The sequence below is a fragment of the Phoca vitulina genome, unplaced genomic scaffold (assembly GCF_004348235.1).
Source record: "Phoca vitulina isolate PV1807 unplaced genomic scaffold, GSC_HSeal_1.0 scaffold96, whole genome shotgun sequence".
NCBI lineage: Eukaryota > Metazoa > Chordata > Mammalia > Carnivora > Phocidae > Phoca > Phoca vitulina.
Window position 1 is genome coordinate 1,338,738 of NW_022589799.1, and position 69,804 is coordinate 1,408,541.

Genomic DNA, 69,804 nt, shown 5'->3' on the forward strand with positions numbered 1-69,804 from the left:
TCTTTTTGAGTCAATTTAGGGTAAGTGTTCTAGGATTTTGTGCATTTCATGCCTTTATTTATTTATTTATTTATTTTTAAAGATTTTATTTATTTGACAGAGAGAGACACAGCGAGAGAGGGAACACAAGCAGGGGGAGTGGGAGAGGGAGAAGCAGGCTTCCTGCGGAGCAGGGGGCCCGATGTGGGGCTCGATCCCAGGACCCTGGGATCATGACGTGAGCCGAAGGCAGACGCTTAACGACTGAGCCACTCAGGCGCCGCATGCCTTTTTTTTAAATGAAATTTTTATTTTATTTATTTATTTATTTTTGCCTCTGCTCTCTGGGTAGTCATGTCCTTCTTTTCATTTCTACTGTGTACTTTTACCTTCTTATTTCCTCCTCATCAGTTGCACCAGAAGTGTGTTATTTTACTTGTCTATGTTCCGCTACTACTTTGGGCTTTGTCAGTCTTCTCACTTATGTATTGTTTTCTATTTCATTAATTATGGATATTATCTATAATATTTCCTTCTGCTTTCTTTAGATTTAATTTTATGTTTTTCCATAACATCTTAAATTTGATCTAATTAATTTTCAAGCTCTGCTTTTCTACTGTAAGTTTTTAAGGACCTGTTTCTCTATATTCCCTGAATTTTTTTTGCTGTATTTTGATTATAACTTAGCCCTAAGAATATTTAAATTGCCTTTATGACTTTTTTAAATTTATGGGTTATTTAGAAAAGTTTTATGAATTTCTAAATGTCTGGATATTTAAAATTTTATCTTTTTGATATCCATTTTCAGCTTAATCATTTGTGCTCAGAGATGTGGTACTAAACCTTTGAAATTTGTTGGGATTGTTATTTTATATTTCTGTGACTTCTCGGTATCTGAATGTTTTGTTTTCTGCTCACTCTTGCCTGTGGTAGCTTGTTTCCCAGTTTATTCTCAGTTTGGGGGTTTGGGGCTCATATTTTGTTAAACTTAATCTGTGGGAATCCAGAGAGCCTAAATTGGGGGTACTTTCCCCCAGAGAGGATTTGCATTTGCTTGTGCCAGGATCCAGATGATGCTCCTGATCTGGAACTGTGTTAGCCCCTCAGGAGTCTCAGTTCAATCCGTTAGTCCCAGGTTTTCTCCCGTTCCATGGCTAGGCCCAGGCCTTAGCCTCTTTTCACGATACTGATATTGGCAAACCTGCTGCTCCTGCTGCCTGTTGCTCGTCTTTCATATAGGTTTCAGCTTAATGTTATTTTTTTCTTCCTTTCGTGATTTCTCTTTCTAATGCGCCCAGCAATGTGCTAAACATTATGTGTCTTGTAATTTATCCAGGCTCTACTTGTATTTTAATGGGAGAGCCTTTTCTCTTATCCAGGCTGCCAGAAATAGGCATTACTGCAGTTTTTCTATTTTCCTTCTTGTTTTTTAAGTGCCAGGAACTTACTAGAAGCCAGTTGACTTAGGCTCTGACTTCAAGTCAATAATGATCACAGCACAGTGGCAACATAACAGTTATGTTAGCATTAAGCACAGAGAGCTGTGGCGGCCCAGAGGAATAGCATATAAGTCAGACGGGGGTGTGGGATGACTTCCAGTAGAGGTGAGTAGGAGTTAGCTGGACAAGTCTAACTCATAAAGCAGGGACAGAACAACATAAGACATATGGTAAAAAGAGTTAAATCATAGCACTCATTCTGCATAAGAACTGTAAATGCAGAGAGATCACTTTGGGCTGAATAATTTGGGAAGGTTTCATGGAAAAGATATGCTTGAGTTAAACCTTTAAGGTATGTGGAGCTTAGGTGAAAAAGGAAGACATTCCAGGAAAAGCAGGGGTTTGGGGATGTGAGCTGTGACTAAAGGCATAGCAGAACAACCCCCCATAGAGACCTGGCAGGCAGAAGGGGTGTGTATGAACAATACTGAGAAGTCAACTAGAAGAACACACAACCATTATTATAGTTATCTGTTGACTGAATGAATGGATGAAAGGTATGAAGTTTCCATTAGAGGATGAAGGAACTGGAATTAGAAGGAACCAACCAGGCAGATGGTTCCATGTGGGAGGAGAAGAGGGACTGGACCGGGCTGCTGACACATTAGAAGTGATAGGCATATGGAAAAATAAACCACTGGTGTTAGAATAGATGGAAGCATCCAAGGAAACACTGTCCTTACCTTGGTTGGGCCTGGGGATATATCCGTTCATTCTGGGAGACCAGCCCACGTGAGGATTTTGAGATTTATGTGTGTTTTTGGTTTTTTTTAAGTTTATTTTTAATTTTTTTAGTAATCTCTACACCCAATGTGGGTCTAGAACTCATGACCCCAAGATCAAGAGCCGCATGCTCTTCTGACTGAGCCAGCCAGTACCTGCCCCCCCACCAGGGGTTTTTAAGTAGCCTATTTTTAAAAGATTTTATTTATTTATTTGACAGAGAGAGACACAGGAACACAAGCAGGGGGAGTGGGAGAGGGAGAAGCAGGCTTCCCGCTGAGCAGGGAGCCCGATGCGGGGCTTGATCCCAGGACCCTGGGATCATGACCTGAGCTGAAGGCAGACGCTTAACGACTGAGCCACCCAGCCTGGCTCAATTGGAAAAGTATGCAACTCTTGACCTTGGGGTCGTGAGTTCAAGCCCCACATTGGGTGTAGAGATTACTTAAATAAATAAAACTTAAAATCTAAAATGAAACAAGTTATTGTAGTTTAGGCAATCTTCAGTTTATTGGAGTAAAGGTTTGAGGACTGCCTACTGCTTCCTCCCCACCATTCCTACTCCCTCCCCAGCACCCCACTCTGCACTCCCATGACCTCACCCACCAAACATATTTTTTCATTTTAGCCCAATCATAAGTTGAAGATAATTTATAATTCACTAAAACTTGAAATAATAATTTACTAGCACTCCAAGACAAGCTCTACATGTCTAGTCTATGGCCCCAAATTTATTGTTTATTTTTGTGGATACTAAGCAACTTTCTTCAGAAATGAAAGCAAATGCCACATTCACTCACATACTAAACAGGGGGACTAATGTCATTATATATTTGTCTAAATGTTTAATCTCACGTTATGTTTCCTCAGTAGGCCTATCCCTTCTTTGCCTAGGATTGTCCTGCTGGCTTCATACAATGAGATAAAGCTAAGCACAACATATATATAATGCATTTTTTAAGAAATGTTCATGAGAAGGTATTTGTTTGCTGGAAAGAGCATGAATTCAGTTCACATCTAGCTTTACCACTTGTGATTTTGAACATTTATTTAGTAAAGTTTTCCAAACTACAGATTGCAACCCATTCATGGGTTGTGAGACTGATTTAGCAGGATGCAAAACAGTATTTTCAAAAAGGGAAATAGAATAGAAAATATCAGAATGCATTGCATATAGTTAGGGTATTATTTCATGAAACCTTTATGTCAATGAAGACACATTTGTGTGTTCTTCAGTGATCATGAGAATAAAATGTATTTTTTATTGTGGGTTGAAATAAAAAAAACCTTGAAAAAAATGACCATTCTGAAGCTCAGTTTCCATAAAATGGTATAATACCTCTTTCACGGGATTGTAATGAGGAATAAAGAAGTAATGTTTGTTTTCATATACAGTAGTGGCTTGGGCAGTAACTGCTGGCTTCTTTATCTTTTCTCTGAAAAAAAAACCCCAGGGGCGCCTGGGTGGCTCAGTTGGTTAAGCGACTCCCTTCAGCTCAGGTCATGATCCTGGAGTCTCAGGATCGAGTCCCACATCAGGCTCCCTGCTCAGCAGGGAGTCTGCTTCTCCCTCTGATCCTCTTTCCTCTCATGCTGTCTCTCATTCTTTCTCTCTCAAATAAATAAAATCTTAAAAAAATAAATAAATAAAATAAAAATAGGTTCAGCGTGGTGAGGAATTTTAGAGAATATCATGTCATGCTTTAATTTAATATAGGAAACAAAGAATAGCATTCAGTTTTATAATTTGACAACTGAGATCAAGAAGAAAAGAAAAGGAGGGACGCCTGGGTGGCTCAGTCGGTTAAGCGGCTGCCTTCGGCCCAGGTCATGATCCCAGGGTCCTGGGATTGAGTCCCACATCAGGCTCCTTGCTCAGCAGGGAACCTGCTTCTCCCTCTCTCTCCGTCTGCTTGTGCTCTCTCTGTCAAATAAATAAAATCTTTAAAAAAAAAAAAAAAGAAAAGGAAATAGGAAGAAGAAAAACTAGTTTAGTCAAATATTTACTTGTTAATATTTTTAATTTATTAATTCATTTATGAAAAATAACTTTTCACAAACCAAAAAAAAAAAAATCAGTAAGACAGTTGGCATTGTTTTACATTTTTGGAAATCCCTTTAATGCCTGACTGGATTCTCATATCTGCTTCTGCATTCCATCTGTTGCTATATCAACAAACATAATTTTTTCTCCATGTGGTAGAAACTAAGGATATGGCTAGAATACAAAGATGAATCCTCCCCTGCCTTGAGTTCAGACCAGAGAGGTTTGGAGACTTGTGGAAAGAGAGAGAGAGAGAGTGAGTGAGTATGTCAAATAAATAAATAAATTAGTGAGTGAATAAATAAATAAATCAATCTCCAGAAAAAGTCAGAAAGACCAAGTCATACAGAGATGCAAAGAAATTCACACTTGAGCCCTTAGAACTATAAACACAGAAAACTCAACACTCTTCTGCTTAATATTGTGTTTGTGAGGGGAGGGCAAGGGGAGGAGGTCTCACTTGGTTAATAAAGGTCTTAATAGGGGCACCTGGGTGCTTCATGAGGTTAAACATCCAACTCTTGATTTCAGCTCGGGTCATGATCTCAGGGTTGTGAGATCGAGTCTGCATAGGGCTCTGCACTGGGCATGGAGCCTGCTTAAGATTTTTTCTCTCCCTCTCCCTCTGCCCCTCCAACATCCCCCTTCCCCTCTAAAAAAATAATAAAGGACTTAATAACTGTCAGTGGCTATAAAAAGTTCCTACTTAAAGATTGAGCAGAGATGTTCCTGAAATCTTGTTTTGTTGTTGGAAAATAAAAAACTTCCTACTATAAAAAGTAAGGCTTTCACATCCCTTTTCACAATGTTCCAAAAACTGGCCCTAAGGGGGCACCTGGGTGGCTCAGCCCGTTAAGTGTCTGACTTCCACTGGGGTCATGGTCTTGGGGTCCTGGGATCTAGCCCCATGTCCAGCTCTGCACTCAGCAGGGAGTCTACTTCTCCCTCTGCACTGCCCCACCCCCCACTCATCCTTTCTCTCAAATAAATAAAATCTTTTTTTTTTTTAAGATTTTATTTATTTGTCAGAGTGAGAGAGAGTACAAGCAGAGGGAGCGGCAGACAGAGGCAGAAGCAGGCTCCCCACTGAACAGGGAGCCCGATACAGGATTCGATCCCAGGACCCTGGGATCATGACCTGAGCTGAAGGTAGTTGCTTGACCAACTGAGCCATCCAGGTGTCTCTAAATAAATAAAATCTTAAAAAGAAGGGCGGGGGGGCCTTAAGGCCCTTGGGAATCCTACCCCTGGAAGGGAGGGATGTGTGACACTTTAAACTCTAGGTTAAAGGAGGATCATTGCCTCTTGACCCTTGCCTGACAACTGATTGGGAGCTGGCCAGGAGTTACAGGACCTGACAGGTGGACTGGTGATTCCCCCCTCCAGAGCAGCGGTGACAAATTCAAACTATCTTTGGCACTCTTGGCTTCTTTCTCTGCTCATCTGTCTTTACTGTACTCCCACTTTAACCTAGTTTATCAGCTTGCCCTCTCCTCATGATTCAAGCAAATTCCCATTTCTTTTCTTCAACATACAATTTTTTAGTCTTCAGAATGCTCTCTCCTCTTTTTTGTTCTGCTGGATCCTGCCCAATATCTCTTCTAATACCTGGCTTACAGTATTTTTGAGAGGTCTTCCATTCATTCATTTGCCATATACTTGGTGGCTAGGCCTTCTGTATTAATTTTTTTTTTTTTTAAAGATTTTATTTATTTATTTGACAGAGAGAGACACAGGGAGAGAGGGAACACAAGCAGGGGGAGTGGGAGAGGGAGAAACAGGCCTCCCGCGGAGCGGGGAGCCCGATGCGGGGCTTGATCCCAGGACCCTGGGATCATGACCTGAGCCGAAGGCAGACGCTTAACGACTGAGCCACCCAGGCGCCCCAAGGCCTTCTGTATTAATTAAACATATTCCTCTCTATTCCTTCAGCAGTTGGGTACCCCATTTGTTACTTTTGTACATACTGCATGTTTTACATAGGTATTTTCAAGCTACTACTTTTTATTCTGCCTCCCCATTTGCTTCCATGTATTTTTAAAATTTCTTCTTTAATTTCCTGATTATTCTGGAAAATCATTCTATTCTGCCTCCCCATTAAACACAGAAGCAGTGACCCTTTTCTTTCATCATCCTATATTATTGTCCCAATAATAGTAATGTAGTGCTATGGTAGTAATCTGTACTCTCTTTTAATCCTCACAAAACCCTGTAAAGTGTTAATATTCCTGGGTCCATTTTGCAGACCTAGAAACTGAGGTTCAAAGAGGTTACTCCAGTCCTCCCAAATCAAACAGACTTTAAGTGGCAGGGAAGGTGGCATCCAAGATCTGGGCTAGCCTCAGAAATCTAGCCTCAACAACAAATATTAAGTAAGGCCCTATGAGGGTTGGGACAGAGGTTCTGAGGGAGAGGGCTCCCAATCAGTAATACTGGCAAATACACAAAAGCAAAACCAGAGGTCCAGCTGCAGGGCATGTTTTTGTTTATTTGTTTAGTTGTATTTGGTTTGGTTTTGTTTGGAAGACGGGGTTATGATCACTCACCTCTCCCGACCTGGCCCTGTCCAGCCCCTCCCTGGAGGGATCGACGGCCGGAGGCTGGAGGCCAAAGGCTACCCAGGCAGGTGGTGACCTCGGAGGCAGAACCACGGCCTCGAGTCGCGCCGCTAACGGCGAAAGATTGACGCGGTTGGACCGCGCCATTCCCGAAGCGATAAGGGGCATAATCTTGGCAGCGTCCTTAAAGATGAATAGGAGAAGGGTGGTGAGGGTGACTATCTTCCCCGCCCGCCCTTTCTCTTTCTCCACTCCCCGCCGGGCCCCCCGCGTCCATTCCACGGCCTAGTTTACCAAGAGAGTCTTGTGGAATAGGGGAGGGGGAAAAGCCACTGATAGCAATTACGGTAACTCCGTTGCTAACACAAACGGACTCATTTACATATAATTTGCATGTTCAGGTACTTATGGAAGTACCCAATGTGTCTGTACTTCCTTTCTTTAATAGGGCACCCACAACCGCCTGCCGGCCTGCCTCTCTCTGCTCTAGGCCAGGAGGCCCTGTCCCTTATCCAGTAAATTTTACTACCTTCTCGGTTCTCTAGCCTCGCAAACGCTACCTCTGAGCCTCCGGAAGATTGGCCCCTCCTCCCACCCGTAGGCTCCTCCCTTCGTCCTCTTCTCCCTCCCCAGCTTCCAAATGCGTCTTCCCCGCCCCCTTTTCTATTTCTGAGCAGGCATGTTCCAGGCAGCTCACCCGACTCCTTAGATTGCTATGGGATTGGTAGGGTCCTGAGCGTCGGAGAAGCCGGAAGGCATATCCCAAGAAGGGTTGCTGGGACTCACAAGAAGAATTGAGCCCTACTGGGATTTTTTATTTTCGTCTTGCTTTTGCGGAGGGAAGGCGAGGAGGCTGTGCGGCCCGGTCGAACTTGAGGCAGTGCGAAGGCCCCCTCAGGCGGCGCCGAGGGCAGCCCCTAAGCCGGGGCCTGGCTCAGCCGCCGCGGCCGCTGTCAGGGAAGCGCAGGCGGCCAATGGAACCCGGGAGCGGCCGCTGCTGCTGAGGCGGCGGTGTCGGCAGCCCGACCCCGACCGCCCGCACCCCCTCCGCGGGGGTCCCCAGGAGGTAAGCGACTCCTACCCTGGGAGTCCCCCTGGCCCTGTGCGTGGGGGGTCCCTCTCCCACCCTGTCCCGCACAGCCTCCCCCCGCCCCCACACCTGGGTTTGACTACAGAACTGCCCTCCGGGTGGCAGCTGCACCCCGGGTGCCTTCACCCTTTCCCTTCAAGTCTGGGGTCCTTCTCTGCTTTTTTGGCTTCCTCTTCTGTTTAGCTCCTCCCTCCGCCCGGGGATCCCCCCCCGGTCCCCCCCCCATCCCAGTTGCCTCCGTCCCGAATTATTTTCTCCTAAGTCACGAACCCTTTCCACATCAGGGTACCTCTTGTAATGTCCATTCTTGTTTGCCCTTCCTCGTCAGCTGTGTTCCGCCCCAAACCTTTCCCACAGCCTCCGCCTTCATCCCCTTTTCCTATTTTTGCCCCTTTCCTCCGATGTCTCCGTGCAACCCCAGCACTGGGTTCCCATTTCCCTGAGCTCTCTCTTCCCTGTGGCCCTCTATTCCTCTGTTTCTGATTCCATTACCTCACCGCCACCCACCCAGCTCCTGGCTTCCAAGAATTGCCTATTCCCCTCCCCTTAAGAAATCTCAGGCCCTCATCGTCATTCCCAAAGTACTATTTGCATTGTACTTTGGCCTTAATCCTTACCCTTCTCTAGAGAGCTTTATGATCCCTGTAACTTTCTTTAGCTTCCCTTTTCCCACTCCTCAATACCCCAACCTCTGGAGGTTTGTTCCTATAGAAAAGATCTAACAGTGCCCCTTCCCATTCAGGATTTCCATCTCTGACACCTCTCTCTCTCGTTTCAAGGATTTTGCTGATCCGTGTGACCCTTGGTTCTGTTTTCCCTGTGGTCTTTCTGTGTTTTCTGTCACATTCTTTATCTCTACATACCACTTATTTCAGGATCAGCTAAATCTTGAACTAAGAAGAAAATGTGTTGGTGGGGGGAGCCTCAGCTGTCTCACTCAGGCTTTTCTGGACAGAAGGGTGTTTCTGAAGGATGGAGTAAGTTTTGAAGAAGTTCCTATCAGATTACACTTTGTTGACTACCCAGAATCAGCCGCTAGGAGGGATGAACAGGCCTGCCTGGAAACTGTGTGAGATTGTGAGAAATTTTGTTTTGGGTTACTTAATTTTAGGCTTGTCCTTAAGGGATCACTGATTAGAGTGTCTTCCAGATCCAGAAGGAGTCAATTTATTGCCTGTGGCTTACTGGGATAGTTTTGGTTGATTCCGTAAGGCTTAGGCCTAGGGTGGGGTTGGGGGTAACTGAGAAAAGGAACATGAGACATTAGAGAGAACGTGGACATTCAGAATCAGGACTTCTGGATTCAGTATGTGACTTCCTCACTTGACCTCTAGAGTGACCTTTTTGGGAGAATGGCCCACTCTGTGGGCATCAGTGCAGTAATAGGCTACTTGTAACATGTGGGTTGGGGGAAAAATTAGACTTGGTTTATTAGTTTACAAAACATTCTGGGTTTCACAGACAAAAGGCATTTCTTAGTAGTGGTTTAGCTGACCTGAGAGTTTTCCTTCATTGTGATCTCTCTATTGGGTCTTTCTAGTCGACAGCTGTGGCAATAAGTCCATTTGAAAGACAAGCTCCAGGCCTGCTTCCTTTGTCTGCCTTGCCTTTTTTCTCCACTACATGAAGTTGCTGACCACCTGTGCTGTTCCTCTCGGACTTGATCCATAACTCCAGATTCTGTAGATGGAAAGTATGTTTGTGGGAAAGCCCTTTGAGGAAGATGGCTGGGAAAGAGAAGTTGGAGTGAAGTGGGACTTGGGAAACTAGTTGCTCCCTTGTATGCCATGTCTCTCTTGGCCTGTGATAGTGAAGAGGGCATGTGAAGTTGCATTTTTCTTCCAACTCTAAGTCTTTTTGAAAGTAATCATGCTTCCTCTTCCCACTTCTCCCTTGTCTCCCTCTTCATTGTTAGCCAGAGTGCAGTCTCCTCATCCTCCTTTTTAGGAGTAGTTTCACTCCTTGGAAACACCCCCAAAGAGAAATCATATTTCCCCTAGTTTCCCTGCTTCATTCTCAGAGCTGGGTCCACGCTGCATGAGAACGTGTTTGCTGAATGCCATCCAAAGCAGCAAATTGAGATTCTTTGATTTGGGGAAGAAGTTTGGGAGGAACCTTTCAGTAATTGGCATGAGACAAGAGAGGGCCTAGGCCAAGCGCATTTGGGCTTGCAGCAGGGAGGAACAGTTCAGAGAGAGGTGAGTGCACAGGTTACTTTCTTTGCCATCTGTCTGTTTCAGCAGGGGCTCCCAGAGCTGGCTTGGGCTGTCTGACTGGAATCTGCTTATACCAGCTCCCATGGCCCTGCACAGAGACTTCTCAGCCTGATTCAATATTGGCTTAGCTACCCTGAGACCACTGCCTTCCCTGCCTTTCTGCTGCTAGCTCAAGAATGCCCTCTTCCCTGATGCCAATCCCCCATTGGGGCCTTGGGGGAAACATTTACGTGATTCCTGCTAGGGTCTGAGCCTACTCACTGTTCGTCCCTGGGTTTCTATGAGGAAAAAAAAGTAGCACTTAATCTCTACTTTGTCCATTGAGGTCCAGGGAGAAAGATGAGCTGAGGCCTTTTTAACGAAAGGTTTGAGTTAGACTTGAGGATATGAGGAGGAACTTCTCAACAGCAGAACAAGCAGCCTAGGGTTATGCGGAGTCTCTTTGGAAGAGCAGCTTCTTTTTAAAAATTATTATCAAAGGCGGGGCGCCTGGCTGGCTTAGTTGGTGGAGCACACAACTCTTGATCTCTGACTTGTAAGTTCAATCCCACGTTGAGTGTAGAGATTACTTAAAAAAATAAAATCTTTAAAAGAAAATTATTATCAAAGGCAAACATGCACTTGGTAATAAATCCAGTGGTACTTAAGAGTTTATGATGAAGGGGCTCCTGGGTAGCTCAGTCATTAAGTGTCTGCCTTCGGCTCAGGTCATGATCCCAGAGTCCTGGGATCGAGCCCCACATCAGGCTCTCTGCTCAGCGGGAAGCCTGCTTCTCCCTCTCCACTCCCCCTGCTTGTGTTCCCTCTCTCGCTGTGTCTCTCTCTGTGAAATAAATTAAAAAAAAAAAAAAGTTTATGATGAAATCAACAGTCCCTTTCCATTCTTCCCACTCCTCCTTTAGAGTTAACATCTTAATTATCTCAATGTTTATTTTTGAAGGTTATCACCATAGCATTGAATAAAATGCTTGTGCCTCTATTTCTTGGTTTATTAATTGTTACAAAAGAGCATTGAACTTTAGAGGATTTACACTTCTTGTTTATATAGGTGTCATTTTTATTTACTAGAAGCCTCTGTAATTGTAAATAACATATGTGAACTTCCCTTTCTTTTCCATGAACTTCCCTTTCTTTTCCATGAACTTGTAACAGTCACTTAACTACCCACCTTGTAGGATGAAGATAGTGGCTTCATTACCCTTTTTTCCAACTCACATGATCCATCTCAAAGGGAGGAAAATTGAGCTTGCCTACCTGCTTGGAAATCAGATGAGCTCTTAAGACAGTTCCATGAAAATACAGGAACCTGTAAAAACATGAGGATTTTCCTGAACAAATCCATATTTTTCTAGTCCCCCAAGAAGGGAATGGTCATTAACTGGGTGAGGGGATTGATTTGGGGCTTTCTACTGTCCTGTCCTAGCAGAGACCAATCCAGGAAATCCTTTAATGAAGATCAGTAGGGGGTTGGAAGGTTCTTTGCCTGGAATCTTGTGATGAGAAGCAGGAAGCCAGGTTAAACATCCCCTCCCCCTAGAGTTTTTGCAGACATTTACTTAAATGCTAGGTCATACAGAATACAAACATGTACACCCTCTTTGTCCTCTATAGCCACTGCTGTGCTCAGCCCTGAACAACCCCCTGATGCTTAGATGAGGATTCCCTACATTGCCCAGACAATTAGCTATGGAGCCCAATCAGTTGTTAACACTCCTCCACTCCTACCCAGTGCCTAGAAGCCAGCTGCTAGGCTGGGGTGGGGGAGGCCTCTTCAGTTCCTTCATCATCTAATTGGAAGGCCAGTTTAGGCTCCCAGTGTGAAATGTGGAGCCTCAGTTGTTTGAACGTCCTTGAGAGCATAGGAGCCATTTGATATTAAAGGTTTGGATTTTCTTCTTTTTTCCTATTCTCTTACAAGGCGACGGGTGATGAATATAGGACCTCTTCCTTTTTTCCTTTGCTTTCTAGTCCTTTCACTTTTTTTAGAATTGTTACTTACCAAAGTTATATTGTCTTTGCTTTTGAAAATGAATGAACTGATGTTGAAGACTGTATTAGGACTTAGGTTTTGGAGAATCCCTTTCCTATTTCTTACTGTCTAAATTGGCAACTCAGTACCTCCTCCCCCCCATGACTTGTTTCAGATGCAGGCAATCCTTGAGGCTCAGGGAGGCGAGGGAGGTCCAGCTCCAATTTGGTAGTTTCTAGTGGCAGAGCCACTAGAGAGGAGTCCAGTTTTCCTGCATCTCTTGACACCATCTGGTTCCCTGGGGAATAAAGACTGAGATGGGGGATCTGTTTGGTGGAAAAGTCCCCTGAGTACTGTGATGCGGGATTCCTCGCTGAGCCCTGGGATAAAAAAATCAATAACGGCATCCTTCCCTCCCCTCCTGGTGCCAGTAATAATCCCAACTGTGATCACCTGGGGCAGGCATCTGCTGAGTATCCTAGTGAGGTCTGAGGTGCTATATATGGGAGGATGTCTGTACTTCATGTCCCTTGGAAGTTTTGAAAAGTGGATTTTAGGAGCTTTTGATAACTTGGAAGTCTCTGGAGTAGAGGGAAGGGGAAAGATTTGCCAAGCATAGAGAGATTGAGGGAAAAATAAAAGTTGGTTGTATAAAATGATTGAGGCTATCATGTGAGTTTTTCACCAGACCTAAAAGGTGGTGGTCTCAGTTGAATTAGAATGACCCTCTGGTGCAGAGTGCCCTGCAAAGGTGTGGCAAGGAGTGATTAAAGCTTTCTTATTATTTCTGTGTAGCCTAAAGTTGCGAGTAGAGACAGATCCACATAGGCAGCCATGCTGGTTCTACTACTCAGAGGGCTCTGCCTAATTTTAGGAGAGAGCATGATGAACGAGTTGCCAAATTTTTACTGGTACCAAGCTCAAACTGCATCAGAGAAATTAAATTCAGGGATGGGAACTTCTTGTTTGACAGAGTTGGGAGAAAGATAAACTAGCCTTTTTTGGTGATCTCTGAGAACAGAAGAGTTCCCCATCTGTCTTCCTGCAAGACTTAGTGGTGACTGCTGGGGGGGAGGGAGCTAGGCTTACAGTATAGGGCAGAGCAGAGTAACTGACTCTTAACATTTCAGAGGTGCAAGAAGAGGCGCCGGAAGGATGGCGGTGGAAAATGGGGCTTCCCAGAGTGATTATAGAGAATTTGTATCGGAAGCCTCCTTTCACCTACCCAAAGTGATATGCACCCAGATTCACTAGCATCAAAGGCAGTGTCACTAATGGTTGCAAACTACCTGCGTTTCCACTCTACAGTAGATCCTGCCTTCCTCTTGCTCATGCTCTTGAGTTTATCTTAGACTCGTTTCTTGTGTTTTTGTGAAGAGGCCTCTGAGCCCGTTGTTGAGTACAGTCGGACTCTGGAGTTGGGTAGATCTGACATTCACAGTGTGCCTCTCCCAGTCCTTGCTTTGAAATTTCCTTCCGTTCTACACTATTCTGATCCAAATTTGGTGGGGCTCGGAAGAATCATCCTAGGAGAGCAGTGGCTTTTGTCAGCAATGTTCTCTCACTCCAGAGAGGGACTCTTGGTGATGTGATTCCTGTTCCTCCTTGTTCTTTGGATGTTATAGACCCATGAGCTCTAGCTAAATTCTTTTTGCCTTCTCCCAGCCTTTCCAGTTCTTGGGCTATGTGTATGATAATGGAGAAAGTAGTGTTGGCGTAGGAGAGGGCTGTTATAAATGTTTTGGGAGATTCTTTTTTTTTTTTTTTTTTTTTAAAGATTTTATTTATTTATTTGACAGAGAGAGACACAGTGAGAGAGGGGAACACAAGCAGGGGGAGTGGGAGAGGGAGAAGCAGGCTTCCCGCCGAGCAGGGAGCCCGATGCGGGGCTCGATCCCAGGACCCTGGGATCACGACCTGAGCCGAAGGCAGACGCTTAACGACTGAGCCACCCAGGCGCCCCTGTTTTGGGAGATTCTTAGACAACAAATGTAATGCTAATTCACTTTCCTTATAAACAGTATATGTGTGTGCGCACACACTCGTACGGATATACACTGTTTACTAACTTGTTAGGTGATTAGGATTCACCTAATATTTATTGAGTCCTACTGTGTGCCAAGGACTGTGCTAGATCCTTCTACACTCATGATGTTTTCCCACACAGCAACAGTGAGAAGTAGATGTGTTTTTCCCATTTTGCAGTGGAGGAAACTGAAACTCAGAAGATATGTGGTTTGCATAAGTTTACACATCTCATAATGGCAGAGCCAGGATCTTGAATCTCAGCCCATTTGACTCCAAGTTCAGCAGTCTTTCCACTATACTTAACTACTACGGCACTAGAGAAAGAGGGAATGATGTCATGAAGTCAGACAAGCAGAGAAATGGCACACTTCAGCAGGGTTGTTGTTGGTTGTTTTAGAGCTGTTTTCTTCTCAGTGAAGCCTGGATGGTATTTGCTGGCCCTTATTCCTTGGGAACTTTGAGTCTGAAGGGAAGGTGACTAGAGGGACATATCAGGACTTGGATACTGGGAGGTGTCAGGCTGGTTCAGTCGGAAGAGCGTGGGACTCTTGATCTCAGGGTCTTGAGTTCGATCGAGCCCCACATTGGGTGTAGAGATTACTTAAATAAAAATAAAACTTAAAAAAAAATAGACTTTGATACTAAATGGAGGTGAGATGCTTAGGACCTGTGTCTGGAGTGTTATATGAGTAAGGAAATACAATTTAAAGAGGAAAAGAGAAAGGTTATTGGCAGGCGTGTCAAGGGAGACACAAGAAGAACACAAGATAGTGAAGAGTTAGGGACAAGGAAATAATACCAGAATTGCTTCCCAGTCTACCTGAAGATTTGTAAACCTATGTAAACAAAACATATAAAGCAGCATTTTGCAAATGCAAGGTAGGAACAGAGGCTAAGCTGATAGCTAAGTGCAGAAGGAAGGAAGAGTAATGCGATCAGCAGTGGAGCTAGTCAGGGAAGGCTTCGTGGGAGATGACTTCTCATCTGATTTTGAAGGAGTCCAGGAAGACAAAAGAGAGGAGGGGCCTGGGAAGGTTTCGTGGTGGACGAAAGGAAGACCTGAGGATGGCACCACTAACCAGTGTGTGTATGTGTCTCCCTTTCTGTTCCTTTCTCCCTCCTTCCTCCTGTAGCTTGGAAGCTCGAAGTCTGGCTGTGGCCATGGGAGACATGGTGGTGGAACCTGCCCCCCTGAAGCCAACTTCTGAGCCCACTCCTGGCCCGCCAGGGAATAATGGGGGTTCCTTGCTAGGCGTCATCACAGAGGGGGTCGGGGAACTATCAGTGATTGACCGTGAGGTGGCCCAGAAGGCCTGCCAGGAGGTGCTGGAGCAAGTCAAGCTCTTGCATGGAGGTATGGCTGTATCTAGCACAGACACCCCACTGGAGCTGGTCAATGGGGATGTTTTGGACAGTGCAATCCGTTGCCTGGATGATCCACCTGCCCAGATAAGGGAGGAGGAAGATGAAATGGGGGCCACTGTGGCCTCGGGCACAGCCAAGGGAGCAAGGAGGCGGCGGCAGAACAACTCAGCCAAACAGTCCTGGCTGCTGAGGCTATTTGAGTCAAAACTATTTGACATCTCCATGGCCATTTCATACCTGTACAACTCCAAGGAGCCTGGAGTACAAGCCTACATCGGCAACCGGCTCTTCTGCTTTCGCAACGAGGATGTGGATTTCTATCTGCCCCAGTTGCTTAACATGTACATCCATATGGATGAGGACGTGGGTGATGCCATCAAGCCCTACATAGTCCATCGCTGCCGCCAGAGCATTAACTTTTCCCTCCAGTGCGCCCTGTTGCTTGGGGCCTACTCTTCAGACATGCACATTTCCACTCAGCGACACTCCCGTGGGACCAAGCTCCGGAAGCTGATCCTCTCAGATGAGCTAAAGCCAGCTCACCGGAAGAGGGAGCTGCCTTCCTTGAGCCCAGCCCCTGACATGGGGCTGTCTCCCTCTAAGAGGACTCACCAGCGCTCTAAGTCCGATGCTACCGCCAGCATAAGTCTCAGCAGCAACCTGAAACGAACGGCCAGCAACCCTAAAGTGGAAAATGAGGATGAGGTAAAATGCCTGGGAGGGGCAGTGGGGCAAGACGGCATGGAGACAGGATGTCTGATATATAGTTCCTCTGTCCTTTTCTCTCCTTCCCTCTGTTTCATTTCACTGATAAAAGCATGGGATGTCAGAGTGGAAAAAGACCTTAGAATTCATGTATTCCAACTGTCTCATTTTACAAAGGAAGAACTCAGAGACCTAGAGAGATAGAAGTGACTTGCCTCAGGTCATGTAGCTAATAGCAAGGCTGACACTCCTGACTCTGTCCAGTTGTTTTTACTCAACTTCACTGCCATTCCATTAACTACTTACTTACTGAGAACTGTGGCAGAGACCCTCCCCACCCTGACTTGAGACCTGGGATATCTACCAGAACCTCTCAGAGTAGCAGCCATCAGGGAGGAAAAGGGATAGTGTGTGTGCTGGGGGGAGGGGTATTAAATAGAGCCTTAACTTCATTCTCCTGGTCACTCCTCCTCATAATCCCTCTGCCCCACTCTCCAAATATCCTGCTTTTTGTTGACTTAAGAGTAAGGTTCATTCCCTATCACTGAGGTATCTGCAGAATGCCCTCGTGCCCGCCTTTCCTCAGGGGAAGGGATATCTTAGCATTTGGGAGAAGCACAAAGGGAAGAGGGAAGTGGTCTTGCTGTAGAGTAAATCTTGGGCATGCCCAGAGTCTAGTCAGAGACCTGAAGGCTGGAAAGAAGAGCAGGCTGCAGGAGCAGTTGGGGTGTCCAGATCAGGGAGGAGATAAGCACATCAGTAGGTTATGCCCACCTTCCATTCCATGTCTGGACAGATAGCTTGGGAAGTTGCCACTGGACAACTAAGTGTCAGTGACCTGGTCCCAGCCAGACAATGATGCCCCAGTCCCCCCCTGTGACTCACCACTGGCCCAGCTCTCATCCTGGCTGCCAGCCCAGCCTAGGAAAGAAGGGAGAAAAGAGCAAGGAATTTGCACTTGTTGGAAAATGCATATAGCCATGGTGCTGGCATCTGCCCCTGTGGGGCACATAACAGTTTTGATACAATGGGACTTCTTTTCAGCTTCTTTCAATCAGAGTGACTAGGGAAGGGAAAAGGCAGGACGGAGGGAGACTACAGAGCCTGCTTTCTGGAAATTTGGGGTTTTGTTATGATAATAATAGTGAAGCTAAAAGAGCTAACATTTGTTGGGCACTTATTAGATGCCAAGCATTGTGCCAAGTACTTTACGTTTCATCCTCAACAGTCCTAAGAGACAGGGATTATTTTACCATTGAAGAGACAAGCTTAGAGAGGTGAGGTGATTTGCGCAGGGTCCCTCAGCTAGGCCTCAGATCACAGCTGGTGCTTTTAATCATTCAGCTGAGCCATTTGCTTATTTCTCAGCATCTGCATTCCCAGGCCCTCAGCTGTCAGAGTCTGCTTGGGGAAGAATGGCCTAGGCCCTAGCCATCTAGGTTTCCGCAATTCCATGCACAGGCAGAAGAGCCCAATGGTTCTCAGAACCAAAATGCACCATTTTCTTTTCTGGTTGAGCTTGCAGGGAAGTTCAAAGTCATGAACAGAGGTCGTTGCAGAACAAGAAGAATCATCCACATCTGGTGGGACTAAGGCCCTGAAGGGTTTGGGAGCTCCTTCTCTTGGGGTCAAGCCTGTAGCAGTATGTGTGTGAGCAGCTGCAAATGCACCTCTTGTGCCTCCTGTCAGGCATGGCTTTTCTCTATATACATTTGGTAGTTGTCATCTTAGGACCAGAAAAGCTGAGGCCTCAGGCCTACTCTGTGCTGGTCCTTGGTCCCTCTTCCTTGGATCTAACTCCTTCCCAGGATGGGATTATGGGTGACTCTGAGACACAGGTATTCTGTGAGAGCTTAAATCCTCTGGAGTGGCTTCTCTGGCTGCCATTCTTCCCAACCTGGCTCCTTATCATGGGTTATTAGATCCAGGAAAGGAAGGAGATACCAGATCCCTAGGCATTCCTAGGTTATCTGATGCTGGCAGAATGAGACACCCGAATCCACTGTGCAACCTTAGGAAACGTGAAAGCAGGAGTGAGAGAATAAATATGAATATCTCTAGGGGTCTCGGCATTGGAGTCTTCGGCACAGAGGTCTGTCTAAACCCCTTTGGCAATTTGAGGATACGTCTGTCAAGGCTTTTGTTCCCCAAATACCAAGGGAATTGGTTTTCCTCCTTCTGCTCCTCCTCCTCCCCTGTTATGCAACATTCATTCACTCAGCAAATGAGCTTGTACCGCGTGCACAGCCCTTGCCAGAGGCAGTGAAGGATGAAGGATAAAGTGTGGCTCTTCCCTCCAAGAACTTGTAATGTGGAGACCCCATTATCTAAGAGTCCGCTTAGTATGTGACTCTCAATTTTGTATACTGAAACTTTACTGAATTTATCAGTTCTAACAGTTTTTTGGTGGAGTTTGTGACTCTCTTGAGAAGCTGTTTCCTGCATGTAAGGAGGAAGTCTACAGCTTACTAAATAAAGCACATAATTATCTAAAGAGAAGCTCTGGAGGGTAAAGTGAGGCCACAGAGCAGAGGCCCCGGCTGCCCGTGCAGTTCTCTTCCTGCCCGGAGTCTCCCTGCACAGTCCTTTTCTGCCCAGATCTCACACGGGGTTCTGTTTTCTCTTAATGATGGATCTTTCACACTCTCCATTATAAGCCAAGGACTCTAGCATGGATTTCTCCCAGCCCCCACCATTTCCGCCCCCGAAGCCTGCCGCTTCAAAGCAGTTTTTGTCAGCCTAATTGGAGGACTCTGCTCAGGTAGTCTTTCTTCCCATTAGTAACCAAATGGTAAACATTTTGGCCTAGAATGGGGGCCCAGGGAACAGAGATGATTTAGGTACCGCCCCCACCCCACACCCTGCCCCACATAATGACACTCGTAGTAGATCAGCTTTGTCTTTTAAGGACTATAACCTTTGTACAGAGAAATCTGCTGCATGTCACACTGGAAGCCCCAGTGGGCCTTCCAGCCTGATGTGGTGTGATGTCAGCTTCTTGGCCTCAGCTTTTCTCCTGGAGCTGACTCAGTATGAGTGACTCAAGCCTACAGAGTAGGAGAGAGGAACAGATCATGATATACCTCCCTTCCCCCAAGGCTACTAATGAGTCAGACGGGACCTGTCTGTGGAAGAATCAGCTGGAGCATTGCTCACGGAGCGGTACCCTCCCTGCTGTTCCTTCCCCAACCAGCTCATGGATAGAGATTGAACCCCTAAGTCAGAATAGGCTCTGGCATCCTCACTGCCTCAGTTCTGTCCACCTCTACCCAAAGCAGAGGAGTTGTTGCCTTGGGAGAGTATTTGACCTGCCTTCTCCCTCCAAGTGCCCCTCTCCTCAGATTCATCAAGGAATGACCTGACTATAGGACCTCCAGCTAGAAGAGAATGTAAACCATGGAATGGAATTAAGTAGGTGCTTGAAATACTGATTGCAGAGTAGAAGCTCAGTGACTAATGTCCTCCTGCTTTGGGAGCTCTCAGGACTTTGTCTCTAAGTCCAGGCCCCTGCCCTCCTGCATGTTTGTGCACCCTTCTCCCTGCCCTGGGAGACCTTGGTGGACAGAACCCAGGATGGGCCCGTGCATGAGCTGCAGTAGAACTGCTGAAGGCGAGTTTGACCACCAGCCCTTTCCCCTGTTTTTGCTCACGGACACCAGTAAGACACAGGCATGGGGTGAGATTTAGATAAATCTCCTAGGCTGGGACCTGGACAGCTTCTGCTCAGCTGCTCAGCTTTCACAGGTGGATGCAGCTAGGACCAGCTCCCCAACTGAGGTCCAAAAATTGTAATTTACTGAGTGTGGCATGAAATAGCCTGATTGGAAGCCTGCGGAGGTTGAGTAGATAGGAGGAGAGTCATCCATCCTTTATGCCCAGCAGCATCTAGCCCAGAGGTGTCATGCTCATGGCTCTGGGGTGTCCCTCATCACATGGCTCAAGGTTGGGACTGGCCATCCCAGGATGATAATGAGGCTGATTGGAAAGGAGACACCCCTGGCACTGAAAGTTTAGTTCTTCTGCTTCCTCCCTGACATTTGCAAGAAGCTGGAGGAAAGCAGGCTTTCCAGTATGGGGGCCATGCAGCTTGTTAAATTCAGTTCCTTTGTGGTGGTTTCCACAGAGAAGGGTTTGGGTAGGAGCATGTGAGTGGCTGAAGAGAAAGCAGGCAGCTTGGCAGTGCAGTTACCGCCCTGAGGCACCCAGCTGTAGGGTCTGCCCTAGAGGGAGAGCTTGGTGCAGGCAAGGAGAGAAGGGGACAAAGTGAAAAGCCAAGGCCTTCTGTCTCTTCAGCCCTTCTTCTGACCTCACAGTCTGAGCCAGCTCTCCATTGTCTCCTACAAGGGTCAAGAATTTGGGCAAGTGGTGTTTCTGGGTGTTTCTGTCATTAAAGCAGCCAGGTAGAGATACATGAGAGAAGCAGTTATGATCCAAGTTGGAGCTAAATTCTTTGCCTTTGTCTCTCTCCCCTCCCTCCCTGCCCCTCCTCCTCCCCTTGCCCTCTGGCCCTTTCCCAGGAGCTCTCCTCCAGCACCGAGAGTATTGATAATTCATTCAGTTCCGTAAGTGGGGCCAGGCTGGGACTGGGTGGCAGGCTCCCCCCCTGTGGCCGCATTTCCTCTCCGTCCCCAGGTCTTCTGAGTCCCCAGGCCAAGGCTTGAGTTAAAAGATCCCTTTTCTTCCTGGGAGATCAGCCCCTCCCTCCCAGGGCTCCCCAGCCTGGAGGAGTCTCCTGCCCTTTGTCACCAGTGCCCTGAGCCCAGGCTTAGTCGTGCTCTATCCTTCTCCCAGACGTAGCTGGGATGCAGTGCGACTCAGCCCCCAGTTCCTGGGTCTCTAGAGCAAACAGCTGGGAGAGAGGTAGAATTTACCCCTGGATTGGAGCCAAGAACTTCTTGGCAGAAACCCCCAGGATCCTATTTCTCCCACCCAGAACCCTGTCCCCATGGCTTCTGCCATCAGACCATCAAATATTTATTCGGTTCTTCTAAATGCTAGGCCCTGTGCTGGGGGAGCAGACCCCAAACACAAACAGGATTTGGCTTGAAGGAAAGTTTTACCTCCCAAAAGCCGGTTTTCTTTTTTAGCTTCAACCATCTTTCTTCCAGGTCTGAGTTCTTCCCTTTCCCAGCTCACTGCCCAGGAGGTTCCTTAATCCGCATTCTCCTTTCTTGTTCCCTCTGGACTAACCCCTGACCCTCTGGTCCCACAGGGTCTCAGACCTTGTTGCTGGGCAGAGACGTGAGAGGAAATGCTGGACCCTCTGGGAGTTTGGATGATTTTTTTACATTTTCTTTTTGATTTGTCTACCCAATCAGTTTTCTCCGTTCTGTGCTGATCCCCTTTCAATCATGATTCCTATCTCCTCCCATGTGGCAGAGCCTCTCTTGAGGCCTGGGGTCGCATCTCCAACATGCTGAAGGAACGTAGGGACCCCCAACCCAAATGCTGATTTGAGGATGGGAAGGAATTCTGCCTTTTCTAATCTGAGATGACTGAATTGGTTGGGGTGGAGGGTCCTTGGAACAGTGACCGTTTGCCACCTGATTGGATGGATTAGGGGATCAGAATGAATGAAGGAGTGAGTTTCCAGATTTCCTCTTCCTTTCTTTTGCTTTCTCCATGAGGCCCCTGGGATATTTCCAGGGACCACAGAAGCCCAGTTCTACTGTCTTCCTGTCTTGATCTCTTTTCAACCCGGTCTCCCAGAGCATCCCCGATTGATTCCGACATCCTGTTTCATTATTATATGGGACCCTGAGCCAGCCCCCAGTGGGGCAGAGGCTGAGAGATGAGCTATTCCTTTGAACTGTGGCTCTTTGCACATGCAGAGATGGGCCTGGTACTACCCAGCTTTCAAAAGAAGCTCTTTTTGCAGTGTGAGGGAGTGAGGGTAGAAATTCTCAGTTCTCAGGAAACTAAACAGGACCCACAGAGAGGGAGAGAAAGGCCTGGTGAGTGAAATACTGTTTCTATAAGAAGAAGAAATACTGTTCTTATCTAGCTGAGGGGAGCTGGGATGGGGATGCTGGCTGTGGCCACCTTGATAAAGTACTCCTAATGGTAGAAGGACTTAGGCTGGGAAAAGAGCCCTTCTTTGTATCCATCTTTTCCCCCACCCTCATCTCACTGCCCAGATGGACCTTTCTGGGAATGATGAAGTGCCCAGCCTGAGGAGCCAGGCTCACAGCAGGGAGTTAATATAGGGAGCCTGTCCCTGAGAGGTAGGGGAAGAGGACCTAAGGAGGAATCACTGAAACAGACAGACCCTCAGGGCCCTTGTCAAGGGCAGAAAGGAGCTATTGCTTTCTCCACCCACTCCCCACACCTCCCTCCCTCCATCTGCTTTTTCTGTCCCTGTTGATTGTTCCCTCATTAATGCAAAGTCTGTTCATCCCCTTCACATCCCGTGCATGTGCACTGACCCCTTGTAAGAGATTGTGGGGTGGACAGGGGGATGCTATGAAAGGTAACAAAAGTCATTTGAATGGAGTAAGTCCTTGAAAGGAGACATAGTGACTCAGAACGCCCCTCCCTAGCCTTGTGGGCCACTGGCAGAGCCCCTTAGCAGAGACTCAGCCCAAGGACCTGGAGATAAGTGAAGCGTGTCAGGTATAAGCAGCTCTTCTCTCTGGATGTTGTCCCTCCACCCGTCTCGAAGCCTTGGGACAGTTCGTAACAAACTCAGGTCCAAGAGAAGAGAGGTACCTCCCAGTGACACAGATTCACACCCCCTTCACCCTCAAGAATCAGCCTGTGGAGGAGTGTGCTGGCTTTTCTACCTATTCCCAGCTGAAGCTGTCAGGGGTGGAGTGGTGGGACCTCCCACCAGTGCTGAAAGGTAGCTCCTTCCCTGGAGTTCTCCAGACATTGGGATCCATGGCCAGGAGTGATTAAGTGGGTGGGCCACTTTTTTCTATGGTTTCTTTACTGTCTTTTACTTTGACCCAATCCCCTGTAGCCCGTCAGACTGGCTCCTGAGCGAGAATTCATCAAGTCCCTGATGGCAATTGGCAAGCGGCTGGCCACGCTCCCCACCAAGGAGCAGAAAACACAGCGGCTGATCTCAGAGCTCTCCCTGCTCAACCATAAGCTCCCTGCCCGAGTCTGGCTGCCCACTGCTGGCTTTGACCACCACGTGGTCCGCGTGCCCCACACCCAGGCTGTTGTCCTCAACTCCAAGGACAAGGTAGGTGGGCTCTGGCCCAAACCCTACCCCCTATTTGACTCTTCTCCCATGGTTGTCCAGGTTCCCGTGTATACACTCAGGGATGCCCCACCAACATCCTGGCCTCCACGGTTCATGTGCATGTGTCAATCTTGACTTTATCTCAGTGCTGTTGTGATTCTGAGGGCCCTCTTGTCCCCCTTCTTGGGCCTTGTTTTTTTGGACCAAAGAGGCCTAATCTTTTCAGCTTGCCTCTTCCTTCCCATGTCTCAGGAGAGAGTTGCTCACCAGTCTCGTTCCAGCCCTTTGGTAGCTCTTCCCTAGCCCTTCCATAACCCTTAGGCTTTCCAGCTACAGTGACAGTGGGAGTAGAGAAATAAATCTCTTGTTTCTAAGACCTTTTCTGATCAGAGTGGGAAGGTAGAAGGAGAGAAGGATGCCGGACTCATGTTGGAGAGCCTTAGCTGTCTGCTGATTGGAATGAGTCCTAATGGTTCAGATTCTTTTTCAGAAGAAGTGTTGAGGATTAGGACCCTGCTTGGAGCAGTGCCTGATTTTTCCCCAGTCTCTGTCTGTCTTTAGGACAAGCCCCCAGATAGGCTTCTAGGCCTCTCTGAAGGTGGTAATTGATAGTTTTGCCCAAGTGTATCATCTGTACATGTTGGAGCTCAGCTGAAACATTTTTTATTTTTAAGATTTTATTTATTTATATATTGGAGAGAGAGAGAGAGATTGAGAGAATGAGTGGGAGGAGGGGCAGAGGGAGAACAGACTTCCTGCAGAGCACGGAGCCCAATGTGGGGCTCGATCCCAGGACCCTGGGATCATGACCTGAGCCAAAGGCAGACGCTTAACAGACTGAGCCACCCAGGTGCCCATCAGCTGAAACATTTTAAAGACCTGTGCACTCTTTCACCCAAATTCTTGAAATGCGTGTTCACAGGACAAGTTCCTGCCCTGAATATGGCATTCATAGTGTCAAGGGACTGACAGGTGAGGGTTGGAGCTAGGAGTGGGCAGCTGGAAGGACTGTGTTAGCAGAGTTGAGATTTGGGGGACGGTGGTGGAGGGAAGTTGGAAATACTGTTCTCACACACACACCTCCCCTCCAGGCTCCCTACCTGATCTATGTGGAAGTCCTTGAATGTGAAAACTTCGACACCACCAGCGTTCCTGCCCGGATACCCGAGAACCGAATTCGGAGCACACGGTCTGTGGAGAACCTGCCCGAATGTGGTATCACCCATGAGCAGCGGGCAGGCAGCTTCAGCACTGTGCCCAACTATGACAATGATGATGAGGCCTGGTCGGTGGATGACATAGGCGAGCTGCAGGTGGAGGTGAGGGAGCTCCCAGGAGGTGGTACTGGGGCCCAGCACCCGTTCTTCGGGAGCTTTCATTGTATTTGAGACAAGGCCACACACCCTGAGGCAGGCTGAGGCAGGTGCCCATGGGGATGAGGGTGAAAGCCCTGAACACCACTAGTCTGGACTGTTCAGGTGGAGCTCGTTTTCCTGCAGAAGGAATTTAGGTTAAGTATAGGGATGAACTTCTAAGCCCAAGGGAGTGAGGGAAACTTAAAATATTTATTGAACATCTGCTATATAAAGTTGTCTTAGGGAAGTAGAGAATAATAAGTCATACATTCATTCCTTCAAGAAGTATTTATGGAGAGCCTTGTTTGTGCCAGCCTAGAGTACTGTGGACTAGTGAACAAGATGGCCCCTGCCCACAAGGAGTTTATGACCTAAAAAGAGAGGGAACAAAACCAGTCAGCAGGTAGCTATAGTATGGTGAGATCCAGGTTGTGCTGCAGGGAGCGGGGCGTTAGGCAGCCCCTGAGGGTGGGGGTAGGACTTACTCCAGACTTGGGCCTGGGCACACCCCACATGATTTCCTGAGGAGGAAATATGTCAGCGGGGCCCTGAAGATGGGTCACTGGACTCACTGGACAGACCATTCCCAGCAGAGGGAATAGCAAATGTGCAGACTGGAGGACGAGACAGCTGGGCTCAGTTGAGGAACTGAAGGACGTTATGTGTGGCTGTGACGTGCTGTGTGGGTGGAAGTGGTGAAGGAGGCTGGAGAGGTTGGCATGAGCCACATTGTAGGAGAGATCCTATCAACTGTGGAAGGAAACTTGGACTCTGTGCTGGGCTTGTGAAGAGCCAGAGCCGCATTTTATGTAGGACTGTGACACAACCAGATGTCACTTTGTGAAGACAGACTCTCTGTCCTTGAGCTTACAGTCCAATTAGGAGATTGGACGCAGACATTTAAGGGGAAGAAATCTATTTATAGGATATGCAACAAGGCAGTGTGCAGTAAGTGCTGAGTGGAGTTGGGGTCTGGTGGAATATTTTGTATTTGAGAGAGATGGGGAGATTAGACTGAATGGCTGAGACTGAAGAAATGGTCAGAGGGGCCTAGTTCTGGATGCCACAGGAGAATGCGGCTGTAGCCGGGGAGAACTCCTAGTAAAGGGCCAAAGTCCAGCCTTCTCTGGCGGTCGTGGCGGTGGTGTGCAAACCTGATCACACTGGGGTCTTCTGGAGAACTTGTTAAAAATGCAGGCTTCCAGATCCCATTCCCAGTAATTCTACTTCAGATCGATGGTGGGATATGGCAGTCTGCATTTTAGCAGCATTCCAGGTGATTCTGATGAGGTAGTTCGCACTTAGGGAAACATTGCTGTAAGGCCCATGTGAGTGCCCAGGCGTTTGGGGTCCAAGTGGCGAGGGTGGCGTGGAAGCAGGGCAGGCTTTCTGGAACAGAGTCCAGAAGTGGGGGAGCGATCATGACGCAGAGGCGGCAAGCGTGTAGAGTGACTGGAGGAGCAGGTGACAGAAGTGAGGCCTGTGTTTGGCGCTTCTGACCTGTGGTCCCCTGCTCTCCCAGCTCCCTGAAGTGCACACCAACAGCTGTGACAACATCTCCCAGTTCTCTGTGGACAGCATAACCAGCCAGGAGAGCAAGGAGCCTGTGTTCATAGCAGCAGGGGACATCCGGTATGGCCAGACCACCCTGCCCCACGTTCTTCCTCCCTCTCAGGCACTGCCTGTCTCTGTCCTTTCCTGTCTGTCAGCCTCTCTTTCCCTCTTCTCTCTCCTTACTCCATCGTTGTCCTGAGGCCGCCAAACTTGAGGCAGTGAAGGTACAGGTTGAGAAATTACTGGGCTACCATGGAAGGAAGTTACATTTAAGAGCAGCATTTCTTGGAATGGGTCTGAGGACTACACGTGTCAAAACCAAGGGAGAGGGAGGAGAGCTTGCTGGAAATGCAGATGCTGGAGCCACACCTGATCTGAATCAGAGTCTCAGTCAAGAAATGGGGAGGGCCTAGTAACCTGCATTGCAACATGATTGCAGACCACCAGGTTAGCAAAACTCTCAGCCCAGGTTTCTATCTCTGTGTGCCCAGAATCAAGGAAAGAGTGCAGGAAATGCCGGCATAGACAGGGACATGAGGCTCTGGGGTAACTCCTCCAAGCAAATGATATAGTTTCTTCCTGCTAGACGGCGGCTCTCGGAGCAGCTGGCTCACACCCCCACAGCCTTCAGACGAGACCCGGAAGACCCTTCTGCAGTTGCTCTCAAAGAGCCCTGGCAGGAGAAAGTAAGGTGAGTCGGGTGGCTGTGGTCCCTGGGCCCCTCCCAAAGCTTGGAGGTGGCCTCAGGTACTCACCGTGGCATCTGTATTGTCCGCCAGTCTCCCAAACTATCAGGCTCCCAGGCATCCGAGTCCTTGCCTTGTGGAGAGTTTGGTTTGGACTTCAGGCAGAAGCGATGTCTGTCCTCTCCTGTCGTCAACCCTTTGACACCTTTTGCTTCTTTCTTCACAGGCGAATCAGAGAGGGCTCCCCCTATGGCCACCTCCCCAATTGGCGCCTCCTGTCGGTCATTGTCAAGTGTGGCGATGACCTTCGGCAGGAGCTCCTGGCCTTCCAGGTGTTGAAGCAACTGCAGGTAAGAGAGGGAGGGAGGAAGAAGGGGAACTCAGCCCAGCTGAGGTGAGCACACAGGTTGTTACGCAGGTGGTTCCACAGGGAGCTCTGCTGGGGACCAGCTTCCTGCCCAGGTCTAAACTGGATGCAGCTCCCTCGAAAGCTGGTGCTCCTTCCCCAGGGTACTTCCCCAGGAAGTACAGCCACAGGAACAGCTCCACGGCGACCCCTCGTGGCCCGTTTGTGACCTGCACCTGCTGTGATCTCTGAACTCGGGAGGCTGGATTTGTCCTTTAGTCTCCTAACTGGTCTGTGGCAGCTGGTTTGCAGTGTGCCGAGATGTCGATCCCCTGAACCTTTGGATTGGTCACCTGCAAGCAACTTTACCTGTTAATCCTATTCTTTCTATAAATATTGTCATTTTCTTAAGAGGCTTTCTCTGGACCTAAATCCTTTCCTGTCTTCTCCCTATTATTTGAATTTGGATTAATGGCTCACATTCTCTGTGTCTGTGAGGTGTCAGTGTGGTTTCCCATCCTCCCTGCCTTTTTGGGGCTTTCAACCTACACGCTGCCTTTTCTCATATACTTCCCCGTATCTTGTCGAGCCCTGGACTTCTTTCAGAACTCCCTGGTCCTCAGGGGGAATCAGTGGGTTTTACTCACTTGATGGCCTAGAATCCAAGGCCACAAAGATGGGAACTGTCCGAGGTTGGGCTCTGGGGGCAGGGGGTGGATTTTAGCCTCCTCCCCTGGTTTGGAAAGATGATAGTTGCATGCCTCTGTGTCTCCCCACAGTCCATTTGGGAGCAGGAGCGAGTGCCCCTGTGGATCAAGCCATACAAGATCCTTGTGATTTCTGCTGACAGTGGCATGATTGAACCAGTGGTCAACGCTGTGTCCATTCACCAGGTGAAGAAGCAGTCACAGCTCTCCTTGCTCGATTACTTCCTGCAGGAGCATGGCAGTTACACCACTGAGGCATTCCTCAGTGCGCAGCGCAATTTTGTACAAAGTTGTGCTGGCTATTGCTTGGTCTGCTACCTACTGCAAGTGAAGGACAGGTGGGTGAACTCCTTATCCTAACCTTGTCCCTTCTTGAGAGTTCTCACTCTTCATCACCTGCCGTGGCCTAGATGTAACAGTGGAATGAACAACACGTTTTAAGCAGAGACATGTTCGTGTGCCATTAAGCAGGGAGGCAGACTGATTAGTGCTAGGGTACAGGGGCAAAGAAGTGGAAGACTTCTGGGAGGAGCAAGGGTTTGAGCGAGCAGGGTCTTCAGGGACAAAGGCAGTGAGGACCGAGAAAGCTGTGGGGGGAGGACGCTCCAGGTGAGGAGACAGCGCAGTGTGCTGCCTGGCAGGGTGGTGGGCGGTGGCTTCATAGGTAAGCTGAGGTCAGGTCAGAAGGGCTTTATTTTGCAGGCAGAGGAGTGACAAGATCCAGTCTGTGTTTAGTGACTGCCCCCAGGACGCAGAGAGTGAGGGTGGATGTAACTGGGTCTTCCATAAAGCAGGAGGTCCTGAGGCCTGGCCCGAGGGTAGTGGGGGCCACCGAGAGCAGAAAAGAGAAGATGGGTATGAGGAACGTGGTGGATGTACAGTTGCAACTCCCAGTGCTGCACTCTCCTTCTTGTTCCAACATGTGAATTTCAAAACTTTTAAGTATCTCTTGTTTTGCTGAGAGCTGTCATTTCTTCCAATATCACATGGACCTTTGTGAGGTCCGGCTTCACGTATAGGCAAGCATGTCGGACAGATAATTACACCGCCTGGGGTCTTGCTTTCTAAGACTGTCTCCAGACAGTGACTCAGGGTCAGCACCCAGAACGCTCCCATAAGTTATGCCTTTCACCGGGCAGGGGGCAGCGCCCTGAAAAGGCTGAGATGCAATGGCCTTTGCTCCTTGGGTTCCCAGTGACATGGCAGCACATGAAGATCTAACTCAACAGGGCTGCTTGTCAGAAATCTAATATCTATTAAGTGCTTGCCGTTCTTATATGAAAACCCTGTCAGGCAGGCATCTCCTTGTGAGGGAAATAAGGGTCAGGGAGCTTTCAGGACCACTACTTATTCTACCCTGACAGCCCTGTAAGTGAGCCTGGCAGAGGCTCTGCGTGTGCAGGCTGATGGGAAATGTAACTATTTGTAAGGAGTTTGGTTGCAAGCTTTAGACTGTCCCTGAAGAGGCAGGATTTTGAGCCCAGGGCCCAGGGAGCCTAGTCCTGAGCCCCAGATTGAGTAAGTGGGTGGCAGGGAGGCAGGGGCTAGTCAGGCCTCTGGGCTTTCCTGTAGAAAACTAGTATGTTTGGAAGACTTTAAAGAGCGGGAGGGGGCAGGCAGCTGATAAACCTTTTCTAATAACTCGAAAAAGGAGTGGATGTGGTGAAGCCAGGAATGGAATCAGCCACTGGAAAGAAGTGGCAACAGTGAACGGGCCCCAGACTGGAATCAGGTGCACGAGATCTTCACTGCTTCAGAATGAGCCCCCGAACTGCCTTGCAGCTGGAGCGGACTCCGGCAGTTAGGAGATAAGCTGCCCCTCAGTAGCCTGGGGGCCTTGTGCGCGAAAGTCACTTTTCCTCTCCGGGCCTGTTTGCTCACCTGTAAAATGAGAGGTTGAACAAGGACATCTAGAACCTTTCTCGCTCCCAAGATTGTGCCTGTGCTGGTAAAATTGTAATGCTTTCCCCAAGGGGAAAGGACTGAGGTGGGACTGGTTCTCCCTCCATGCCCCTCTTTTGGCCAGTCTGACCAAACCTAGAGAAGGTGGCTTCAGACCCGGAGCTTTTAGCCTAACAAAGCCTCTATTGACACGGAGGGGGTCAGTTATGCTGAATGGGCCAGGCTCACATGCTTAGCATGTTAATTGTTCCTCCTTCTGCTGGCCATTCATGTGGGAATCACAAAGACCTGGGATTTATCTCCCTCTAACTCTTCTTCCTGCAGCTAGCCCCTAGTAATTGCTTCCTGAGGTGTTTTTACGTAAGTGTTCTTACCGAATGGTTAAAACCTACTCCTCTGCTCCTCAGAGCCCCCACACAGTATTTAACATTTAAACTCCCCTCAGCCCGCTCTCTTGTGGTGGGGCTCTGCTCTGCAGTGGGCTGACAGGAATTACCAACAAAACTCAGGTAAGTAGGTTCTGACTGGAGGCCTCCCACCGCGCCAAGGGCTTGGCCTCTAAGACAGTTGGCTGGAGCTGCAGAGACCTTTCCTTGCTTCCAGCTTCTCTACTCAGTTGGGATCCGTTTGGGTGCTAGAAGAATGATTTTTGGAAAATGGGGATATTCTTAAACTGTTTTTAAGCTGTTAATAATAGCAATTTAAAAAAAAATCATCATGATGGCAATTTCGGACCCCAGAGCCTTTGACAGCAGTTTACTTTTCTGATTTCCCTTCTTTCCTCTGATTAGCTTTAGGTCATAAGAGGTTGGGCCCAGAGTTCTAGGCAGCAACAAACTTGGCAGGAGGCTCCCCTAACCTGGTATCACATGGCCAGGGTGTTGCAGCTTGAGGCTCCTGCCTCAGTCAGACTTACGACTGCCTCTTTCTCTCCTCTGCCCCCTCCTCAGACACAATGGAAACATCCTTTTGGATGCAGAAGGCCACATCATCCACATCGACTTTGGCTTCATCCTGTCCAGCTCACCCCGAAACCTGGGCTTTGAGACGTCAGCCTTTAAGCTGACCACAGAGTTTGTGGACGTGAGTCAGGAAGGAGAGGTGCCTCACTGTGTTCTTTCTGTCATGGGAGAGGGAGCTGTGGGCTCCCCCCAAATTAGGGACCAACAGAACAGAAATGGCAGCAAGTCAGGGTGAGGCTAGATGTCCTGGGAGGCTTCCTGCCCGATAAGAGAGCGGGGAAGTCACGGAGTTTGGCATGCTTGCCCTGATGGAGGAAGTCCTGGCTGGCTTGTGAGCCCCCGTGCACACACAAGTCTTCCTTCGCAGGTGATGGGGGGCCTGGATGGCGACATGTTCAACTACTACAAGATGTTGATGCTGCAGGGACTGATTGCTGCTCGGAAGCACATGGATAAAGTGGTGCAGATCGTGGAGATCATGCAGCAAGGTGGGCTGGGAAGAGGCCGTGTGTTTGGGGACAGGGCAGTGCCCATAGTGCTTCAGGGGTCCACTTAATGTTGGGGCCCCGGGGCATAGAACTTCCAAAAAGTGGATTCCACCTCAAGACTGGGGGCACGGTTTCCCAGAGGGTGCCATTTGTCCTTTGGGACATTGCTTCTGATGGAGCTGGGTCCCAGGGATGGGAGGGGGTGGGGGGGTACAGACTGCAGAAACTACCCCTTAGGCATCCTCAGGGAGAGAAGAGCCCCGTCTCCAGCCTCCTGGTCCCTCCCCGTCTCCCCATCCCTTGGCCCCCTGATTTTTTATTTCCTTCCATCCCTCTGGCTCGGCTCTTTGCCAGCCCAGGTGTTTCCGGTCACCATCTTCCTCCCTGTTGGCCCTTGACCACTGACTGCCCTGTCCCCAGGCCCCTTCCCTGTCGCAACACTCGCTCCTCCTGGTGAGCGGAAAGTATTTCCTATCCGCTCTTCTTGATCTACCCCCCCTGAGCCATTCCCTCATTGCTTTGCCACCTGGAGTCTCTCTGCCAGCTCTTCTGGGCCCTAGTCTCCATCCCCCTCCTCAAGGCTGCCGCATACGCTTGGGCTGAGCTGCCAGTCTCCTCCTCCTTCCCATCCCTGCCCCCACCCCACAGGTTGTCGCCGTTGCTCGGGAGCATCCCCGTCTGGCCCCGTGATGACGGTGGCCCAGGTCATCTGTGAGTGTCAGACGTAGCATAGGCAGAGGCCTGCAACCAGATAAGTGCCCAGCTCAGGGCCCATTCCCCAGACCCTCTTCCCAGCCTTCCCTCTGGGTCCTGAGACTGCTCCCTCCGCCCGTACTGGGGGCGATGTGGTGCCAGCCATCTCCCCCTCTACCCTCATCTAGAGGGGCTTAAGAGTGTGGGATGAAGATGGGCTCAAGACAGGGTCCCCCCAACGCCCCCATCTCTTCCCAGGCAGAACTGCATCCACAGTCAGGGAGCTCTCTGATATGGGAGGGAAGGGGCGCTTCAGCTACCCCTGGCTCTGTATTTCCTGCTGTGGCTGTTACCACTGCCCCCCCCCCCTTGCCATCCGTGACCCTGTGCCCTCACCGATTTCCCCAGGTTCTCAGCTTCCTTGCTTCCATGGCTCCAGCACCATCCGCAACCTCAAAGAGCGGTTCCACATGAGCATGACTGAGGAGCAGCTCCAGCTGCTGGTGGAGCAGATGGTGGACGGCAGCATGCGGTCTATCACCACCAAACTCTATGACGGCTTCCAGTACCTCACCAACGGCATCATGTGACACCCTCCTTCTCAGGCCCCGGAGTGGTGGGGAATTCAGAGGACTCTCCCTGGGAGAGCCCTTGTCGGAGAAACCCCAAAGCAGGAAACCCCACCCACGGGAAATGGAAGGCAAGAAATACAGAGGATCATGTGGTAACTGTAGAGCTTGCCGGGGGTGGGAGAGCCAGCTGTGGGGCCCAGACTTGCCGGGGCTTCCCTGCCCCTAGCGGTGTCATTGTTACCATCTGACAGACTGCAGGACTCGCAGCCCTCCAGAGAACAGAGGTGATAGACGTGAGGGGCACTGGGGCCTTTCTTCTCACCAGGGTCCAAGAGGTTCTTTCCACAGGCCATCCTTACTCTGTTCTGGGTCCTGAGGGGGGGTGGGGGGGGAGTAGGTTCTTGGTACTTAGGACTTGATCCTGTGGTTGGCCTTTGGCCGTGCTGCTGCCCAACTCTGTCCCCTCCCAGCGACTGGCCCAGGCCGAGTTCCCCTTGCTGGGTGGACTCTGGCATAGGGTCCCCATCCCAGGGGTGGGGAGGGGAAGGGCCACGACCCCTCCTGTGGATGCGGGTATCAGCCTAGTCACAGGGAATTCCTTGGCCTGATCCCTTCCCCACACCCAGGGAAATAGCGCTCAACTTTTTATTTTTCATTTTTGTTTGAAATAAAGTCCTTAGTTAGCCATCTGTGTCATTTCTGGATTGTAATTTTTTTTTTCAGGGGTTGGGGCGGGGGGGGGGGGGTAGTTGAGTATGAGCAGACGCGTGTCCTGGATGCCAAAGGCACCACAAAGAACTGAGTGGAGGAAGACTGCTCTTTCCCTGCCTGTCTTGGTCAGTGTGTCCTTGTCCTGGGAAAGGCCTCCCCAACTTTGACTCTCTCCCCCTCCCCGCCAAGTCCACAATGTCCAGGTCACATAAAAAGAGGAGCGTGAATGGGGATTAAACCACGAGCAGTTTTAATGGTCTGGTTTTCTCCCTCCTATTATTTCCCCACTGTTAGTATTATTATTACTACAAGAATAAAGGATTCCTGAGAGCCTGTCCCCTCCTCTCCCTTGGGCCCCCCTTGACAGGACTCGTCCCTACCAACCCCCCTGGATTTCTGGGTAAAAAAAAAAAAAAAGTGAAAGGCACTGCAGGGGTGGGGGTGGGGCTCAAGTGCCAGGGAGTCTGAGGGGTGGTGCAGGGGCAGGGCCAGGCCCTTGAGGGTTGAGAAGCTTCCTGAGGGCCCCAGTGGCTGGGGGGGGGGGCCTTCCCTGGGCCCCACTAACAGGCCTAGGAAAGTCCCTCCTCCCAGCCCAACCCACTCGGGGTCTGCAGCAGGAGGATAATTAGTGTTGGGCTCAGAAAGGAAGAATGGAGGGCCCACTCTACTAGGACCCAAGGGCCAGACCCAAAGGGGGGACTGCAAATCACTATATCCTCAAAAGCCTGTTGTGTTTGGGGGCTGGGGGAGAGGAGCTGAACAAAACGTGAATTAGAATGAAATCCCTAGCCCAGGGACAAGACAGCAGCAGCGACCCAGGCTCCCGCCGAAGAGGGAGAGAAGGCCGGTCAGTCCAGGCCTGGGCCTAGTTGTCCCCACTGCCCCCTTGCCGAGCCCTGATGAACGCCATGCCGTGTGTGCGGAAATGGGTCTTGAGGTTGAGAGGGCTGTCACAGCTCTTGCCACAGACCTTACAGGTCAGCGGGCCTCCAGAAGCCGACAAGGGAGACTCTCCGCCCTCTGGGTCAGACCTCAGTGGAGGAGGGGCCTCTTCTTCCCCATCACCCAGGCCCAGGGCACTGGCGCTCCCCGCACCCCGTTTCTTCTTGTGGCTGATGAAGCGGTGCCTGTTCAGAGAGCCAGGGGAGGCGAAGCACAGACCACAGTCGAGGCACTGCTGGGCACCGCCATCCACCCTCAAGCCCACCATGAGGCTCTGCTCCACCGAGCCGCTGCTCCGGTAGCGCAGGGGGCCGTGGCCTCCCGAGCCGGGCCCGCCCCTGGGGGACTTTGCTGGAGGTGTTGTGCTGTCAGGCTCCTCACTGCAAGAGTCAGAGGACTGGCGGCGCTTCCGTCCCGGCCCCTGGCGAAGCGAGGGAAGAAATTAGGCCTCCCTATCACCCCACACCGACCCTGCCACCCCCGCCTAGCTTCCTGAGGCCAGGGCCTAGAACCCTGCAGTTTCCCAGTCCCACAGCCCCGAAAGAGCAGGCTGGGCCTCTGCCTACCTGGGCTCTGGCTCCGGGGCCCCGAGCCAGGGTGCCCCCCCGGCCGGGGGACTGGGCCCCGAGCGGCAAGCCATGCCGGACCTGGACGTGTTTCTCCAGGATCAGGCGGCTGCTGAAGGTGCGTTTTCCCTCTGTGCAATACCTGCAGGGGAAGAGTGGGTCACGTGGGTGCCAGGAGACTAGCCCAAACACCAAGGCCTGTGGCTGGGGGGGGGGGGGGGGGAGGGCAGGGGGAGGTGTCAACCTTTGGTCCACTCTCGAGTCATGGCTGGAAGGTACTTAGTGGGGCTGGGGGCATGGGGTGGGCAGGTCACTTGCTGCTCAGAAAGGGTAAGGGGCTGGGGGGGTGTTGCGGATGAGGTGGCAAGGGTTACCTGCATGGGTAAACTCGCTTGATACCCTCGTGATTAACCCTGACGTGGCGCCTCAGGCTGGGGGCGGAACAGAAGGAGCGCTCACACAGGCGACAGGGAAACTTTTTCACTGACTGGGAGAGCAGAGGGTAGGGAACCTCAGAGCCAGGCTCTAAGACCCCTCCGCACAGCCGCACAGCCCAGTCCCAGGGGGAAGGCCCACTCACCTTGCCGTGCTCCTTCTTCATGTGAGCCACATACTCGTCTCGCTCAGGAAACCAGGAGTGACAAAGGCCACAGGTCCAGCCTCCAGGGCCCCCACCCCCACCCTTGATGCCTTTGTTCCCTAGTTCCCGTCGGGGCCGTTTGGTTGGGCGAGGGGGCTCAGGAGAGCTGGGTAGTTCTTCTTCTTCTGAGGATGAAGACGAGTCCTCAGTAGGGGCAGCTGCTCCTCCCCGAGCCACAGCCAAGTCCTCGGGCTCAGCCTTGGGGGTCATAAGGGCACCCGCAGCCCCTTTCCCAGCAGTCTCCTCCCCCGGGCGCCCGGACTGATGGGTGTTCTGTGACAGGGAGACAAGGGGATGGCCACCGTGGGGGAGGGCCTGGCTTTGCCAGAGGCCTCGCTGCTCCCCCACGCCCACTTCCTGAGGGTTATGTTACCCTAGCCCCAGGTCAGCACAGCCAAGCGCCCCGCCCCTGTCCCTCAACTCCTCTACCTTAAGATGTTCCAGCATGGTCCTTTTCTGAGCAAAAAGCAGAGGACAAGATGGGCACTTAAAGACGCTGACACGCTGGGGCAGCAGGTGCTGGTCGAAGTGTGAGGAGAGGAGGGGTTTGTGAGTGAAGACCGTGTCACACATGGCGCACTTGTAGATCATCCTGTGTGGGCGGAGAGGACAGTGCAGACACCGTGCCCACCGGGGCCCCAATCCCGCTCCGGCCCACCCCGCTCCCTGCCGGGTCTCACTTGGCCTGCTGCGTGTGGAAGCTGGGGTGCTGGGTGTATAGGTGGGCGTGGGCGCTGGGCGCGGACTTGAAGGCCATGGGGCAGATGGGGCACTTGTGGAAAACCTCGCAGTGCGACGTCTGGATGTGGGACTTGATGGAGTTCACGCCCCCGAACACCACCGCACAGCTGGGGCACCTAGGCGGCAGGGGGCGCGGAGGTGAGGCAGGCTGTCTCCAGCCCGTGCCCCAGCCCGCTCACCCCTGGGAACTGGTGGACTCAGAGGTCCACGGCGGCCGCGGGGGGGCACGAGCAAGGCGGGGAGAGGAGGCCCGCGGAGGCCGAACCGGGGCAGAGACAGACAGATCTCGGCCTGAGGGGTTTAGCACGAGAGATGCGGCGCTCCCTGACAGGCCAGCTAAAAGGCTGGTGCTGGGACACCGGAGGCCGTAAAGTGCCGGGGGGGTCCGGGGGGGGCAGTGGCCAGACTGTGGGGAGGAGAGGCAGGAGGCACCTGTAGCCCACACGGCGAGACAGATGTAGACAGGCCTCCCGAAGATGGGTCTGAAAATTGGCTTGCAGGAAGTTGCCCCCACACTCCGGGCAGACATGGGGAGGCCGGTTCTTATGCATGCGCTGGTGGGCACTGAAGCTGCAGCGATTGGGGAGCATCATGGGGCAGGTTGGGCACACCTGTCGAGGGGGCGGAAAGAAGGGAAGTCGGTGAGGAGTGGCCTGTCCCCCATGACTTCTCCTGACCGAGCCCCCACCACCTTCCCAGATCCTACTCCCATGGCGGCGGCCTCTACCCCGGGAAGCGCCGCGAAAGGGAACTCACAGTGCTGCTGGCCCCGGGGGCAGGGGGCCCGAGCTGCTGGAAGTGGGCAGCCATGCCAGCCTTGTCCCGGCACTGCTCCTTGCACTCCAGGCAGCGAAAGCACGTGTAGGCCGAGGTGGCAGGGGCAGCAGGCGGCTCAGACGAGAGCGGCAGCACAGGGGCCTCGGCGGCAACGGCGGTAATGGCGGCGGTGATGGCCCCGTCACCCTTGCCCAAGGCAGGCAAGGCTGGAGGTCCGAGGGCGGGCGGGACAGCCAGCAGGGGCGTGATGTCCGGCTGCCCCACCATCTGGTCCAGGGCGACGGGCCTCATGACCAGGTGTGAGCACTGCATGACGAGCCCTTTGTCCTTGTGCTCTCGGGCGTGCAGCAGCAGGCTGCACTTGTTGAAAAAGACCAGGCGGCGCGCGCAGTGGTTGCAGGTGACCTCGATGCGCATGCTCCGGCGGTCATAGTGCCGCGCCAGGCTCTTCTCCAGCGAGAAGGCGTCCCCACACTCGAGGCAGCGGTAGCCTGTCGGAGGCAGGGCCAGCCCGGCCTCGGCCGGTGGGCTCAGGTTGGGCCGGTAGGCAGGCAGCAGGTTCTTGCTGTTGAGGATCTTGTTGAAGGCCTCCACCAGGCTGGACTGGGTCCGCGAGATCACCGTGCCACCCCCTGCACCTGGCCCGGTGGCCGCCTTGGAAGGCTGCACCATCACCACCGAGGCACCGTTCACCTTCTGCCCCCCGGTCCCCAGCCCTGCCCGCCCCTCCACCTTGGGCAGGGCTTGGGGCACCAGCCCTAGCACATTCTTAGCCAGCGTCTTAGGGCTGGTGGCAGCGCCCCCGGGCAGAACGACAGCTTTGCGGGCCACGCTGGCCGCCATCAGCATGGCGGTGCTTGCGTTCTGGATGGTGGCCACGGGCAGCACGGTGCCCTTTAGCCTTGTGCCGTCACCCAGCTGGACGCTCACCACCTTTGGACCCTCCGGGGTCGAGGTTGCAGGGGACAGCTTCAGGAGGCCAGCCTCAGCCAGGAGGGTCCCCTCAGCCAAGGGGGCAGGAGGATCAGGGTCTGAGGGGACCCGGGTTACCGTCCTTGTGATATTCCCGCAGGATGTTTTAATGGTCTTGATCCGCACCTTGAGAGGCCTTGAGGAGCTGGAAGAGGCAGGGGAGTCATTGCTGTCCTCATCTGCAGCCTCGGCTCCACTAGAGGGACTCTGGGGACTTTCGGGCGAAGGCTTATCCAACGGCCCCTCCTCCTCTTCTTCCTTCAGGGGCTGACAGCGGGGCACTTTGGGGGAGGCAGCAGGGCTCTGATGCCCGGGAGACTGCTTGAAGAAGGGCAACCCAGCAACCCCGGGAGGCGAGGCACTGGCAGAAACGCCCGTGGCCTCGGGGCTCGAGCCAGAGCCTAGCCCGGCTAGGCCCTGAGGATGAAGGGGGCTGCAGCTGTCCTGCTTCATGGTCCCCAGCGGTGGGGGAGAACCAGGTGGCAGCAAGGCGGGGCCATTCTCCCGGGACAGCTCAAAGGGAGAGGGGAAAGGAGGTGGGGTCATGGCCCCTTCCCGAGGCGGGGAAGGTGCAGAGGGAGGGAGGGGATCAGGGTGCTCCCCTGGCTCAGGCCCAAAATGAGCAAAGAGGTCCAAAGGAGCTTTGCCTTCCATGGCTTTTTCTTTCCAGGTACCTCCACTGGGAGGAGCTGGAGAGTGGGGTGTACCTGGAAGGGATGACTCAGGGCCCCCAAAACCATTCTGCATCAGACGAGGCCCCACAGGCCCTTCCTTAGCCACCCCCCCAGCCCGGGCCCCTTCCCCTCCTGAACTCTCAGCCGGGGACTCAGGCTGCTCAGGACACACAGTGTTCTTGACAATGACGCTGACTGCTGAGATGTCTGGCGGCGGCAGGCCATGATCAGAGGCCTGGGCTGGAACCTCGGGGCCATCCCTGGAAGCTGCTGCCGTTGCTTCTCCAGAGTCACCTCCTACACTGGGTTCTGGCTTTCCTGAGCCACCAGGCCCTTCGTTTTCTTCTGGCCCAGAGTGGATGGCTTCATTTGCGTCAATATCGGGGATGTCAAATGCAGCAAGGAGGTCATCAAAATCAGGGGTCTTCATGTCCCCCATGGCAGCAGGTCCCAGACCTGATGAAAATAGAAAAAAAGAGCAAGAAACTTAGCCTTCAGGAGGCAGGTACCCTGGCCCACCTCCCTTGGGATCTCCATATTTATCCTCTCGGGACCATGCACAGTCTGACTTGGGTACACTTTTACCACAGCGCAAATCCTACAGCTGGTGGAGGTACCTGGTTTGCCAAACCCTAAAACTGAAAGGTAGGTTATGTGCGCATTCCAGGGAAGACACCAAGATCGAGAGAAAGCAGAAGAAAAGGAACTTCTCAGAAATACAGCTGAGAGACAAGGATAACAGAGACAGAGGGAGTTCAGTGAAGATCTTGGTTGAAACCACCTCAGCCCCTCCTGTGCCCAGCACAAAACCCATCAATTAATCAATACCACTATTAAGGAGGAAGATGTACAGGACGCTCTGGGTCTAAGGGCTCATTCATGGCAGCATGGGATCCATTCATAATTCTTCATGGATCTTCTGGGGGTCCACAGAGATCTGAAAGGCCATGTGTACAAAGGGACAGTGACTTAAGCCAAGATGAAGAAATGATTCTAGTTCCAGCTTTATCAATGGCCTGATGTCCACTGCCTTACTTTTGAAAGGGGAGGCAAGTAACCCATACATCACAGGGTGATTCTGAGCACAATATGAATCATAACCCTGAGAGTCAGAACCCAGAATAGGATTTATTATTACAGCTGGGACAAAAAAGGACATGTCAGGTCAAGGAGGAACTGGGAAGGAGAAAGCACTGGGAATCTGGGGCTGGGGTCAGAGACAAGAGTCAGGGGTCAAGTCTAGGGACTTGGGGAGACCACTGGCACCTGGAGATCTAGCTTGGTTAACAAGGAGAAGTGGACTCAGGGAAATCACCCAAGAGACCAAGATGGACAGAATAAGACACAGGAACAGAAAGAGACAAAGACAAAAGACAGGGGAAAACCGTGACGGCAGCCTGGTCACAAGGGCCCCAGCCTAGGCCTCTCCTGTCACAAACACCTGCCGCTAGCTCACCTACCTTCCCCAGAGTGCCTCTGCCCTCCCGGGGCCAGCCCCTCCTCTCTCCCTCCCTCCCCATCTTGCTCTCTCAGGGCCAAACTCCAGGGTAACATCCAGCACAACCGCCACATAGGGGAAAAGCCAAGCCCCCTTACCCCTGTCATTCCTGCTCTGAACTCCTAATTCACACTCCTCACCCTTTTCATTTTCCCTTGGCAACACCAGTCCAGGAAGTCTTGCCCAACCCCAACCTGGCCCAGTGAGTGTGCATGCGCACACGCACGTGCGCGCGTGCACACACACACACACACAAAATCCCACAAGACACATGTGGCACTAAACCAACATGGCCAGCCTGAAGCTTGGGGGGGACCCGGATCTGTTCCTCACTAGTTTCTCCCCACAAGTGTTTCTAGATCTAGGAAGAAGAAACTGAAAAAGTCTCTGTCACTACACATTCTCTGCCCAGGATGCAAGCCATTTCTCAGGGCCAATTCCCTCACCTCCTGCCAGCCTTTAGACTGAAACTGGAGATGGTCCCAGCAGGTGGTAGCTGGCAATGGTGGGACCAAGGTAGGGTGGAGGAACAGGGGACCAACAAGAGGAAGAAAAGGAAGTTTCCCCTCACCACCACCCCCTACTTAATTCTGCAGTCTCTGGATTTAAACAAAGCCCTCCACCCTTTGCCTCTGCCCTGATGGAGAGCTAGGGCCCTCCCTCCTCTGCCTGCTTCTCTCCCCACCAGGAGAAACCCGAGCTACCTTCCACGCCGGCCCTCAGAAAAGTGGGCTGGTGGAGCACAGATCAGTGGCGACTAGGAGAAAACATCTGCCCACTCGCCCTCCCCAAGCAACTACCCCTTTGGCGTCCAAGTGACTTAGAGGTCATGCGATAGCCAGGAGCCGACGGTCCACCAAGCAGCGGGAGCTCAAGGCCAAAGAGGCTTCCCCCACCCCACAGCCGAGGCCTTTCTGCGGCTGCTGTGCCCGGACTCTTGGGCTCCGGCCCTCCCCCCTTTCCCTCTTGTTCTTCCCCAAAAGCCAAAGGAAGGGGCTGAACAGGAAGAGGGTGAACTGGCCTGGGTCGGCAGGGGGTTCCACTGCTCTTTGCCTGGCCCGGGGCCTGCAGAGCAGGGCGAGGGGCCGGCGGCCGGGGGCGATTAGGCTGCCGCCAAGCTGGGCAGCGGGCGGAATTAAGTCCCTGCCATCTGCCGAGGGCCGGCGCCGCGAGCATGTCCGGGGTTGCGGGGAGGGGGCGGGGTGTACAGAGGAGAAGCCACTGGGGAAACTGAGGCGCACCGCGCTTCTCTCGCTCCCACCGTGAGAAGGGAAGGACCGGCCCCGGCCAGGCCAGGCCCTTGGGGAGCTGCCGCGCAGCACCTCCCGGCCCAGGACTTCACCGGAGTAGGGGAGGCGCGTGGAAAGAGAGGAGTGGGGAGGGGACGGTCTTTGCGTGACTCGCAGCTCTCCGGCCGGGGTCCGTCCCAACTCCCACCTCCTCCCCTCCCGTCCCGGCGCGGCACAGCCTCCTCCTCCCGCAGACTCCCGCGGCTCCCTCGAGACTGAGGAGTGATCCGAAGGCGCGCGGCGGCCCGGGGCACGAGCCTGAGTCCGGCCCGGGCCCGGACGCTGACCCGCGCCCAGTCGGGGTGCAGGCTCCGCTCCGGCCTGGCCCAGCTCCCCCGCCCCCGCCCCCGAACACGGACACCATTTTAGGTCGCGACATCCCGCAGCCACCAGTCACCGGGCCGTGCTTCGGACGCCTCTTGGGCTCGGGGCGCCAGGACTTGGGGACCCCTACCCTCCCTCCACGTTTACCCGGCTAGGGGCTGTGCTTTCAACAGGCTGGGAGTTTCGCCCATCAGCCTCAAGGGATGGAGGCGGCGGCGGGGCCTTCCTAGAAGCCGCCCCAGGGGGGCGGCGCGGAGAAGGGGGTAGTTGACCAAGTGGGGGAGGGGCGGGGGTATTTACCCGCCCCCCCAGGGGGCGGGGCCAAGGGCGGGTATTACCCCAGGCATGCTTACTTGTTCCGCTCCAAGTGCGGGCCGAGACCCGGCGGTCTCTACCCTGCTCCCACCGCCACCGCCACCGCCGCCGCCCTCCCCGAGGCCGCCGCTACTTCCTGCTTCTCTCCCGTTCAGCCTCCCCCTCCTTCAGCTCCCTCCGCGTTCCAGGTCTGGGCTGCCCGCTTCCGCACTCGCCATTGGCCAACACCCCCGTCGTTCAGCACTGCGCCCCTCCCAGGCCCGCACTGGGTTGGCCCTAAGTACTGCCGCTCGGAACTAGCCCCTCACAGTCCTCCCAGCCTCATTGGGCAAGGAGCCTAGGCCTTCTGAAAATGCCTCTCCCCATTGGTTGCGCCGGGCCCACCTGCCCCATCTGGGCATCTAAAAAATGACTGGCTTCCGCTACTGTCGCTTAGAAAGAAGCCAATCTGATCCCCTGCTTTCCCTCTGGAGGTGGTGACTGTCCCAGGTGCGTCTCCGCCCCCTCACTCCCTATTGGCCGCAATCTTTGAAGCCCGCAGTTCACTTATGCAAATTAAAAGAACTCTCAGCTTCTATTTGGTGGGCACTTTGAGGAAAACCTCGTCGACTCTGAGAGAAGCCCGGATGCGTAGATCCTTTCGCTCTGTTTTCTCAAACTAAACCCCAGTGTCAGTCATGCTGTGCAGAAGTCACAAAATGGGACGTTACCCAAAACATTACGTCATCTGGTTGACCAGTTCCTTGCCGTTTTCCCACTGTCTAAATCGTCATATAGTCTGGATGGATGGGGTTCTCGCGCGGGCCAGCTCCTGGGCGATGGCGTCACCCGTCCCTTCTCCCTCTGCAGGAGGGCGTGCAGTAGGGGCGGGATTAGGAGTGTGGAAGGAACCGGCACCTGGAGCCCGGGACAGCCCTGCAGACCGGAAGTGGAGGAGAGGTGACGTTAGAGTGCTGGCGTGGCCTGGGCCATTTCCAAAGGGATCTTAAAGCGGTATGCTGGTAGGCTTCCTAAGCACGGGGATGGGGTGTGAGCCGGCTGTCGCTTCCATTTCCCATTTAAGAGCTCTCCTTTCCCCGCCCCCAGCACGGGCTGGGGGTGGAGTCGAAGCCGGTTTTCCCGCGCTTTGTTGCCACGCCCCCTGGAGGCGGGGGAAGGGGAGGGGATGTTCCGCAACCAAGTAGCGGTGGTACTCACAATACATATGCAAGCCTCGCGTGCCCTGCAGAGCACAGGCTCACCGGCCTGCGAACCTCCGCAGCTTGCGGCGCACGAAGACGTTCATCACCGGGATGTGGTTATTTTAAAAGTGGTTTTGTTACCCTGCGCAGGGGTCACTGGACCTCTAGACCTCTGGATCTAGGACTCTCCGGCGTACCCTGAGAGTTTGCATGAGTAATAGCGACTGTATTGAGATGTGAATCCGAGCCTCTGGGTGGAAATCTTGGGAAATCTATGGTTCCATCGGGCAGGTCGCTCGACCTCCCTGAACCGGTTTTCTCATGGATAAAATTGGGGTTATAATACCAACCGACATGATTGTTTTTGTGAGGATCAAACGCATTTAGTGCACCTGGGTGGCTCGGTGGGTTGAGCGTCTGCCTTCAGCTTGGGTGGTAATCCCAGGGTCCTGGGATCGAGTCCCGCGTGGGTTCTCCGCTCAGCGGGGAGCCTGCTTCTCCCTTTCTCTCTGCCCCTCCTCCCCGCTTGTGCTCTCTCTCTCAAATAAATAAATAAACATATTTTTAAATTAAAAAAAAATAAACGCGTTTAGAACGTAAGGTTCTCTGTAAAGTGATGGGCAAATGGAATTAGTGCCTCCCTGTCTGCCGCCTTCTTGTTCCAGGTTTGCCTGCAGTTACTCCAGCTCACACAGCTCACAGCGTGGATGTAGCCAACCGGCATTCCGTTCCCACCTCCTCTGCGTCTTCCTGCATGGAATAATAGTCACTACTGATGCACACGTACTGTGTGTGGGACCTATTATAAGAATTTCATGTATATTAACTTACATAATCCTTACCACAACCGCATGAGGGAGGTACTATTATTATCTCCATTTTACTGGGGAGGAAACTGTGGCACAGACAGGTTAGGTTAGGTATTAAGCAAGGTCAGAAGCAGTGGAGTTGAAATTCTAAGGGTCTAGAAAGCTAAACAGGTTTCACAGATTCTTTTGCCCAGAGAGTTCTGAATAGAAGTTTGTTCTTCAGTTAGATGCACTATTCACTCACCTAAGAAATATTTTAATTCAAACCAATACTTGAGCACCGTCTATAGGTAAAATACTGTTGTAGGCACTGAGGATACAGCAGTGAACAAAGCCGACAAGAATATCTGTCCTCATGAAACATACAGAGAAGACAAACAATAAATATGGTAAATAAGTAAGATAAATAGAAGCATGTTAAAATCGATAATTGCCAGGAGAAAAATGAAGCAAGACTATTAAGCCATGAAAAGAAATGCAGGAAGTTTAAATGCATATTGCTAAGTGAAAGAAGCGAACTGGAAAGTCTGTATACTGTAGGATTCCAACTATATGACATCCTGGAAAGAGCAAAACTGTGGGAGCAGTAAAAAGATCAGTGGTTGCAAAGTGTTCAGATGGAGGGAGGGATGAATTGGTGGAGCACAGTGGATTTTTAGGCAGTGAAACTATTCTCTATGATACTGTCATGGTGGATACATGACATTATACATTTGTCAAAAGCCCTACTGTAAACTATGGACTTTAGTTAATAATAATATATCAATATTGGTTCTTTAATTGCAACAAATGTACCACACTAGTACAAGATGTTAATAAGGGAAAACTAGGGATAAGGAAGTATACAGTAACTGTAATTTCTATTCAGTTTTTCCATAAACCTAAAACTGCTCTAAGAATTATGCTATTAATCTGTTTTTAATCTGAAAAATAAAGAGGGAAGGAGGACAGGAAGTCTGGAAGGGTTGCAATTTTAGATAGCACAGACAGTCAAGGCCTTTCTGAGAAGGTGGCATTTAAGTAAAGGCTGAAAGTTGGTGAGTGAGCCGTGCAGCTATCCGCATAGCTACCTGTGAGACCACTCCAGAAAGAGAGTAAATACTAGATCTTGAGGTGGGAGTGTGTTCCAGAGGGGCAAGGGGGTGGGAGGAATGGATCAGGTCATGGGATGCTTTGGGGGCTATTGGAGGGACTTTGGTGTTTTCTCAGAGTGAGATAGGAAGGAGACATGACATAGTGGCCTGACTTACTTTTGGGTTGGATGTGCAGGGAAATGCAAATCAAAACCACAATGAGATATCACCTTACACCTGTCAGAATGGCTAAAATAAAAAACACAAGAAACGAGTCCTCATGCAGATGTGGAGAAATAGGAACCCTCATGCAGTGTTGGTGGGAATGCAGACTGGTGCAATGACTGTGGAGACTACCCTATGATCCAGTAATCACACTACGGGGTATTTACCCAAAGGATATAAAAACACTAATTCAAAGGGATATAAGCGCCCTATGTTTATTGTAGCATTATTTACAATAGCCAAATTATGGAAGCAACTTAAGTATCCATTGATAGAGGAATGGATAAAGAAGATGTGGCATATACATATAATGGAATATTATTCAGCCATAAAAAAGAATGAAATCTTGCTATTTGCAATGACATCAATGGATCTAGAGAGGATAATGCTAGATGAAGTAAGTCAGGGGCGCTGGGTGGCTCAGTCGTTAAGCGTCTGCCTTCGGCTCAGGTTATGATCCCAGGGTCCTGGGATCGGGCCCCGCATTGGGCTCCCTGCTCTGCAGGAAGCCTGCTTCTCCCTCTCCCACTCCCCCTGCTTGTGTTCCCTCTCTCGCTGTGTCTCTCTCTGTCAAAAAAATAAATAAAATCTTTTTAAAAAAAATGAAGTAAGTCAGTCAGAGAAAGAAAAATACCATATGATTTCCCTCATACGTGAAATTTAAGAAACAAAACAAATGAGCAGAGAGATGGGAAAAGGAGACAAACCAAAAACCAGACTCTTAACTACAGAGAACAAACTGATGGTTAACAGAAGGGAGGTGGGTGGAGGGATGGGTGAGATAGGTGATGGGGATTAAGAGTACCCTCATCGTGATGAGCGCCAAGTAATATATGGAAGTGTCAAATCACTATATTGTACACCTGAAACTAATATAACACTGTATGTTAATTACACTGGAATTAAAAATTTTTTTGCAATGAAAATTTTAAAGAAGAAAAATCTATCTAAATGAGTAAATAAAACATCATTTTTAAAAAAGATTTTATTTAAAAAAAAAGATTTTATTTATTTGTCAGAGAGAGAGAGAGAGGCAGGCAGAGGGAGAAGCAGACTCCCCGCTGAGCAAGGAGCCCGATGCAGGACTGGATCCCAGGACCCTGGGATCATGACCTGAGCCGAAGGCAGACGCTTAACGACTGAGCCACCTAGGCATTCCATAAAACATCATTTTTTTAAAAAGTTGGATGTGGGGGGGCGCCTGGGTAGCTCAGTCAGTTAAGCGGCTGCCTTCGGCTCAGGTCATGATCCCAGGGTCCTGGGATCGAGCCCCGCATCGGGCTCCCTGCTCAGCGGGAAGCCTGCTTCTCCCTCTCCCACTCCCCCTGCTTGTGTTCTCTCTCTGTCAAATAAATAAATAAAATCTTAAAAAAAAAAAAAAGTTGGATGTGGGGTATGAGAAAAAGAAATTCAAAACCTTGAGGCCTGAGGAAGTACAATGATGTTGCCTTTTTTTTTTTAAGTAGGCTCCACACCAACATGGGGCTTGAACTCACAACCCTAAGAGTCACATGCTCTACTGACTGAGCCAGCCAGGCACACCTGATGTTGCCATTTCTTGAGCTGGGAATTCTACCAGGAGAAGCACATTCCAGGGCAAGGTCAGCAGCTTGATTTCAGTCATGGTCAGTCATATGACTCTTCCAAGTGGAGATATAAATTTGGGTGTCATCAGCTTATAGATAGTATTTAAAATCCCAGTCAGAATGGATGAGATCACCAAGGGAATGCATGAAGATAGAAAAGAGAAAAAGTCCAAGGACTGAACCATGGGGAACTCCAGAGTTTGAAGGTCAGGGCAATAAGGGAACCAGTAAATGGGACTGAGAAAAACTGGAAAGAAAAGAAAGAGAGGGGCGCCTGGCTGACTCAGTAGGTGGAGCATGTAGCTTTTTTTTTTTTTTTTTTTAAGATTATTTACTTGTGAGGGGTGAGGGGCGGAACAGAGGGGGGGCAGAGTCTTTTTTTTTTTAAGATTTTTATTTATTTCTTTGAGAGAGACAGATAGCAAGAGAGAATAAGCAGGGGTAAGAGGGAGAAGCATAGGGAGCCCAATGTGGGGCTCAGTCCCAGGACCCTGGGATCATGACCTGAGTCGAAGGCAGACGCTTCACTGAGCCACCCAGGCGCCCCAGGGAGAGACAGTCTTAAGCAGGCTCCCACCTGAGCGCAAAGCCCTATGCTGGGCTCGATCTCACAACCCTGAGATCAGGAGCGTGGGAGTCTTGATCTCGGGGTTGTAAATTCAAGCCCCACGTTGGGTGTAGAGATTACTTAGAAACAAAAACTTAAAAAAAAAAAAGGGGGGGGGGAGAACCAGGAGAACGTTGTGTCCTTGAAGCCACATAAAGAGTTTCTTTTTGGGGGCGCCTGGGTGGCTCAGTCGTTAAGCGTCTGCCTTCGGCTCAGGTCATGATCCCAGAGTCCTGGGATCGAGCCCCTGGTTGGGATCCCTGCTCCGCGGGAAGCCTGCTTCTCCCTCTCCCACTCCCTCTGCTTGTGTTCCCTCTCTCGCTATGTCTCTCTTTGTCAAATAAATAAATAAAATCTTTAAAAAAAAAAAAAAGAGTTTCTTTTTGTTTGTTTGTTTTTAAGAAAGTGTTTCAAGGAGGAGGAGAAAAGAATGGTAAATTGTCAGATGCCACTGAAAGATCAAATAAGATGAAGCCAGGGAATGACCAGTGGATTAAGCAAAATGGAGATTATGGGCAAGCATGATAAAGACAGATTAGGTGGCCTGGTGGGCAGAAGAGCTTGTATGTAGTCGGTTCAAAAGAATGATAGTGGGTGGGAAAGAGTGATTATAGACAGTTCTTTCCAAGAAGGAAGGAGAGAAATGGGGTGGTAACTAGAGGGGAAACAGAGGTGAGGAAGGGACTATTTCAAGATGAAGGAATTGCAGGGATACCTGGGCTCAGGTCAGGATCCCAGATCCTGGGAGCCCCGCGGCAGGCTCCTTGCTGAGCAGGGAGCCCGCTTGTCCGTCTGCCTGCCCCTCCCCCTGTGCGCTCTCTCTCTCTCTCTCTCTCTCTCACACACACACACAAATAAATAAATAAAATCTTAAAAAAAAAAAAAAGTTGAAGGAATTGCAATATGTTAGTACACTGAGGGGAAAGATCCTGTACTGACGAAAATCTGGGGTTGCAGCAGAGATAGAAGAGAGTTCCTGGAGCCAAATGGTTAAAAAGATGAGAGGTGGGGTCTAGTTCGCAAGCGGAAGGCCAAGGATCGTTCACCTATAATAACAGGAGAGAAGGCAGAGTAAGTGGGCATGGCAAGGAAGCTGTAAAAATCTCTCCAGTTGCTTCTGTTGCTGGGGTGTAAGAAACAAAACCATCCCCTAAGAGTGAGGATGACGGAGGAGCTGGAGGTTTGAGGAGAGGGAAGGTAGGATATAGGCATTTAGGAGCAGATCGAGGTTGGAAGGCTCGTTTACAAGACAGTGGAATCAAGCATTAGGACAGGAATAGTGCAGGAGAGAGGGACAGGGTGGGGTGCGAGCAGCAGATGCCTGCAACAAGGAGAGGTGGTCCTGGTTTAATGAGAAGCTACTGCTGTGTGGTGTGTGTGTGTGTGTGTGTGTGTGTACATTACTAGCTCCCCAAAGGCTCCTTCCCAGACAATAATTATTTCTGCTTCTTTCTTTTCTTTTTTTTTTTTTAAGGTAGAGAGAAGGGGAGGAGGGGCAGAGGAGAGGGAGAGAGAGAATCCCAAGCAGGTGCCAGGCCCAATGCAGGGCTTGATCTTATGACCCTGAGATCATGACCTGAGCCAAAATCAAGAGTCGGACACTTAACTGACTGAGCCACCCAGGTGCCCCGATTACTATCTGCTTCTATCACCATTGATTGATTTTGCGTGTTCTTGAACATTATATAAATTGAGAGCATACAATATATAATTTTTGTGTATCTAGTTTCTGTCAACATTTTGGTTGTGAAATCTAATGTTGTGGCAATAGTTTTGGTTTTTTTTTTTTTTTGCTATGTAGTATTTCGTTTTATTGACAAACCCACAATTTATCCATTCTGCTGTTAATGGACATTTTGGTTATATCCAGTTTTTGGCTATCCTGAATAAAACTCCTATGACATTCTTGTACCTGTATTTTCATGCACAGGTGCACTAATTTTTCTTGAGTATGTAGCTGGGCCATAGGGGATGTGTATGTTTAGCTTTAGTAGATAGTATCTAAATATTCCAGTTTATACTCCTCCAGGCAATGTACACGTGTACAGTGTCCTCACCGACATTTGGTATTGTCAGTCCTTTTAGCTTTAAGTATTTTGGTGGTTATGTTGAAGTATTTCATTATGGTTTTAATTTGTATTTCCCTGATGCAAAATGAGATTAAGCAACTTTTCGTTATTCTTATTGGCCATTTATAGCTTATCTTTTGTAAAGTGCTTGTTCAAGTCTTTGCCCATGATTTTATTGCGGGTTTTTTGCTCATCAATTTGTAGTTTTTTATATATTCTGGACACAAGTGCTTTGTCAAGTATGTTAATTCCAGTTATTTTCTCCCAGTCTGTGTGGTGCCTTTCCACTCTCTTAATGCTATTTTTTGGTAAACATAAATCCTTTCTTTTTATTGTGCTGAAATTCACATAACATAAAATTAACATTTTAAAGTGAACAATTGATCAGCATTTAGTATAACCACGATGTTGTGTAAAACCACATCTGTCTAACTCCAAACATTTTCATCCTTTCCTTTCACCCCATACCGTTTAAGTAGTCACTCCCATTCCCCACCCTCCCAACCCCTGAAAACCAGCAATCTGTATTGTTCTGTGAATTTACCTATCTGGATATTTCATAAATGGAATCCTACAATATATGACCTTTTATGTCTGGCTTCTTTCACTTAGCAGAATGTTTTTAAAACTCATCCAAGAAGTTCTTAATTTTAATAAAGTCTAATTTATCAAACCTTTCATTGGGGTGCCTGGGTGGCTCAGTTCGTTAAGCATCTGCCTACGGCTCAGGTCGTGATCTCAGGGCCTGGGATCAAGCCTCATGTCAGCCTCCCTGCTCAGCTGGAAGTCTGCTTCTCCCTCTCACTCTCCCTCTGTGCTCTCTCTCTTTCTCAAATAAATAAATAAAATCTTTAAAAAAAATTGTTTTTAAATTAAATTTAATTTAATTAAAAAAAAACCCTTTCATTTATGGTTAGTGCTTTTGTGTCCTGGTTAAGGTCAAGAAGTTTTGTTTGTTTGTTTGTTTGTTTGTTTTTCTAAAAGCTTTATTTGTTTTACTTTTCACATTTAGTTTCATGATCTATTGTGAATTAATGTTTGCATACACTGTGAGTTTAGGGATTCTCCCCCATATGGATATTCACTATTTACTGAAAAGACCATCCTTTCCCCCCACCAAATTGCAATGCAATAGTATTGTGTTCTTGAAATGAATAGTTCCGGTAGTAACCAGTAGCTTCCTGAGATCCTCCCAACTTCCTAATCATGGCAAAAATAGCAGTTTCCCTGGCAGACTAGTTCTGCCATTTTCTGAGAATCATTCCCAGAAGCCGAGCTAGCACCCTCCCTTGCAGCCCTTCCAAGTACTTTGCAAATACCTAATGCAATAAATTGAATTCCTTTTTTCTTAATATTGGATTTCATTTTTTGTACGGAGCCCGGACCAGTCAAGCGCTCACACTGTGTATACCACTCATCGGGCTTGTCTCTGGTGCTGCTGGTGCATATATTGTTGCCTGGAGCTTCAATTTGTCTAATTGCCCCAGCAGCTACCTTGTTATAGGGCCGGTGGGACCGTGGTAACAAAGAAGGGAAAAGCCTTCCTGTGGTCTATTTTAGACTGTTGCCCCCTGAGGGAAAAGTGAGCTGCTGAAATGACCCTGAGTGTGAGAGTGCGACCCAGGCTTGCTCAGCCTCATCCCCTCACGCCGCAGCAGTCATGCAGGTAGACGCAGCTTTCAGACGCTGGAAGTTCTCACAGCCCCAGGCCCCCAGATCCCCTCATCAGTCCACAGCGTCTCCCTGAGTGCCTCATCCACAAGCAGCCGTCACCTTGGCCTGACAGCTTTGCATGGGTGCCACTCACTCGCACCTGAGTTCCAGAGCGCCACCCAGCAATGCCACAGACACTTCCAAGGCCCCATGATGAGAACCAAATTCACCACTTTCTACCAAACATTCTCTCGTCCCTGGATCTGCATCTCAGGGAAAATTAGCACTGCTGACCCACACACAGAAACCTGGGAGGCATCTTCCACTCATTCCTCCTCCTCATCACCCGTGATGACAAAGGCCTATCAATTCTAACTCCTTAATATCTCTCCAGTCCACCCCCCAGGCCCATCATCACAACCCTTGTTCCAGCCACCATCATATCTAATGTTTGCAACAGATTCCTTATCCTTGCCCCACCCCCACTGAGAATGTTTTCCTATAAAACAAAACTAATCATATTCAGATGCTTAAAACCCCTCATTCTCTCAAATGCCTGCATGATGAAGTCCAAGCTCATCATACAAGGGTGAGATAAAGACATTTTTGGCACATATGAGGGTGAAATAAAGACATTTTTACACCAACAGAAACAGAGTTTACCACCAGCGTATCTTAACTGTAAGAACTCTTACAGGATTGCCTTCTGGGAGAGTATAAACTATCCCAGAGAGAAGGTCTATGAAGCAAAAAAAATCAGTGAGAAAAAAAAATTAGTAAACTTGGGGATAAAGCTAAATCAACACTGCTTGTATATGACAATAATAATCATATCTAATTTATGTGGTTCAAAAGCAAGACAGACTTCTGGGCATAGAGGGTATATTATAGACACTCATTTATTTTTGCTCCTTCCAAAAATCTACTGGAATGATAATAAAGGCATTTTTAAAAAGACATAAGCTCACAAAGACAAAGAGAACGGAAAAGTGAAATTTGGGAAGCTAGAAAGCAGGTGAATGTGTGTAACTGACGGCATGGACCAAGGAAAACTGAATTCTAAGTCAGTGGGCAAAGCTGGGAGGCAAGTTGGTTAGACTGCAGGTGCACAAGCCCTTGACTATCAGGAGTCAGCAGCACCAGCTACTTCTGACAGGGATGATAAAGATGCGGTGAAAAACAGGGAAACTATTTGAAAATCTGTCTAAGGAGGGTTGTAACCCAGGTCCCCTGACGCATTCCTTTTTTTTTTTTTTTTTAAGATTTTATTTATTTATTTGACAGAGAGAGAGAGCACAAGCAGGGGGAGCAGCCAAGGGAGAGGGAGAAGCAGGCTCCCCGCTGAGCAGGGAGCCCAATGCGGGGCTTGATCCCAGGACCCTGGGATCATGACAGGAGCTGAAGGCAGATGCCCAACCAGCTGAGCCACCCAGGCGCCCCTCCCCTGATGCATTCCATGCATCCTCTGTGACTCCCTCCTCCACCATGGCAGAAAAGTGGAGTCTTACGCTCCAGAGAGGGCAGGAATAGGATGCTAAAAACAAGAGGACCAAAAGAACATTTACATCCTGAATTCTGAGAACCCCAGCCCTTTCCCCAGACTCAGGACCCAGAATGCTAGCAATTAGAACCATTCTTTCCAAGAAAGAGACTGGAATATGCTTGCTTCAAAGAATCTGATTTAAAGATACTGACCTCAGGGATTCCCCCAGGAAAATGTCTGGCCAGATCATGCTAGAAAGAACCTTACAGCTAACAGCTCCCCGCCAAGGCTCAAAAATATTGTCTCCCACACACCGAGAAAGTAAATCTTAGACAGAGAAGGTAAAATCCTGCCCTGCCATTCATGAGGCTAAGATACACAGAAAGCCAGCAAAGTTAACAAAAAACACTCTTTCTCCCAAGGTATGTAGCAATAAAGTTCATAAGGTCTCCCTGCTGTAACTACTGCTTTCTCACTCACTGAGAAACTTTGTTCTCTGAACTCATGGGCCATAAGAAACATTGCTATTCGAAAGCCTATCAGTAAGAATGAATCATTCTCCTTTGGCCTGAAGGATCCAAGTCATCTTGAGATAGAGAAGCAGTCCTGATTTACAACCCAGGTGCAGAGCTTCAGATAAAGGGTTTCTGGACATAGTATTTCACACCTATGTTTACTTCTCAATCCAGCCCTGATATTAACCGCTTTACATGGATCCCTGTTTACCTTGAGCCTATTAGAACACTGCTTCATTTAAATTTCACCAAAGCCAGGGCGCCTGGGTGGCTCAGTTGTTAAGCGTCTGCCTTCGGCTCAGGTCATGATCCCAGGGTCCTGGGATCGAGCCCCGCATCGGGCTCCCTGCTCAGCAGGAAGTCTGCTTCTCCCTCTCCCACTCCCTCTGCTTGTGTTCCCTCTCTCTGTCAAATAAATAAAGAAAATCTTTAAAAAAATAAAAAATAAATTTCACCTAAGCTTCACCCTTGCCCCAAGGCCTGTAGTCCATGTATCTCTTCCTTTGTTTGGTGAGATACCTATGATTCCTTTGGTCTGTGGATTCCCACACTGCGCCACAGGCCCATAGGCCCATGCTGGCTGTTGGCTGGTTGGGCTTGGACAACTCTTTCAAAGAAAACTGGAGGCTTTGGTCCACCAAAGCGAGAGAGTAAACCAAGAATGAAGTCCAGTGGATTGTGGGAAATAGGATCTGACACAGGCAAGAAGCAAGGAGAATTGCAGGAGGAGAGTGAGGGGCGGGTCACAGGGGAGAGGGCAAAGAGGTCAGAGAGGTTCGGCCCAGGAGCCCCCAGGAAAGACTTCAGTGGGAAGGTGAGATTGACTGAGGGCCTTCAGAGGAAATGTAGACAGTTGGAGAAGAGTTTAGGGTCAGTTAGTAATAAGTAGAAGACAAAAAACACTCCAAGGAAGGAAAAGTATCCTCATGACACATCTGTGAATAACATTTACATAGTCAAAGTAATGAAAATTCTGAATAGTCCTTTAACCAAAGTTGTTATATAATCATATGGAGGAAGTGGGGGAGAGAGGGTGAGGCTATGGAAGATCTGAGTCCTCATCTTCCATTTTAGAAATCCATGCATAATATTATAAAGTAAAAAATCAAGTATTCACCATATAAGATGTTATTTAGGGATATGGAGATAACTGCTAAACTACCCTGCACAGGGGTTGAAAGCGGTTGCTTCTAGGTAGGGGGAGACGGGGAGAGTGGGCTGGGATGTGTTGTTCACAACAAGTATTGTACTGTTTACCTCCAAATTGTAACTTAAAAACCCAAAACTAAAACTAGAAAAGATAGAACTAAAATCTTGAGCTTAATTGCATATTGGTTGGGAGGGGTTGATTAAAGTCACTCTAAGGTTTTAATTTTGATTGTTAAATTAAATGTTCATGTTAAAATTTTTCATTTAGGGGCACCTGGCTGGCTTAGTCGGTGGAGTGTGCGACTCTTGATCTCGGGGTTGTGAGTTCAAGCCCCACACTGGGTGTAGAGATTACTTAAAAATAAAATCTTTGGGGCGCCTGGGTGGCTCAGTCATTAAGCGTCTGCCTTCCGCTCAGGTCATGATCCCGGGGTCCTGGGATCGAGCCCCATGTCCGGCTCTCTGCTCAGCGGAGAGCCTGCTTCTCCCTCTCCCACTTCCCCTGCTTGTGTTCCCTCTCTCGCTGTGTCTCTCTCTGTCAAATAAATAAATAAATAAAATCTTCAAAAATAAATAAATAAATAAAATCTTTAACAAGAAAAATAAAAAATAAAATAAAAATTTTCATTTAACTATTAGTAGAAGAGAAGCAGAGTATATAATTTCCAAGTAGATAGGGAGGAAAAAAGGAATGGAGGGGGATTCAAATAGCCCAAAAGAAGACAAGAAAGGAGAAAAATAAAAGACTTAGAAAATTCTGGATGGATAAAAACCACCAAAAAACATTTGCTAGAAATGAATCCAATGATATCCCAATCACAATCAATGTAAATAAAGTGAAATCTCCAGTTAAAAGGCAGTTTTTATTTATTAAACTAAATAAACATTAATATCCAGGTTTATATATTGATTACAAGATACATACCTAAAACATAAGAAATATGAAGGCTAAAACTAGAAGAATAGAAAATATATATGTGCCAGGCAAATACAACCAAAAGAAAGCTAGTGTAGATATATTAATACCAGATAAAATGAAATAAAATTTATGACAAAAGCACCCACAGGTAAAAAGAGCTACTATGTTGATATAAGTTTCAATTCACTACGAAGACATGATCATTATAAACCTATGTTTTTAATAATACAGCTTCAATTTTATCAAGAAAAAATTGACAGAACACCCAAGAGAAATGGATAAATCCACCACAGTTGTGGGAAATCTTAACATAGATCTCTCAGTTAACTGATGGATCAAGAAAACAGAAAAAATATATATGTGTGTATGTTTTTCATCAAGAATATAGAAGATTTGAGGGAAGCCTGGGTGGCTCAGTTGGTTAAGCGGTTAAGCATCTGCCTTCAGCTCGGGTCATGATCCCAAGGTCTTGGGATCGAGTCCCACATCGGGCTCCCTGCTCGGGAGGGAGTCTGCTTCTCCCTCTCCCTCTGCTGCTCTCTCTGTCAAATAAATAAATAAAATTAAAAAAAAAAAAGAATATAGAAGATTTGAGCAACACAACCGAAGGTTTGACCTAATGAATTTATATAAAACCCTGCAGCCAATTACTAGAGAATACATATTTTTTTCTCGAACACATACAACATTTTAAACAAATTTATTAAGGTATACCTGACATACATAAGCTGCATATATTTAAAATGTACAATTTGATAAGTTTCAACTTAGTACACATGCATAAAACCATCACCACCGTCAAGAAGATGAACATATTCATCAATCCCAAAAGTTTGCTCATGAACCTGTTATCTTGGGTGGCAACGTAACTGGTTGAAAGACTACATTTTCCACCTCTTACAGCTACTTGTGACCATGTGACTACATTCTACGTATATAAACACAAAAAAGACGTGAGTGGTGTTTACTGGATGGATCTTCCGGAAATGCTCCTTAAAGAAGGGGCAGAAAGCTGACATATATCCTTTTTTAATCCTTTAATCTTTAATCCTTTTGATCCTTTTCCCCTTCTCCCCACTTTCTCTTCCTGTTTGGAGCACAGACTTGATGACTGAAGGATCTTGTGATCTGGAGGCACGTTGCGGATAGAAAACACAGGCTAAGGATGGTAAATAGGGGGGGTGCCTGGGTGGCTCAGTCGTTAAGCGACTGCCTTTGGCTCAGGTCATGATCCCAGGGTCCTGGGATCAAGGCCCCCATCGGGGTCCCTGCTCAACGGGAAGCCTGCTTCTCCCTCTCCCACCCCCCCCCCACCGCTTGTGTTCCCTCTCTTGCTGTGTCTCTCTCTGTCAAATAAATAAATAAAATCTTTAAAAAAAAAAAAAAAAGGGTGGTAAACAGGGAAGCTGAGGAACCCCCGAAACCATGTAGGCCCTGGGCTATCTACATCAGGACCTCATTACCTTGAGAGAAAAATTAACTTCCGCTTGTTTAAATCTTTGCTATTTCCAGTCTCAGTTACAAACATAAATGCAGTTCCAAACTGATGGAAGTGGAGTATCTAAAATGTGGCATTTGCTTAGGGGAAGCATGTTGGCCAATCGTTTATGGAGGATCCACTCCACTGCAGGCTGGAAAGCTAGCAGCCCCTAGTACTTGCAAACCACTTATTGTTGTACCTTAGAAAGCCACTGAGAACGGGTTTCATGTTCTTGTTTGTTCGTGCTGCTTTTAGCAAAATTCTGGATGAGACATGAAGTTACCCTTGAACCAGTCTATAAGCATAAAAAAAGAAAAGAAACGAAAATAACACGGCTAAGGAAAGCACTCTCTCTCTCTACACACACACACACACAATCAGGAATATAAAAGTTGATGGAGAGTCTCATTACATGGAGGCTTCTCTATCCCAAACTGAAGCAGTTCAGAATAGCAGCTGCTAAACAGTCACCCGCCAGGAGATAGCACTGTGGCCCCAAACCTTTTCAAGCATCTTTGCTTAAGAGTTCTGTGCCTGGGGGTGCCTGGGTGGCTCAGTCGTTAAGTGTCTGCCTTCGGCTGGGGTCATGATCCCAGGGTCCTGGGATCGAGCCCTGCATCGGGCTCCCTGCTGAGCAGGGAGCCTACTTCTCCCTCTCCCACTCCCCCTGCTTGTGTTCCCTCTCTCTCTCTCTCTCTCACTGTCCCTCTCTGTCAAATAAATAAATAAGATTTTTTTTTTTAAGATTTTTTATTTATTTATTTGACAGAGAGAGACACAGCGAGAGAGGGAACACAAGCGGGGGAGAGGGAGAGGGAGAAGCAGGCTTCCCACGGAGCAGGGACCCCGATGCGGGGCTCGATCCCAGGACCTTGCGATCACGACCCGAGCCTAAGGCAGACGCTTAACGACCCAGCCACCCAGGCGCCCCAAATAAGATCTTAAAAAAAAAACAAAACAAAACAAAGAGTTCTGTGCCTGACTATAGTGCAAGACTCCCAGCAAAGATCAGACTAACAGTTCATCTTCCCCTTCAGGCCTCCAACAATTGGCAGGGTCGGGGTGGGGGAGGCTGGGCGGGAGTGCGGGGAGGACACAGTGGCCAATATGCAAAATATGAGTTTCTAGCCTCGCCTCAGTATGATATCTTGGCCACAGTAACTCATGTTTAAGAGTTGACTGGAAGCCTACTAATTCTTTCATGAAACTATGTTAACAAAAACAAAAACAGACAAACAAAAATCCGCACCTGGCCTGTCACAGCCTATGGCTATAAACTAAAACATCCTGGATCCACAACTCAGAAGTGGCTCCCTCTAGAGGCGGCTGCCCAAACTGTGTAGTCCTTGAAGAGAGTATCCCCCACAGAGGACTCTTCAGATGGGCCATGAGGGATGGTGGACAAAGAACAACTTCCCTGAGGGCAGAGCAAGAGGCCAGGGAGAGCAGTGGAGATTTTCCCAAGGGGCAGAACGAGGGTAAGCCAGATAGACCGACTAAGGAACTTACTCTTCCATCAGGGCACATGGTCCTTGGTCCCTCCCAGATTTGATATACCCTGTTGTTCTACATATCTATTGCTGTGAAACACATCACTCCAAAACTTAAAAATAGCAATCATTTATTATCCCCACAGCGTCTGTGGCTCCAAAGGGTTTTGCTGGGCACCCTGGCTCAGGGTGTCTTGTGTGGTAGGAGTTATACGGCTGGAGCTGGAGGAGCGAGGCATCTCACTCTCTTTTCTATTCTCAGGGCTTCTCAAGGGCTCTCTGTGTAGGCCACTTTGGGCTTCCTCACAAGATGGTGGCCTCCAGGCAGTTGGAGTGCTAACTTAGGGGGTCCTAGCATCAGTGTTCCAACAAACTAGTCAAAAGCTGCATTGCCTTTCAGGACCTGGCCTTAGAGGTTACAAAGCATCACTTCTGCTCTCCTCCATCGGTCGACCAGACACTGGCCCATCCAGGTTCAAGGGATGAGAACATAGGCGCGCCACTCAGTGGTCTATGGACCAGGGACTAACCACTGCTGGGTGTTCCCTATGCTGTCCTGAAAAAGAGAGAGCTTTGCTTGTGATTGACTTTTCCTATTCCACCAATGTACATACGGTGCATTGGCAGTTGATAATTTGTCTTAGTTCATAGGTTGCTAGGGCCACCTGGCTCAGTTAGTAGAGTATGTGACTCTTGATCTTGGAGTCATGAGTTCAAGCCCCACGTGGTGCCAAGATTACTTAAACAAGTATAGGTTGCTGGAACACAAATAGCCACATGAGAGATATTGAGTAGCTGAGGGATGTACTGCTGCAGAGTCTAGTAGTCACCTATCTAAACTCCATACTCCACACTACTGGGTATTTACCCAAAGAATACAAAAACACTAATTCAAAGGGATGCATACACCCCTATGTTTATGGCAGCATTATTTACAATAGCCAAGATACGGAAGCAGCCCAAGTGTCCCATCAATGGATGAATGGATAAAAAAGACATGATATATATATAATGGAATATTATTCAGCCATAAAAAAGAATGAAATGTTGCCAATTGCAATGACATGGATGAAGTTAGAGAGTATAATGCTAAGTGAAATAAGTCAATCAGAGAATGACAAATACTATATGATTTCACTTATATGTGGAATTTAAGAAACACAACAAATGATCAAAGGGAAAAAAGGGAGAGACAAACCAAGAAACAGACTCTTAAATATAAAGAAAAAACTGATGGTTACCAGAGGAGAGAGGGGTGGGGGATGGGTGAAATAGGTGAAGGAAATTAAGGAATGCACTTGTCATGATGAGCAGTGGGTATTAAAATAAAAACTTAGGGGCGCCTGGGTGGCTCAGTCATTAAGCGTCTGCCTTCGGCTCAGGTTATGATCTCAGGGTCCTGGGATTGAGTCCCGCATCGGGCCCCCTGCTCAGCAGGAAGCCTGCTTCTCCCTCTCCCACTACCCCTGCTTATGTTCCCTCTCTCCCTGTCTCTCTCTGTGTCAAATGAATAAATAAAATCTTTTAAAAAAATAAATAAAATAAAATAAAAACTTAAGGGACAACTGGGTGCTCAGTTGGGTGTCTGACTCTTGATCTCAGCTCAGGTCTTGATCTCACGGTCTTGATCTCAGGGTCGTGAGCTTGAGCCTGGCATTGGGCTCTGGCATCTGGTCCCATCTAGATGGTTCAAGCCCAAGTACTTTCCATGGTGTCTTCTTGGTTCATGGGAAACTCCCACATTCTTACCATGCCAAATGCTGGAAATGCAGGCTGCCCCCTAGGACTGGCATTCCAGGTCCTGGCTCCAGCCAACCAAACCATCAGCAGATACTTATCCTTATGTTCATATGCATTTCCCAAATGCCAGAAAACTCTTGTCAAGTTCTTCTGGAACTTGTGCTCTGTTGTACTCTTTGGCAGCATTGGGACAATAACTCTACCACCCAAGAAACATGCAGCCAAGGAGTGAGATGCCCACCTCTGTTTCTTGCAAGTACCCCCAGTCTCTAGATACTCTCCTTACTTGGTGTATAGCCTCTGCTCACCTCCCTCACAATGAGAAAAGGGGAAAAACAAAGTACTCCAAAATAGCCCAACTATTCTATCTCCATACCTTCATTCCCTCGTCAAATTTCCCATCCTCTATAGGATGAAGCTGAGGATAAGGACCATCAGTGTTGGAGGAGTTGTTCTCTTTAGTCTGTCCAGTAGTCTTTCCTTACTATGTGGAGTACCTACATGCTCTTCTTCTCTCCTTGAGGACTCAGCTCAAATTCCAAGGCAACAGGAAAAATCTCTTTCAACATCCTGTTACATATGCACTACTATCTTTAATTTTCACAACCACCTTAGGAGTTAGAGAAATGACATAACTGAGACTTGAGGAAGAAGCTTCTGGTTAAATATGGTGAATTGAGCATACACATTTATCTCTGTTCCCTCCAGAAACCATATCAAAATGAGAGTAAGGAGGCGTGCCGGGGTGGGTCAGTCAGTTAAGCGTCCAACTCTTGATCTCAGCCCAGGTCTTGATCTTGGGGTCTTGAGTTCAGGCCTCGTGTTGGGCTCCACACTGGGCATGGAGCCTACTTAAAAAAAAAAAAAAAAATGAGAGTAAGAAATTAAAAAAAACAACAACAGAAAACCACAAAGACAAAGAGAGAGAAGACTGGAGCAAATGAGAGAGATAATTTTGAAAAATGGAAAGTCGTATGTGTGGTTTTAAATCCTTAAGTTTGAATATTTTCCATTCTACTCATGAGGTGTGGAGTTGCAATCCAAAACGATGTAAGATAATTGGAGTCTTAGAACTTGTAAAGACTTCAAAAATCAGAAGGCCTTAGTCTTTTGAAAGCAGGGTCAGGAGGATTGGAAAATTCCTTTTTGGGGACAATGACTGACCCAGGAGAAAAAGTTTACAGGAGCTCAAGGACTGGTCCCTCCCTCACCCACCACACAATGAGGCCCACCAGCTGACTTTTTCTGGACCTTCTATGAACTTCCCATTTCTCTTTTTGACCTCAGCTTAAGTCAGAACAGATAGTCAAGGATCAACAGAAAGCTGATGGCAACCTCAAACATGAAAGACAAGAAAAGGAACCAAGAGGGTAACGGATAATGAAGGGGTCAGAAGACAATTACAAAAAACTTCAATTAATATCTTCAGAGGGGGGGCGCCTGGGTGGCTCAGTCGTTAAGCGTCTGCCTTCGGCTCAGGTCATGATCCCAGCGTCCTGGGATCGAGCCCCGCATCAGGCTCCCTGCTCTGTGGGAAGCCTGCTTCTTCCTCTCCCACTCTCTCTGCTTGTGTTCCCTCTCTCCCTGTGTCTCTCTCTGTCAAATAAATAAATAAAATCTTTTAAAAAAAATATCTTCAGAGGGGTACCTGGGTGGCTCAGCAGTTGGTTAAGTGTCCGACTCTTGGTTTCAGCTCAGGTCAGGATCCCAGGCTCCTGGGATTGAGCCCCGAATCGGGATCTCTGCTCAGCCGGGAGTCTGTTTGTCCCTCTCCATCTGCCACCCACTCCCCCTGCTTGAGCTCTCTCTCTCTCCCTCTCTCAAATAAATAAATAAAATCTTAAAAAAAAAAAAGAATTAGAGGCTTAATCTAGGAGACAGAATATCTGATTAATAAGAGTTTTGGAGGGCGCCTGGGTGGCTCAGTCAGTTAAGCATCTGCCTTCGGCTCAGGTCATGATCCCAGGGTCCTGGGATTGAGTCCCACATCAGGCTCCCTGCTCAGTGGGGAATCTTCTTCTCCCTCTGCCCCTCCCCCTTCTCATGCTCTCTCTCTCTCTCCCTCGCAAAAATAAGTAAATAAAAAATCTTAAAAAATAAGAATTTTGGAAAGAGAAAAAATTGAGTAGTTGCTGGAAAATTATTAAAGAAATAATTCAAGAACATGTTCCTGAACTGAAGGACATGAGTTTCCAGATTGAAAGGGTCTAACACAGTAAATTTAAAAAACAAAGAAACAACATTTTTTTGAAAATCAAACACCCAAGGGTATTTCATTATGAAATTTCATAGTAAATATTAAATGAAACTCTTAAAGGCTTCTAGAGAGGGGCGCCCGGATGGCTCAGTTGGTTAAGCGTCAGACTCTTGATTTTGGCTTGGGTCATGATCACTGGCGGCAAAGCCTATAAAGATTTTCTCCCTCCCTCTTCCTCTGCCCCTCCCCCTGCTCATCTCATGCGCATACTCTCTCTCTCTCTCAAAAAAGAAAAAAAACTGTTTAAAGGCTTTGAGAGAGAAAATCAGGTTGCATACAAGGGATACTCAGTTGCATACACAGAATGGCATTGGATTTAATAATACTCCTGAAAACTATAAAATGATGAGGACAATGCCCTCAAAATTCTAAATGAATATTATTTTTAATCTAGAATCCTATACTCCTTCCTCTAAGGTGTTTCCAGGCATGCAAAGACAGGAAATTTTCTTTCTGTGCTCCCTTCCTCAGGAAGCTAGTGGATGATGAAGTACTAAAACAGAGCATGAAGCCAGGGAAAATCAACACACGGTATCCCGGAAATTACCAGTTGATCCACACAGAAGAGAAACAAAGGGATTCCCTGGATGAAAGTGTAGGGAAGAGCCAGGACAGCTTTGCAACAGGCCTCCTGCCACCAGACCAGCTTGATATCACATGAAGTCAACAGGTTACCTACTGTGTTTGACCAACTTGAGAGCTTTACACTTCTTTTTTTTTTCTTTAAGATTTATTTATTTGAGAGAGAGAGAGGGAGAGAGAGAGCAGGTGCGCGCGCGCGCGCGCACACACACACACACACACACACACACACACACACACACACACACGTGGGGGGGAGGGGCAGAGGGAGAGAATCCTCAAGCAGATTCTCTGGCTGAGCTTGGAGCTCAATGCAGGGCTCCACTCAGGGCTCCACCTGGCTAGGGGCTTGCCTCCGGCTCTACCTCAGGACCCATGAGATCATGACCTGAGTCAAAACCAAGAGTCTGACACTTAACCAGCTGAGCCACCCAGGCTCCCCAAGAGGTTTACACTTCTGCCAGTGTATGAAACAAAACCAACAAACAAAAAAACCCAAGGCAATGGGAAGTTTCAGGAAAAACAAAAATTTATATGAGGCAAATTTAATCATAATTATTTGGCTTAACTGTGAACAAAATATACATAGTCATAACCATATAAAAATAAATAATGGGCACCTGGGCAGCTGTCAGCTAAGCATCTGCCTTCGGCTCAGGTCATGATCTCAGGGTTCTGGGATAGAGCCCTGAGTTGGGGCTCAGTGGGCAGTCTGCTTCTCCCTCTGCGCCTCCCCCCATTCATACTCTCTCTATATATATATCAAATAAATAAATAAAATATTTTTTAAAAGAATAAATAAATACTGGGGCACCTGGTGGCTCAGTCGTTAAGCGTCTGCCTTTGGCTCAGGTCATGATCCCAGGGTTCTGGGATCAAACCCCGCATCGGGCTCCCTGCTCCGCGGGAAGCCTGCTTCTCCCTCTCCCACTCCCCCTGCTTGTGTTCCCTCTCTCACTGTGTCTCTCTCTCTGTCAAATAAATGAATAAAATCTTTTAAAAAATGCAGAAATATTCTACATTTATTATAACATTTCATAGAGGTTTCTATGTACATTAAAGTATCTATTAAAAGTGTACATATTGTCCATTCCTCTCTCATATAATATGAAAATAGTGTGATCTTTGAAACATCTTATGTCAGTTTTACCAGAGATGATGATTTAAAATGCAGATTAATTACCCTGCCCAAGATGTACTGAACCAGTATGTCTCTGAGATCCAGCAGTGACATCTGACTGAATGCCCCAGTGATTTTTAGGTGTCCTAATGGAATCTAATAGAAAAACACATCTTGGATTACACTAAGGTATTTTCAATTACAATAATTTATTTTGCGTTAAATTTATCCTCTCAGGATAGGAAGTTACTTTTCTCTCATAGCTCTGAGGTACTGTTGATTCTATCATTCTTTCAAATAATATCTCATTCTGTTGTTTTATCATTATAGTTTTAACTTAGTATTCATATTACTCTAATTTTTCTATACTTACTTATCAGATAATGGCCTTGTAGTTTATTCATTTTCTAACCCCATTTCATTCTCAGGAAGTTCAATAGAAGAATACCTCACAAGTACTGATTAAAATATGACAATGGAGGGGCACCTGGGTGGTTCAGTTGGTTAAGCGACTGCCATCGGCTCAGGTCATGATCCTGGAGTCCCGGGATTGAGTCCCACATCGGGGGGGGGGGGGCCCTGCTCAGCGGGGGGTCGGCTTCTCCCTCTGACCCTCTTCCCTCTTGTGTTCTCTGTCTCTCATTCTCTCTCTCAAATAAATAAATAAAATCTTTAAAATAAATAAATAAAATATGACAATGGAGTATAAAATAAAATCTGAGGAAAAAATATACTTTAAAAAACTGACATTTATTTTCCCTCAAAGCTTTATTTTTTATAAAGATTTTTATTTATTTATTTAAGAGAGAGAGAGCAGGGGGAGGGGCAGAGGGAGAGATAGAATCTTAAGCAGACTCCACATTGAGTACAGAGCCCAATGTAGGGCTTGATCTCAAGACCCTGAGATCACAACCTGAGCTGAAACCAAGAGTCAGTCACTCAACACACTGAGCCACCCAGGCACCCTTCCCTCAAGACTTCAGACACAGGGGCGCCTGGGTGGCTCAGTCATTAGGTGTTTGCCTTAGGCTCAGGTTATGATCCTAGGGTCCTGGGATCGAGCCCCACATCGGGCTCCCTGCACTGGGGGAAGCCTGCTTCTCCTTTTCCCACTCCCCCATTTGTGTTCCCTCTCTCGCTCTGTCTCTCTCTGTCAAATAAATAAAATCTTAAAAAAAAAAAAGACTTCATATACAATTCCAGTGTTTTTTTTATCTATTGTTGCTGATTAGAAGCCTGTTGTGAGTCTGTTTATTTTTTTTAAGTTTTTATTTATTTATTCATGAGAGACAGAGAGACAGAGACAGAGAGAGGCAGAGGCAGGGGGAAAAGCAGGCTTCCTGCAGAACAGGGAGCTCGGTGTGGGACTCGATCCCAGGACCCCAGGATCATGACCTGAGCCAAAGGCAGACGCTTAACGACTGAGCCACCCAGGTACCCTGTTTATATTTTCTCCTCAAGATTTATTTACTTATTTTTTTAAGTAAGTTCTATGCCCAATGTGGGGCTTGAACTCATGACCCCAAGATCAAGAGTCTCATGTTCTACCAACTGAGCCAGCCAGGCTCCCCTTTTTTGTTCTTTGGTAGATACTCTGTTGATTTTTCTTTTCTTTTAAATATTTAATTTCTTTGAGAGAGAGAGAGAGTACAAGTAGGGGGAGAGGCAGAGGCAGAGGGAGAAGCAGACTCCCCACTGAGCAGGGGGCCCAACTTGGGGCTCGATCCCAGGACCAGAGCTGAAGCCAGATGCTTAACTGACTGAGCCACCCAGGCGCCCAAGATGGTGGTTGAAATGATAGATTTTGAGTTCTTTGCTCATTAGAGATGAAGCAAAGAAGGAAGAAGCTAACAGTAAAAGAAAATAAAGGAAGTTATTTTCAAAGAAGTGAAGTTATTTTTACATGTTTTACTGCACTGCAAATTTCTATCCCCCACAAATTAAATACTACGACATTTTCTCTTATTTCTTGCCAGTGATTGTAAAAAGAGGGAAACAATAGGTATAATGAAACATTTAAGAGATGGACTCTACAGGGGCTCCTGGCTGGCTTAGTCCGTAGAGCATGTGACTCTTGATCTTGGGGTTATGAGTTCCAGCCCCACATTGGGCATGGAGCCAACTTAAAAAAGGAAAAAAAAGAGCATGGACTCTACAGCCAAACTTCCTGGGTACTGTCCTCTGCTCCATCACTTCCAAGCTGTAGAGCAGTGGTTCTCAAACTTTTTGGTCTCAGGATCTCTTTCCACTCTTAAAAATTGAAGATTCCCTGAAGGCTTTTGTGTATGTAGATTATATATATAGATATTTACTATATTAGGAATTAAAACAGAAAAAAATAAATATTAATCCATTTAAAGTCACAACAAACACATTACATGTTAACCTACCTTAGTTTTTATTTTTATTTATTTATTTATTTATTTATTTTTAAGATTTTATTTATTTGTTTGACACAGAGAGAGAGACAGCGAGAGAGGGAACACAAGCAGGGGGAGTGGGAGAGGGAGAAGCAGGCTTCCCGCAGAGCAGGGAGCCTGATGTGGGGCTCGATCCCAGGACCCTGGGATCATGACCTGAGCCGAAGGCAGACGCTTAACGACTGAGCCACCCAGGAGCCCCTTTACCTTAGTTTTTATTAAAAAAATAATAACTGTATTTTCCAAAACAAACATTTAACAAGATGGGTGTGCATTTCTACATTTTTGCAAATCTCTTCAATAGAGGAAGACAACTGGAGTCTCAACCTGTTGCAATATGTTGTTTTGGATTAGAATATAAAGAAAATCTGGTCTCACAAATATGCTGTTGAAAAAAATGGAGACATATATCTTAGTTTTAGTTTTTATTTTAATTCCAGTTAGTTGATATATAGTGTTGCATTGTTTCAGGTGTACAATTTAGTGGTTCAATGAAGACATATTTCTTTTTTTTTTCTTTAAAGATTTTATTTATTTGACAGAGAGACACAGCGAGAGAGGAAACACAAGCAGGGGGAGCGGGAGAGGGAGAAGCAGGCTTCCTGCGGAGCAGGGAGCCCGATGCGGGGCTTGATTCCAGGACCCTGGGATCATGATCTGAGCCAAAGGCAGACGCCCAACGACTGAGCCACCCAGGTGCCCCAATGAAGACATATTTCAATAGCTTTTTCAGATAACTGTGGATCTTTTTTTATACTATACCAAAACTTGACACATAGTAGTTTCTTTTTTTTTTTTAAGATTTTATTTATATATTTGTCAGAGAGAGAGACAGACAGAGCACACGCAGGGGGAGCGACAGGCAGAGAGAGAAGCAGGCTCCCCACTGAGCAAGGAGCCCAATGCAGGACTTGATCCCAGGACCCCAGAATCATGACCTGAGCAAAAGGCAGCCCCTTAACCAACAGCTACCCAGGCATCCCGACACATAGTGTTTCTTAAATGTTAGTTGCAACATAGAATCTGAAGCCATATCAATAAACTTTGTAATCCGTATATTTGGATCCATTGCTTTTTATTGCATTTCAAACAGATCATTTGGAGGAAACTGGTTCAATGTGTAATGCAGATATTTCAAATGTTGGCACATTACAATATACAATTCTGATATACAGTAGAAAAAAAATTAGTATCCTCATCCATCTCAAAAATTTTGAGGGGCACCTGGGTGGCTCAGTTGGTTAAGCGTCTGTCTTTGGCTCACGTCATGATCTCAGAGTCCTGGGATCAAGCCCCAAGTCGGGCCCCCTGCTCAGCAGGGAGTCTGTTTGTCCCTCTCCCTATGCCCCCCCCACTTAATTCTCTCTGTCTCTCAAATAAATAAATAAAACCTTTATTTATTTTTGAAGATTTTATTTATTTGACAGAGAGACACAGAGAGACACAGCAAGAGATGGAACACAAGCCCGGGGAGTGGGAGAGGGAGAAGCAGGCTTCCCGCGGAGCAGAGAGCCCGATGAGGGGCTCGATCCAGGACCCTGGGATCATGATCTGAGCTGAAGAGAGACGCTTAACGACTGAGCCACCCAGGCGCCCCAATAAATAAAATCTTAAAAAAAAATTTTTTTTTGAGAATACTGGGGCGCCTGGCTGGTTCAGTCCGAAGAGCATGCAAGTCTTTTTCTTTTTTTTTTTTTTAAGATTTATTTATTTATTTGAGAGAGAGAGCATGGAAGCAGGGTGGGGGAGGGGCCGAGAGAGAGGGAGAGAGTCTTTTTTTTGTTTTTGTTTTTATTTCTTTTTCTTTTTCTTTTTTTATTTAAATTCAATTAAGTAACATACACTGTATTATTGGTTTCAGAGGTAAAGGTCAGTGATTCTTCAGTCTTATATAACACCCAGTGCTCCTTACATCACCTGCCCTCCTTAATGTCCATCACCCAGTTACCCCATCCCCCCACCTCCCTCCCCTCCAGCGACCATCAGTTTGTTTCCTATGATTAAGCATCTCTTGTGGTTTGTCTCCCTCTCTGATTTCATCTTGTTTTATTGTAAATGGGATCGACTCCTTAATTTCTTTTTCTTCTGTCTCGTTGTTGGTGTATAGAAATGTAACTGATTTCTGTGCATTGATTTTATATCCTGCCACTTTACTCAATTCCTGTATGAGTTCTAGCAGTTTTGGGGTGGAGTTTTTTGGATTTTCCACATAAAGTATCATATCATCTGCAAAGAGTGAGAGTTTGACTTCTTTGCTGATTCAGATCCCTTTTATTTCTTTTTGTCATCTGATTGCTGAGGCTAGGACTTCTAGTACTATGTTGAACAATAGTGGTGAGAGTGGACATCCCTGTCATGTTCCTGACCTTATGGGAAAGCTCTCAGTTTTTCCCCATTGAGAATGATATTCGCTGTGGGATTTTCATAGATGGCTTTTATGATATTGAGGTATGTTCCCTCTATCCGTACACTGTGGAGAGTTTTAATCAAGAAAGATGCTGTACTTTGTCAAATGCTTTTTCTGCATCTATTGAGAGGATCATAGAGTTCTTATTCTTTCTTTTATTAATGTGGTGTATCACATTGATTGATTTCCAAATGTTGAACCACCCTTGCAGCCCAGGAATAAATCCCACTTGGTCGTGGTGAATAATCCTTTTAATGTATTGTTGGATCCCATTGGCTAGTATTTTGGTGAGAACTTTTGCATCCATGTTCATCAGGGATATTGGTCTGTGATTCTCCTTTTTGGTGGGTTCTTTGTCTGGTTTTAGGATCAAGGTGATGCTGGCCTCATAGAAAGAGTTTGGAAGTTTTCCTCCCATTTCTATCTTTTGAAACAGCTTCAGAAGAATAGGTATTATTTCTTCTTTAAGTGTTTGGTAGAATTCCCCTGGGAAGCCATCTGGCCCTAGACTCTTGTTTGTTAAGATTTTTTATTACTGCTTCAATTTCCTTAGTGGTTATGTGTCTGTTCAGGTTTTCTATTTCTTCCTGTTTCAGTTTTGGTAGTTTATACATCTCTAGTTTATACAGCCATTTCTTCCAGATTGCCTAATTTGTTGGCATATAGTTGCTCATAATATGTTCTTATAATTGTTTGTATTTCTTTGGTGTTGGTTGTGATCTCTCCTCTTTCATTCATGATTTTATTTATTTGGGTCCTTTCTCTTTTCTTTTTGATAAGTCTGGCCAGGGGTTTATCAATCTTATTCTTTCAAAGAACCAGCGCCTAGTTTTGTTGATCTGTTCTACTATTCTTTTGGTTTCTATTTCGTTGATTTCTGCTCTGATCTTTATTAATTCTCTTCTTCTACTGGGTTTAGGCTTTATTTGCTGTTCTTTCTATACAGTTCCTTTAGGTGTA

The 69,804-nt window shown here is 48.3% G+C and overlaps 2 protein-coding genes across 6 annotated transcripts; one reads left to right on the forward strand and one right to left on the reverse strand.

Annotated features, from left to right (window-relative positions):
* Positions 1-7,392: 7,392 nt before the first annotated feature.
* PI4KB (phosphatidylinositol 4-kinase beta) lies at positions 7,393-33,271 on the forward strand. 2 transcript variants are annotated; one of them, XM_032397067.1, is made up of 12 exons: positions 7,393-7,869; positions 15,240-16,176; positions 20,694-20,738; positions 23,138-23,365; positions 24,457-24,684; positions 26,243-26,352; positions 26,861-26,965; positions 27,187-27,310; positions 28,086-28,351; positions 30,866-30,998; positions 31,245-31,365; positions 32,467-33,271. In XM_032397067.1, exons 2-12 carry the CDS (start codon positions 15,268-15,270, stop codon positions 32,646-32,648), a joined length of 2,451 nt encoding a protein of 816 aa, XP_032252958.1. In that variant the 5' UTR covers positions 7,393-7,869; positions 15,240-15,267; the 3' UTR covers positions 32,649-33,271. The 2 variants fall into 2 exon arrangements, with proteins under 2 accessions (XP_032252958.1, XP_032252959.1); XM_032397068.1 differs by lacking the exon at positions 20,694-20,738 and having other exon boundaries at positions 7,394-7,869.
* A 121-nt stretch (positions 33,272-33,392) lies between these two features.
* ZNF687 (zinc finger protein 687) lies at positions 33,393-42,981 on the reverse strand. Of its 4 annotated transcripts, XM_032397134.1 has the most exons (10): positions 42,118-42,223; positions 39,482-39,590; positions 36,987-39,109; positions 36,663-36,841; positions 36,170-36,346; positions 35,919-36,081; positions 35,430-35,762; positions 35,224-35,336; positions 34,850-34,991; positions 33,393-34,704 (listed from the first exon to the last, which is right to left on the reverse strand). In XM_032397134.1, the coding sequence occupies exons 3-10, from the start codon at positions 39,090-39,092 to the stop codon at positions 34,207-34,209; spliced, it is 3,711 nt and encodes a 1,236-aa protein (XP_032253025.1). In that variant the 5' UTR covers positions 39,093-39,109; positions 39,482-39,590; positions 42,118-42,223; the 3' UTR covers positions 33,393-34,206. The 4 variants fall into 4 exon arrangements, with proteins under 4 accessions (XP_032253025.1, XP_032253026.1, XP_032253023.1 ...); XM_032397135.1 differs by lacking the exons at positions 39,482-39,590; positions 42,118-42,223 and adding an exon at positions 42,790-42,981; XM_032397132.1 differs by lacking the exon at positions 39,482-39,590.
* Between the last annotated feature and the right edge of the window lie 26,823 nt (positions 42,982-69,804).

What these genes read in the sequence shown, in the direction of transcription:
- ZNF687 (XM_032397135.1), bottom strand. Translation starts at nt 39,092, where the DNA reads ATGGGGGACATGAAGACCCCTGATTTTGATGACCTCCTTGCTGCATTT. An exon ending in TCTCGCCGTGTGGGCTACAG is followed by an intron (nt 36,347 to 36,662) that starts GTGCCTCCTGCC and finishes CCTGCCGCCTAG; the next exon opens with GTGCCCCAGCTGTGCGGTGG. An exon ending in CCATGCTGGAACATCTTAAG is followed by an intron (nt 35,763 to 35,918) that starts GTAGAGGAGTTG and finishes TCCCTGTCACAG; the next exon opens with AACACCCATCAGTCCGGGCG.
- PI4KB (XM_032397067.1), top strand. Translation starts at nt 15,268, where the DNA reads ATGGGAGACATGGTGGTGGAACCTGCCCCCCTGAAGCCAACTTCTGAG. An exon ending in AAGTGGAAAATGAGGATGAG is followed by an intron (nt 16,177 to 20,693) that starts GTAAAATGCCTG and finishes GCCCTTTCCCAG; the next exon opens with GAGCTCTCCTCCAGCACCGA. An exon ending in CCCTGGCAGGAGAAAGTAAG is followed by an intron (nt 26,966 to 27,186) that starts GTGAGTCGGGTG and finishes CTTTCTTCACAG; the next exon opens with GCGAATCAGAGAGGGCTCCC.